The following is a 72,089-nucleotide window of genomic DNA, read 5'->3' as shown; positions in this document are numbered from 1 at the left end:
AGGTGGGAGGGAGAGAAATTAAGTGAAAAGAGATTCAAGTCATATAAGTCATCTCCCAAGGCCCCTGCAGTCTATCTTATAGGGATGTTCTTCCCTGGGATTTGCTGAGAGCATCCAATTTACCTTCATTCAGTCCCTGCACAAATGTCGCCTCCCCAGCCTCACCAGCTGAATGAACCACTCAGTCAACTCAGGCACTCTGTAACTCCCTAATATGCTTCTATTTTCTTTATATAACTTACTGTTATCTGAAATTATATTATGCCTTTCAAGTATTTCATTTTCTGCCTTGACTGAGGGCAAGCACATCATCTTGTTCATGACTGTATTATACAGCCTTGAAAAGAGCCTAAGTGTTTGCTGACAGAATGGATTAACGACATTTTCACATTGATGTTCTAATTCACACAGACCTAGGCTGAAATTCTAGGTCTGTGTGTATTAGCAATTTCCATCTCCAGATTTGTAGTGGAAGTGTGTTTTCTTTCTCCCCAGCATATTTTGGAGAATCTCCCATCCCTAATCACAATCCAAGTGGCCCAGGAGACTGGACTCATCTTCCAGCTCCCAGGCGGCAATAAACACAGGATGGGCCACTCAGAGAACCCAATTACCCTGGCCTCGATGGTTTGTCCATGGATTGGCATGGAATCTAAATTAAGTCAGTTGATACTCATTCCCAGGGCTTTTTCCGGAATTATCCGGTACATATACTCGCTGGGATCTCTTGCAATTAAAATAAGCTTGGAGCCACCAGCAACCCTTTGTGTTACTGCATGGAAGCAGCTACCAGAAAATAAATCCCACATGGAGGGAAATCCACGAGACTGAATCCCTGGATTTAATGATGCTCACAGCTTTCCAAGAATGTGAGACAATCAAAACCTCTGTTTAAGATAATTTGAGCTAGATTTCTCTCACTTGCAATAGAAAGAGCCCTCACTGATGAAAATTGTGAGAATTTGGGAGAATCTCAATTTCATTATTGGAAAAGCAGGGATAATAACACCTATGGGTGCTGGAGAAAAATCAGTAACAGTTCAAATTATAAAAATTAAAATAAAATACTTCACACAGAGTAGATACTCAGGAAATGGTAAAAAAAAAAAAAGTGGCACCTGAATTGTTTATAAAAATATACTAGCAAGAGCAACAGCAGCAGAGTTCACAGTCTGTGGGACATAATTGCTAGTATTCAGAATAAGCAATAGAAAGACATTTTAATGTCAGATCTGTCCATAAGAGAGAGGTCTTATGTGAGGCAAATTTGGACATAAAATGTAAAACAACAGAAGAGAGAAGATAGATTCAAGACAGATATGGACAGGAGGGAAAAATAAAACAGTAAAGCAAATTAGGTCAGCAAGTTAGGGACACGAGTTGATAAGAGATGATAGAGAAGTGAGGTTGGAAATACTAGAGATGAAAAATACATATACAGGTGGGTAGGGACAGCTGAGATGGTATTGTCATCATATGTACTCATCCTGTCACAGAGACACTGAGCTGACTCACTACAACAAAGGATACATCTTGGAAATGTCAGAGACTTTGCCTAATGTATTATATTTAGAATCAACTTACCCCAATCAATCAAAGCTAGATACAGACATCCTCTTGAAATATGTACTGTTTTCTTTCTCAAGCAAAAAACAAAGCTTTAAACAATCTTACTCATTCTGAAAGAGAAAATGAATATCTGTACATGACTTGAGAAGAGATAATCCTGGAACCAGCTGGATCAAGCAGTGTGCAATCCTCTACACTATTTAACATCAAAAGGGCAGCTGGTCACAGTATCTGTAATTCTTTAATCAACCAATCATTGAGCATTACTGTATCAAGCAATTATGCAAGCAGTTCCCAGTGAGAAGATTATTTCCCTATCACGGGTTCAAAGTTAAATGAAAATAAATATAAACGTACATAGGAGCAAAAAGAAGAAATGTCACTCAGTCGTGTCTGACTCTTTGTGACCCCATGAACTACACAGTCCATGGAATTCTCCAGGCCACAATCCTGGAGTGAGTGGCCATTCCCTTCTCCAAGGGATCTTCCCAACCCAGGGGCTGAACGCAGGTTTCCCACATTGCAGGCCAATTCTTTACCAGCTGAGCCACCAGGGAAGTCCATATATGAGCAAATATGATTTATTTATCCACAAGTACTGTCTGATGTGGAGAAGGAAATGGCAACCCACTTCAGTATTCTTGCCTAGAGAATCCTCTGGACAGAGGAGCCTGGTGAGCTGCTGCCCATGGGGTTGCACAGAGTCGGACACGACTGAAGCGACTTAGCAGCAGCAGCAGCAGCAGCAGCATCTGATGAGTAATTTGATAAGAAACATCAGAGAAGGCTAACAACAGCAGCTTAGGAGAGACTTCAAAAAACTTTGTGCCAAAGAAATATAGAGAGTTTTCCAGTGAATCTAGATTAAAGTCAAAACCTCACTCATCCTCTAAAATCTAATCCAAATGTAATCTATCCAAATCTAATCCACTTCCTCCAAGGGGCCTTTTTGGTACCATACCTTCCCCTAAAAGACCTGCTTCCTTTTTCAACCATGTCTTACCCATAACCCTGTTAGGACATTCTTCACTATAAAGTACTCTTTCTTTACTTTTGTTTTCCCATTCACCTCCATTAACTCAGTCCCAAAACTGTGACCTCCTTAAAAGCACATCCTTGCAGACCTAGAACTTAATACAAAACCAGAACCAGGCAGGTGAACAATAAGAGGATGACAACCAAATGAAAGAGCACGGCAAACCTGAGCTGCTTTACACTGCCACTCAAAGGAATCTGCTTTGGCACACCTTATCATTATCCTGACAGCTGCCCATGAATTAAGATCACATGAGGTTAAAAGGATGAGCGAATTGATTGTTTTAGCATTTGCTAATCTCAAAATTTCTAATAACTTAGAAAATACCATCATCTAGGAGCTTCAAAGATATTTACTCCTTATTACTTACACATACAAGCTAATTCATGGATGAATGAATGAAAAATATTCTTGTGTCTTTATCATCTTTTCATATCTTTAGTGGAAGTTAATTTCAGACCTGTATGCTTAGCTGAAGATAGCAAAGCTATTCTACTGCTATAATATCGAAGAATTCACTCCTAAAATGCAAGTTTACTATCTGTTAATGTTCTCAGCATTTTCCTATTCTCCATTGTTACCTCACTGAGTCAACCAAAGGGTCAGAGTGTTTTCCAAAATATGAAATGCTATTAAGATTCATCTAAAGGACTAACCTAAGAGTTCTAAGTTCATTACAATATTATAAAGGCAATTCCTGTGATATTGCATATAGTGAGAATTCAGAGTCAAATGTTACAGACAACTTAAAGGGAAAATGTGACCCAAGGTTAACAAGCAGAATTGTTAATGTAGAATAATGAGTGGTTAAGAGCACACACTCAAAGCTGGTGTGTCTGAGCTTGAATCCACCACTTACAGCTACGGAATTTAAACAAGTTACTTCATCCCTCTAAACATCTTTGTCATCTGTTAAATGAAAATACCAATAATAACGCCTACCTACAGATTAGATATTCCATGTGAAATAAAACTTTCATTACATTTTTAGCTATTATTATTATTATTGCCCTATGATTATGACAATATTTTAGGCCACAGGCTTAACTGAGTCTTTCTAAAGCTTCCTGACATACATAGTGAAATAAGGATTATACCTCTTTCCCACAGTAAGGCAAAGTGGTTGTCTGAGGAGGTTTTACAAGTACCTGAGACAAGAAGAAAAGTGAAAGACAGGGGAGAAAGGGAAAGATATGGCCAGCTGAATTCAGCAATGTTCCAGAGAATAGCAAGGAGAGATAAGAAAGCATTGCATTATTCTTAAGTGAACAATACAAAGAAATAGAGGAAAACAATAGAATGGGAAAGACCAGAGATCTCTTCAAGAAAATTGGAGATGTCAAGGGAACATTTTATGCAAGGATGGGCATGATAAAGGAGAAAAGGTAAGGACCTAACAGAAATAGAAGATATTTAGAAGAGGTGGCAAGGATACACAGAACTATACAAAAAGAGATCTCAATGACCTGGATAACCATGATGGTATAGTCACACAACGAGAGCCAGACATCTTGGAGTGTGAAGTTAAATGGGCCTTAGGAAGCATTACTATGATTTGTTCATAGTGGAGGTGATGAATTCCGACTGAGCTATTTCAAATCCTAAAAGATGATGCTGTTAAAGTGCTATACTCAATATCAGGAAATTAAGGAAAATCAGCAGTGGTCACAAGACTGGAAAATGTCAGTTTTCATTCCAGTCCCAAAGAAGGGCAATGTCCAAGAATGTTCAAACTAACATACAGTTGAGCAATTTCACATGCTAGCAAGGTAATGCTTAAAATCCTTCAAGCTAGGTTTAAGCAGCATGTGAACCAAGAACTTCCAGGTGTATAAGCTGGATTTAGGCAAGAAAGAGGAACCAGAGATCAAATGGCCAACATTCATTGGACCATGGAGAAGGCAAGGGAAATATATATATATATATACATATATATATATACATATATATACACTTCTGCTTCATTGACTATGCTAAAGCCTTTGGCTGTGTGAAAGTGAAAGTGAAAGTGAAGTCGTGTCCGACTCTTTGCGACCCTGTGGACTATAGCCTACCAAGCTCCTCCATCCATGGGATTCTCCAGGCAAGAGTACTGGAGTGGATTGCCATTTCCTTCTCCAGGGGATCTTCCCGACCCAGGGATCGAACCCAGGTCTCCTGCATTGCAGGCAGATGCTTTAACCTCTGAGCCACCAAGTGGATCACAACAAACTCTGGAAAATTCTTGAAAGATATGGGAATACCAGACTACTTGTCTCCTGAGAAACCTATATGCACATCAAGAAGCAACAGTCCTGGACATGGAACAACAGACTGGTTCAGAATTGGGAAAGGAGTATGTCAAGGCTGTATATTGTCACCCTGCTTATATAATTTATATGCAGAATACATCATGTGAAATGCCAGCTGGATGAAGCATAAGCTGGGATCAAAACTTGGGAGAAATAACAACCTCAAATATGCAGATAATACCACTCTAATGGCAGAAAGGGAAGAGGAACTAAAGAGCGTCTTGATGAGGGTGAAAAAGAAGAATGAAAAAGCTGGCTTAAAGCTCAGCATTAAAAAAGATAAGATCATGATCCCATCACTTCATGGCACATAGTAGGGGGGAAAGTGGAAACAGTGACAGATTTTATTTTCTTGAGCTCCAAAATCACTGTGAATGGTGACTGCAGAGATATTATTACAAGATGCTTGCTTCTTGGAAGAAAAGTTATGACCAACTTAGCATATTAAAAAGCAAAGATATCACTTTGTCAACAAAGGTATGATAGTCAGAGCTATGGTTTTTCCAATAGTCATGTGCAGATATGAGAGTTGGAACATCAAGAAGGCTGAGTGTCGAAGAATTGAGGTTTTCAAATTGTGGTGCTGGAGAAAACTCTTGAGAGTCTCTTGGACTGCAAAAAGACTGAACCAGGCAATCCTAAAGGAAATCTACCCTAAATATTCACTGGAGCTGAAACTCTAATACTTTGGCCACCTGATGCAAATAGCAAATTCACTGGAAAAGACCCTGATGCTGGGAAAGAGTGAAGGCAGAAGGAGAAGGGGACGACAGGATGAAATGGATGAATAGCATCACTGACTCAATGGACATGAGTTTGAACAAAATCCAGGAGACAGCGAAGGACAGGGAAGCCTGCCATGCTCTAGTTCATGGAGGTGCAAAGAGTCAGACACTGCTTAGTGACTGAACAGCAAACAGCAACTCCTTCACACTCAGCAAACTCCATGCTAATCAAGTAGATATATAACTCCTGAGTCAATAAGAATAAATGATTTGGAATTGGATAATATTAATCTTTGAAAGGATACTGCCATCTATACAGAGAAGGGAAAAAAAGAGGTTTTCCAGAAGGCTGGAGAACCATCTGGTAAATAGTTCATCACAGAAATGCAGAACACAACACTGAAAGATGCTCACTCCAAACATTGCCCTAAAACTTACTTCCTGATTGATTTATTTTAATTGGAGGATAATGGCTTTACAATACTGTGTAGATTTCTGCTGTAGAACAAAGCAAATCAATCCAAACTGTTTGGATTGATTTGCTTTGTATATATATATATATACCTCCCTCCTGAGTCTCCCTCCCACTAACCACTATCCCTCCCTTCTAGATCATCGCAGAGCAGCAGGCTGGACTCTCTCTGGTATAGAGCAATTTCCCACTAGTTACCTATTTTACACATGATGGTGTTTATATGGGGCTGCCCTGCTGGCTCAGCCATAAAGATCCACCTGCCATTGCAGGAGACACAGTTTTCATCCATGGGTCGAGAAGATCCTCTGGAGAAGAAATGGCAATCCACTTGAGTATTCTTACCTGGGAAATCCCATGGACAGAGAGATATGTCTGACTTTTTGAGACCCCATGGAAAGCAGCATGCCAGGCCTCCCTGTCCTTCACCATCTCCTGGAGTTTGCCAAGTTCATGTCCGCTGAATTGGAGATGTTACCCAAACATATCATTTTCTGCTGCCCTCTTCTCCTCCTGCCCTTAATCTTTCCCAGCATCAGGGTCTTTTCCAATGAGTCGGCTCTTCGAATCAGGTGGTCAAAGTATTGAAACTTCAGCTTTAGCATCATTCCTTTCAATGAGTATTCAGCGTTTTTTTTTTTTTTTTTTTCCTTTAGGATTGATTGGTCTGATCTTCTTGCTGTCTATGAGACTCTCAAGAGTCTTCTCCAGCACAACAAGTTGAAAGCATTAATTCTTCAGCATTCGGCCTTCTTTATGGTTCAACTCTCACATCCATACATGATTACTGGAAAAACCATAACTTTGACTATATGGACCTTTGCTGGCAAAGTGATATCTTTGCTTTTTAATACACTGTCTGTTTTTTTCATAGCCTTCCTTCCAAGAAGCAAGACTCTTCTAATTTCATGGCTGCAGTCACTATTCACAGTGATTTTGGAACCAAAGAAGAAAAAATCTGCCACTGCTTCCACTTTTCCCCCTTCTATTTGCCATGAAGTGATGGGATCAGATGTCATCATCTTAGCTTTTTTAATATTGAGGTTTAAACCAGCTTTATGACTCTCCTCAACATTCATCACAAGGTTCTTTAGTTCCTCTTCACTTTCTGCCATTAGAGTAGTATCATCTGAATATCTGAGGTTGTTGATATTTCTCCCAGCAGTCTTGATTCCAGCTTACGATTCATCTGGTTGGGCATTTCGCATGATGTACTCTGCATATAAGTTAAATAAGCAGGGTGACAATATGCATACGGCTTTGTCATACTCCTTTCCCACTTTTGAACCAGTCAGTTGTTCCATGTAAGGTTCTAACAGTCTACAGCTTAGAACAACTTAGCAACTAAACAACAACTGGTGGCCCAGTGGTAAAGAATCTCCCTGCCAGTGAAGGAGATACAAGAGAAGTTAATTCGACTCCTGAATCAGGAAGATCCCCTGGATAGGAAATGGCAACTCACTTCAGTACTCTCACCTGGTCAGAGGAGCCAGGCAGGCTACAGTCCATGGGGTCACAAAGAGTCAGACGGGAGTGCATATGTGTTAATGCTACTTTCTCAGTTCTTTCCTTGCTCTCCTTGCTCCACTGTGTCCACAAGTTAGTTCTCAAGGTCTGTGTCACCATTCCTCCTCTGCAAATAGGTTCATCAATACCATTTTCCTATGTCCCATATATATCTGTTAGTATATGATATTTGTTTTGTTCTTTTTGACTTTCTTCACTCTGTATAACAAATTCTAAGTTCATACACTTCATTACAAATGACTCAAGTTTGTTCCTTTTATGGCTGGGTAATATTCCATCGTATATATGTACCACAACTTCTTTATCAGTTTATCTATTGATGGGCATCTAGGTTTGCTTCCACGTCCTGGCTATTATAAAAAGTGCTGCAATGAACATTGGGGTACATGTGTCTTTTCGAATTGTGATTTTCTCAGAGTATGTGACAAGTAGTGGGGATTGATGGGTCATATGGCAGTTTTATTTCTAGTGTTTAAAGGAATCTCCACACAGTTCTCCATAGTGGCTGTATAAATGTATATTCCCACTAACAGTGCAAGAGTGTTCCGTTTTCTCCATATCCTCTCCAGCATCTGTATTTGTAGGTATTTGATGATGGCCATTCTGATTGGTGTGAGGTGACACCTCACTGCTGTTCTGATTTTCTCTATTAATAAGTGATATTGAAAATCTTTTCATGTGTTTACTGGCCATCTGAGTGTCTTCTCTGGACAAATTTCTGTTTTAGGTCTTCTGCCCACCTTTTCTTTGGGTTGTCTATTTTTCTGGTATTGAGCTACATGAGCTACTTGTATATTTTGGAGATTAGTTCTTTGTCCCTTGTTTCCTTTGCTATTATTTTCTCCCATTCTGAGGGTTGTCTTCTCACCTTCCTTATAGTTTCCGTCACTGTGCAAAAGCTATCAGCAGATGAACGGATAAAGAAGTTGTGGTACACACACACAATGGAATATTCAGTTCAGTTCAGTTCAGTCGCTCAGTCGTGTCCGACTCTTTGCAACCCCATGAATCGCAGCACGCCAGGCCTCCCTGTCCATCACCAACTCCTGGAGTTCACTCAGAGTCACGTCCATCAAGTCAGTGATGCCATCCAGCCATCTCATCCTCTGTCGTCCCCTTCTCCTCCTGCCCTCAGTCCCTCCCAGCATCAAAGTCTTCTCCAATGAGTCAACTCTTCGCATGAGGTTGCCAAAGTACTGGAGTTTCAGCTTTAGCATCATTCCTTCCAAAGAAATCCCCGGGTTGATCTCCTTTAGAATGGACTGGTTGGATCTCCTTGCAGTCCAAGGGACTCTCAAGAGTCTTCTCCAACACCACAGTTCAAAAGCATCAATTCTTCAGCGCTCAGCCTTCTTCACAGTCCAACTCTCACATTCATACATGACTACTGGAAACTCAGCTATAAAAAGGAACACATTTGAATCAGTTCTAATGAGGTGGATGAACCCAGAGCTTATTACACATGGTGAAGTAAATCAGAAAGAGAAAGACAAATATCGTATATTAACACATACATATGGAATCTGTAAAGATAGTCCAGATGATCCTACATGCAGGGCAGCAAAGGAGACCCAGACATAAAGAACAGACTTTTGGACCTGGTGGGAGGAGAGGGTGGGAGGATTTGAAAGAGGAGCATTGAAACGTATACATTACCGTATGTAAAGTAGATGACCAGTGAAAGTTTGATACATGACACAGGGCACCCAAAGCCAATGCTCTGCAATAATCTGGAGGGATGGGGTGGGGAGGGAGGTGGGAGGGGGGTGCAGGATGGAGGGGACACATGTGTGCCTATGACTGGTTCATACTGATGTATGGCAGAAACCATCACAATATTGTGAAGTGATTATCCTTCAATTACATAATTTTTTTCAAAAGAAAACAATTCCTTAATCATATGGTGACTTTATTAAAACCATAGTGTCTAGCTCTTGTAAACAATTTAGAAGTATCCATGAAGATTACATAAATAAACACAAGTTACAGCAGGCAGAGGAGAGATAATAAATCAAATCTGACTGGCACAGCTAGATCCTAAAAGCCAATTTGGTTACTCTTTGAACATTTTGCCAATTTCCATGTGTGAGATAACATGCTACATTGTGTGAATTTAAGTGTTACATTTAATTACTTGATCTGCCTGTCTTATGTTAGTCAGTGGAGAAATATTTATTGCACTCCACACAGATGAGTAAGTTTAGAAACCATGTTAGCAGGAAGCCATCCAAGGGTGGAATAAATGCTAAGCCTCTAAAAACTCCTCTCTCTTCTCTTAAAACTCCTGGAAGGCAGAAAATAGCTTGTGTTTTTCTGTATGTGCCTTGTCCATTGTTCACCCTCAAATGCCACTAAACTAGAATAAAGAAAACCTTAAAAAAGAGCTATCCTTCAAAACTAAAATTAATTCATATGTCGCAGTTCATAGAGCACTTCTTCTATGAGTGAGGAAAGCTAGTTTCAGTAAGGATAAGCACTGCAGGTACTAAAATATGGAACCTGACTCTTAAAACGCTTTATTGCCCAGAATGTAGTTAGGCAGGTCCAGACTTCATCTGCCACTCAATTGCTCTTTTGCAGCATGCAGACCCACCTGTTGTCCTGAAAGATGTGATTCTCATTCTTGGATATTGTAGCCCTCTACAAAATGTACCCAAAAAGTATCTGAAAGCAACTAAAGTGATTCTTTCCTTTGAACTGACTTTCAGATCATCCTTTCCCATAAATTTTTCCCAGTCATTCACACTTTACAAAATAATAGTGATTCAATTCCTCATTCACTAACTCTCGGGTAACTTCCATATTTCAGCATGAATATAACCGAATCTTTTTATGATGTTTTTGTTAAATATTTGTATGTAAAGTCATATGTACACTCTGCTATATCTCCAATGATAGCTTCTTAATGACTGAAGTATTTCAGGCATTTAATTCAGTGTTATGCACAGCTTGAGTACTCACCAAATATATACAATGCTTTTATTCTAATATGCTACCTGTTGAGCCACAAGGGAAGCAATAAGTTCATCACCTCATCACAAAGCAAATATAAAGAAAGCTGCGAATTTATGATATTTGCCTTTGACTTTTATATGTGTAAATCCTAGCTTTATTGTAACTTTAGGATAGTGTATCACGGACCTCATTAACAAGGGTCCCCTGATGTAATAAACCTGAAATAAACTATCTGGTTTACTCCCAGTTCTATCACTTGTTACTTTTAATACTTGAGGCTAGTCAATCTACTCTTAGACTCAGTTATCCCATCTTTGAAGTGGAAATTGTTGGGGAGAACACTTACCACCATTCACTCATTCCAGATATTATCTTCCAGGAGGAATTCTTTCATTGGAATAATATACCCAGCCAATGGCTGTACCATCCATGCCCCCTCCCTCATCAGGCCTGACCTCCCTCTAGGAGAAAAGGAGTAGTTTACCTGACTTGTGAGTTTGGTGACATAGTAGCTCACCCTTTTTTCTTCCCTTTCTCTTTGGAATCTATTACAACACAAGCTTGTCTTATCATATTATATTTGGTAAAACATAAAACAGTTTTATGTGTGAGGAGTTAGTATTTGACTTTAACAATTCTATCATTTATTTCATAGTAAGTTTTAGAAGGAAGATTGCTTTACTCATTCAATCAGATGACTGCTTTCACTAAATCTACTAAAGAATAAACTTAAGTGAATATTTGTAACTATGTTTGAAATAAAACATCTTCCATCCAACAGATTCAGTTATACATGGTTTATTTAGTAATATTTTAAACTTCTAAATAGCTGAAAGAAAATGCTGGATACAGTCTAAGAGTTGAGAGATACGGTTTAGATTCAGAGAGTCATCAGAATATTGACTGCAAAGATTTTTAGAAGTCTGGTAGTTTCATCGTAACTTTACCTCTGTGAACTCTAATGATTTTTAAACATGATCTTGTAACTCTGAAAAGACAAAAACTTGAAATGAGCACACCAGATAACTCCACATGCTTTTCACCCAAGAACTGCAGTCTTCTACTGGCCGTAAGATCCTTCCACAGCCTCAAGTGACAATAGGTAGATTATTATGACTTTCACTCATTGTCCTAAGTAATGTTGAACAAGACAGATATACCCCATGCTTTCACAGAGCTCACATTTGAAACAACAGCATGGGTACACAGTTAAGCCACTTTTCAGTAATTCATAAGCCAACCTTGATAATCATCTTACAAAGTTGATCAGTTAAGTTCAGTCTCTCAGTCATGTCCAACTCTTGCGACCCCACGAAGTGCAGCACGCCAGGCCTCCCTGACCATCACCAACTCTCAGAGTTCACTCAGACTCATGTCCATTGAGACAGTGATGCCATCCAGCCATCTCATCCTCTGTTGTCCCCTTCTCCTCCTGCCTCCAATCCCTCCAGGTATCAGAGTCTTTTCCAATGAGTCAGCTCTTCGCATGAGGTGGCCGAAGTACTGGAGCTTCAGTTTTAGCATCAGTCCTTCCAAAGAACACCCAGGACTGATCTCCTTTAGAATAGACTGGTTGGATCTCCTTGCAGTCCAGGGTACTCTCAAGAGTCTTCTCCAACAACACAGTTCAAAAGCATCAATTCTTTGGTGCTCAGCTTTCTTCACAGTCCAACTCTCACATGCATACATGACCACTGGAAAACCATAGCCCTGACTAGACAGACCTTTGTTGGCAAAGTAATATCTCTGCTTTTGAATATGCTATCTAGGTTGGTCATAACTATCCTTCCAAGGAGTAAGTGTCTTTTAATTTCATGGCTGCAGTCACCATCTACAGTGATTCTGGAGCCCCAAAAAATAAAGTCTGACACTGTTTCCACTGTTTCCCCATCTATTTCCCATGAAGTGATGGGACCAGATGCCATGATCTTTGTTTTCTGAATGTTGAGCTTTAAGCCAACTTTTTCACTCTCCTCTTTCACTTTCATCAAGAAGCTTTTTAGTTCCTCTTCACTTTCTGCCATAAAGGTGGTGTCATCTGCATATCTGAGGTTATTGATATTTCTGGAAATTTTGATTCCAGCTTGCGCTTCTTCCAGTCCAGTGCTTCTCATGATGTACTCTGCATATAAGTTAAATAAGCAGGGTGACAATATACAGCCTTGACGTACTAATTTTCCTATTTGGAACCAGTCTGTTGTTCCACGTCCAGTTCTAACTGTTGCTTCCTGAGCTGCATATAGGTTTCTCAAGAGGCAGGTCAGGTGGTCTTGTATTCCCATCTCTTTCAGATTTTTCCACAGTTTATTATGCTCCACACCGTCAAAGGCTTTGGCATAGTCAATAAAGCAGAAATAGATGTTTCTCTGGAACTCTCTTGCTTTTTCAATGATCCAGCAGATGTTGGCAATTTGATCTCTGGTTCCTCTGCCTTTTCTAAAACCAGCTTGAACATCTGGAAGTCCACGGTTCACGTAGTGCTGAAGCGTGGCTTGGAGAATTTTGAGCATTACTTTACTAGTGTGTGAGATGAGTGCAATTGTGCGGTAGTTTGAGCATTCTTTGCCATTGCCTTTCTTTGGGATTGGAATGAAAACCGACCTTTTCCAGTCCTGTGGCCACTGCTGAGTTTTCCAAATTTGCTGGCATATTGAGTGCAGCCCTTTCACAGCATCATCTTTCAGGATTTGAAATAGCTCAACTGGAATTCCATCACCTCCACTAGCTTTGTTCGTAATAATGCTTTCTAAGGCCCACTTGACTTCACATTCCAGGATGTCTGGCTCTAAGTGAGTGATCACACCATCATGATTATCTTGGTCATGAAGATCTTTTTTGTACAGTTCTTCTGTGTATTCTTGCCACCTCTTCTTAATATCTTCTGCTTCTGTTACGTCCATACCATTTCTGTCCTTTATCGAGCCACTGGTTAATGAAGAAGGAAACATTTCACTCCATTAGGTATCAAAGCCTCATATATTTCTGCTAGAATCCAATAGGTTAATGCCAATTATATCCCATGGACTCTCCAGGTGGCTCAGTGTTAAAGAATCCGTCATCTCAATGCAGGAGCTGCAAGAGATGCTGGCTTGATCTCTGAGTTGGGAAGATCCCCTAGAGGAGGAAATGGCAACCCTCTCCAGTATTCTTGTTGCTAGATAATCCATGAACAGAGGAGCCTGGCAGGCTACATTCCATGGAGTTGCAAAGAGCTGGACATGACTGAGCACACTCACACACAGACATATGCTGGGGTTCAAATTCCTAAAGAGAAACATTCTACAGCATTTGCCTTGATCTGGTCATATCCCAATTCTAAGTTGCTATTACAATAAGGAAGATTTCTAAGGATAAAAATGATGTATATAAAGACTTTAGTCATAACTTTTGTAGGTAGCAATGTAGAGCTTATCTGTCCTGTGTGTCCCATTCTATGTACCAAAGAGCCATTCACACCATAGTCAATAAATGCCGAATTAAAATGTTAATACATAAAATATAAAGCAAATGATAGCCAATAGGATTGGTTCCATAAAGTTTAAATTATTCCTAACAGATACCGTTATCAAAAAGACATATCAACACTTTAAGATTACTAGACTGAACTTCTTTAAAACATATCCTTGCTCACATATAACATAGCTCTTCATATAAAAATGTGCTGAAAGTGTTAGTCAATCAGTCATGTCTGACTCTTTGTAGCCCCCTGGACTGTAGCCTGCCAGGCTTCTTATCCATGGAATTCTCCAGGCAAATACACTATATATACAAATTCTCCAGGCCATTTCCTATCCCAGGAGATCTTCCCAACCCCGGTATCGAACCCAGGAATCTGCATCGCAGGCAGATTCTTTGCCTTCTGACTTACCAGGGAAGCCCTAAAATTGTGTTGAGTGGGGCCAAATCAGTCATGCTCCATCTTTCAGTACTCCTTTTGAGAACAGTTGAACTGATTCAGAATACAGCAATATAATTTCTTTTATTCAGTTGCTGGCTGGCTCTTCCTCTTAATAGCTGTGGGACTTCACACAAGTAATGAACGTCTCTGTGCCTTGATTTCTACATCTGCAAAGTGAGAATGATAATAGCATCTACTGTATAGTGTTGTTGTATTAAATTGATTACTCTATGGAAATTCCTTACAAGAGTACCTCACACATAGCAAGCATTATATGTGTTAGTTGTTATTGCTGTTGCTATATTGTTGTTTCCATTTTAGAAATTCAGTACCTCGTGTCCATAACCCCATAATCCACAAAGGGCTTGAAGGATGAGATTATGGCCAGACAGAATCTCTTCCTCAAGAGTTCTGTGTTGTGAAACAGAGTCAACACCATAGACGTGTCCCTACAGGAGTTGGAAGAGCTAAGATGCAGATAGTGAGGGCTCCAGGCTGGGCAATAACTGCTCTATGAGCCTGTCAATGTCCTCTAGTCAAAGACCATCAGCAACACATCTGCAGTTCTATGAACTGGATTTACTGACTCACTGCAAGCAGGAGTTCTGTAACACTAGGAATCACAGGACATTTCAGTAAGAGGATATTAGAAATAATTTGTTATAGGATTTGGGCTTATTTTAGGTGATTTTGAGGAGCATTCAAGAAAAACAGGTATCTTCCCTGCGTTGGATACTATCTGGAAGAGGAGTGATTCTCTGATTGGATATCTTAATTTGTATCTAGACAAGGAGAACAATGAGATCAAGTTAAAGCTAAAATTGTTAAGGAAGCAGTAGGTACTCACTATTAGCCGAGAAAGGGGGATATTTGTTCATTTTTTGGTTTGAACAATGCTTTTACCTCTGTCTGTTCAAACGTGATCATGAAGTGGTCTTATTTTTTCTTGCTCTACAGTGGCAAAGGAGTCTTGTCTGAGGTTGGTGTTCTATGAGAGTTACTTATATTGAACAGGAGAATCCTACAGATTCACTGAGAATGCCAGGCCAGCTCCCAGCTAATAGCGGCTGCTTTTCTCTTTCTCAGACTAGGTAAGAATGTTTTGCTTTAAGGGCAAAACTTGTAAAGTATTATTATATTATTTACATAGATTGACAGGTTTATAATTTATAGTTTTTTACGTTCGTTGTATAACTTGAGTCTCTTAGAACAATTTTGGGAGAGAGGTAAGCCATAGGGCCTCCACGTTGTGTAACACTAGAGGGCCCATTTACACTGTGTTGCACACTGGCACCTCCCCAGCGGGAATAGTGTCCCCAGGAGTTGTACAACAGGGTTTCCCTGGCAGGGCAGACATTTCTATTCCTTTTTACAACTGGGAAAATTAAGAAACTTCCTGCGTGTTCGTTAGTTCCCAATAAACTTTAGAGTTCTCTCTAGCAACCTGTGCAGCTGCTGCTGCTGGATCCCTGCTTCAGTCATAGTTTCTGATTACACAAACCTGTGCTGTTATGACCTAGACTATATTGGATACTACAATAAGAAACGTTCTGCCTTCTTCCACAATTTTGTCTGTGTCTGCCCAAAAAAAGGACGCTAAAAAGGGAACTAAATTTAAAATCTCTTTCATACAGTCACTGCCTAAAGCAAAAAAAAAAAAATGTGTGTGTGTGTGCATTGTCTAAAAAATATACCTTAGTATATTTTGCATACAAGAGAAGAATGACAGATGGAGAAAATGATTTTGAGTTCTGAAGTCATTTTGAAAAACAAAATATCCTATTAAATTCAGAGGCTAAAAAGTTTAAATGCAGATGGAGCTACTAGTAACATGGCTTTCCACCCTTGGAAACCTGCCAAGTAAAACATCAAAAGCAAATGGAATTTCCCATGAAGTGTCCATTAATAGTTAGTTTTGGTCCATCATTGTCTTTTCGTAGCTGGGAAATTCCCTCTTGCTACCAAATTCCTCTCCTGGGACATCATATTATGTGAAACTGAAAATGGAATACTCTAGCAGTTTCTGGAAAGAATATGAGCTTTAATTCAAATAGATCTGTGCAGGAATCATGTCCCTGTAATTTAAAAACTCTGTTGACTTTAGGTAGTTGCTTTACCTCTCTTCGTTAAATTACCATCCATGCTTCTTTTGCCTAGCATCCAAGTGTGCTCTGGACTTCCCTATCAGAACAGGTATCACACTCTACTGTAATTGTATGCTCAGGTTCTATCTCCCTTAGAATACTAAAAGTATTTTAAGGATAGAGATCACTTGTCTTTGGTTATCCTTGTAGCACCTGCATTATGGCACATAACATTTGTTAAATTTATCTGTTGCCTTAGGGAGTTGGATTAGAGATCTGAGGAGTCAAGGAAAGCTTACCTCTCATTTACACATGTGCTTGCTCAGTCACTCAGTCGTGTCCAACTCTTTGTGACCACATGGACTGTAGCCCACCAGGCTCCTCTGTTCATGGGATTCTCCAGGCAAGGATACTGGAGTGGGTTGCCATGCCCTTCTCCAGGGGATCTTCCTGACCCACGGATCGAACCCAGGGCTCCTGCATTGCAGGCAGATTCTTTCCTGCTGAGCCACCAGGGAAACCCACCTCATTTACGTACCTTTCTTATAATTCTTGTGATTCTTTGTTATGGTAGTCCCAGGAAACTAATACATCCAAGTTCAACTTTTTAACACCTTTTATTTGGAGGTGATAATCGACTCACAGGAAGTTGCAAAAATAATACAGAGAGATCCCTCATATCCTTCACCCAGTTTGCCTCAATGGTTACCAGATACATTTAGACCAAACAATAGAAAAAAATTAGAATATGAAATGTTTTTTAATCTTTTATTTGTACTTTTAATAAGTGGTTTATTTTTCCACTTTTCTGTCTTGTTTCTAATTTAAGAGACTATGAGAGATTTCAAGCCACTTCGAGCAACTATGTCCCTAAAATAGCACATACAGCATAAATAATTTTTATTCTCAGTAAATGGAAAAATGTGTCTAATGATTTTACAGAATTTTGAATAGATGAATTCAACATATACATATGATGCTTCTTTTTAGCCTAATTTCCATAAATATTCTCATTTTTTGTTTCTCCTTTAGTTGACATAGTTTAGCATCAGTATTCTTTAGGTTTTCTGCCTTTAGCCATTCTTTATGGGCATTAATTAAACAGTATACATACCACTAAGACTCATTTGAAAGGACCCTGACACTGAGAAATATTGAAGGCAAAAGGAGAGGGGGACAGCAGAGGATGAGATGGTTAGACAGCATCACCAACTCAGTGGACATGAATTTGAGCAAACTTTAGGAGACAGTGAAGGACAGAGAAGCCTGGTGTGCTGCCATCCGTGGGGTCGCAAAGAGTCAGACATGATGGAGCACACACACACAAACACACACATACACATGAGACATAATATATATACATGTATGTCCACATATATTATTTATTTTGTATTTAAATCTATTAACTTTTTATTGAAGTGTAACCATATATATATATATATGAAAAGTACACATTGTATAACCTCAAAGAATTTTCATAACTGAGCATACCCATGTAACTGGCACCAAGAGTCTAGGTCCTAGATCAAGAAACAATATTTCTATCACCCCAAAAGCCTCATCATGTCCCTAGTCACTATGACCACCCTACAAGAGTAGCTATTATCCTGATTTCTGAAAGAATAGGCTATTTTGCTTATTTTTGTACTTAACGGAAACTGACTCATAAAATGTATACTTTTCTGAAGCTTTTTTCATCTGATATTATATTTGTGATTCATCAATATTGTAGCCTATTCAATACCATTGCTGTTTCACATTCCATTGTGTTAAACGTGCCACAAATTATCTACCGATTCTACTGTTTATGGATATTTGGGTAATTTCCAGTTTGAAGCTATTATAAATAGCATTATTATGAAGATTCTAGCATAAGTTGTGATTAATTACTCAGACGTGTCTGACTCTTTGTGACCCCATGAACTATAGCCTGGTAGGCTCCTCTGTCCTTGTGGGTTTTCCAAGCAAGAGTACTGAAGTAGCTTGCCATGCCCTCCTCCAGGAGATCTACCCAACCCAGGGATCAAACACAGGTCTCCTGCATTACAGGCACACAGATTCTTTACTGTCTGAGCCACCAGGGAATATCAGTATACCTAGACAATAGAATAGGAAAGAGTAGAGATCTCAAAAAAATTAGAGATACCAAGGGGACATTTCCTGCAAAGATGGGCTCAAAAAAGAACAGAAGTGGTATGGACTGAACAGAAGCAGAAGATATTAAGAAGAGGTGGCAAGAATACACAGAAGAACTATACAAAAAAGATTTTAGTGATCTGGATAACTATGATGGTGTAATCACTCACCTGGAGAAGACATCCTGGAGTGAGAAGTCAAGTGGGCCTTAGGAAGCATCATTATGAACGAAGCTAGTGCAGGTGATGGAATTCCAACTGAGCTATTTCAAATCCTGAAAAATGATGTTAAAGTGCTGCACTATATAGAAAACTCAGCAGTGGCCACAGGCCTGGTAAAGATCAGTCTTCATTGAATGCCAAAGAAGGGCAATGCCAAAGAATGTTTAAACTACTGCACGTGCATGCGTGCTAAGTCATTTCAGTCGTATCTGACTCTTTGCCACGCCATGAACTGTAGCCCACCAGGCTCCTCTGTCCATGGGATTCTCCTGGCAAGGGTTGCCATTTCCTTCTCAAGCTACTGCACAACTGCAGTCATTTTACATGCCAGTAATCAAAATTCTTCAAGCTAGGCTTCAACAGTATGTGAACCGAGAACTTCCAAAGTTCCAAGAACTTCCAAGCTGGATTTAGAAAAGGCAGAGGAACCGAGTCAAATTGCCATTATCTGTTGGATCATAGAAAAATCTAGAGAATTCCAGAAAGACATCTATTTCTGCTTCATTGACTATGCTAAAGCTTTTGATCGAGCAGACCAAAACAAACTGTGGAAAATTCTTAAAGAAGTGGGAATACCAGATGGCCAGACCTGCCTCCTGAGAAACTTGTATTCAGATCAAGAAGAATAGAACCAGACATGGAACAAAAGACTAGTTCAAAATTGGGAAAGGAGTACATCAAGGTTGTATATTGTCACCCTGCTTATTTAACTTACATACAGAGTACATCATGCAAAATGCCAGGCTGGATGAAGCACAAGCTGGAATCAAGATTGCAGAGAGAAATATCAATAATATGCAGATGACACCACCCTTATGGCAGAAAGCAAAGAGGAATTAAAGAGACTCTTGATGAGATAAAAGAGGAAAGTGAAAAAGTTGGCTTAAAACTCAACATTCAAAAAACAAAGATCATGGCATCCAGTCCCATCACTTCATAGCAAATAGACGGGGGAAAAGTGGAAACAGTGACAGACTATTTTCTTAGGCTCTGAAATCACTACAGATGGTGATTGCAGCCATAAAATTGAAAGACACTTGTTCCTTGGAAGCAAAGCAATGACAAACCTAGACAGCATATTAAAAAACAGAGACATTACTTTGCCAACAAAGGTCCATATAGTCTATGGTCAAAGCTATGGTTTTTCTAGTAGTCATGGCTGTAAGAGTTGGACAGTAAAAAAGACAGAGAGTTGAAGAATTGATGCCTTCAAACTTGGTGCTAGAGAAGACTCTTGAGAATCCCTTGGACAGCAAGGAGATAAAACAAGTCAATCCTAAAGGAAATCAACCCTGAATATTCAGTGGAAGGACTGATGCTGAAGCTGAAACTCCAATACTTTGGCCACCTGACGCGAAGAGCCAACTCATTGGAAAAGTCCCTGATGCTGGGAGAGATTGAAGGCAGGGGAAGAAGGGGATGACAGAGGACGAGATGGTTGGATGGCATCACTGACTCAACGGACATGAGTTTGAGCAAACTCCAAGGAGATGGTGAAGGACAGGAAGCCTGGCTTGTGGCAGTCCATGGGGTCGCAAAGAGTCGGACACAACTGAGTGACGGAACAACATACCTAGACAAGGAATTGCTGAGGATGTGAATATCTGTAACTTTAATAGATTCTGCCACAGGGTTTGAATAGTTGATTATACCAAATGGCACTCCCATCAGCAATGTACAAGAGTTCCAATTGCTACAAAACCTCATCCGCACTTGGTATATTCTGTCTTTTTAATTTCAGTTATTCTTATATTTGTATAGTGTTATTTCATTGTGGTTTTAACTTGTAGTTCTCTAATAACTAATGATATAGAATACCTTTTCACATTCATTTGCTATTTACTCTTTAGATATCTCCTTTTGTGAAGTATCTATGTCTTCTTGTTAATTTTCTATTGGACTATTGGGCCTTTTAAATTTTTAAATTTTGAACCATGTGACTATAATACTATTTTTTAATTTAAAAGAAATGCAATTAAAATATAAACTTTATAGACTTCTATGATGCATGTTCTCTCCTTCTTAGAGATTTATAATATACTAGTATTTCAGAAGCTCTAAAAAGTCTTAAACTTTTCACAACCACAGAAGTTTGCAGAAATGCTGCTTCCATTCTTGTATAACTTTAGTTTCATGGAATTAATTTCTTTTTTTTCACTTTCCTATAATTTTAAATCTCCTGCTCAAATTTTATCACATATTTCTTTAGATCTATCAAACATCTAGCAATATAACTACACACAAATACTCAAAATTAATCATCTAAATACACAATTTTTATCAGCCTTTCTTCTTGGAATCTGCCATCTTGCTCCAGTGAAAGCAATTGCTCTCTAATCCTGCCACATATCTTTCACCTGGCATTTCCCTTCACATCCTTCTGGTCCTGTTTTCTGGGCCCCATGTCTTTCTTGTTTTGCTGTCCTATTCTATTGGAGTACATCCTCTAGTAGTTTTCTTTTTTTTTAAGTAGATAGATGGAAAATAAATGTTTTTGCATCCTTATATATGTGAAATGCTTTTATTCTGCTCTTATACTTTATGAATAGTTCGACTACAGAATTCTAGATTGGAAGCTATTGTAATACAAAATTTGAAATTTCACTGCAGTGTTTTAGCATAAAAGCATTATCACTGAGAAATCAGATGCCATTCTAATATCCACCCGTTTGTTCTTGTTTCTTCCCTCTGAATTCTTAAAATCTTCTATTTGCTCTTAGTGTCTTTATCTTTTTAATAATGTACTTCAACATAGATCTTTTCTTATTCCCTGTGGGTGCTGTGTGTGTGTGTGTGTGTGTGTTGGACTCAGCTGTGTTGGAGCTCCTGCCAGGCTCCTCAGTCCATGGGATTTCCCAGGCAAGAATACTCCAGTGGACTGCCATTTCCTCCTCCTCTTCCCACCCCAGGCATCAAACCGGCGTCTCTTGAATCTCCTGCACTGGCAGGTGGATTCTTTACCACTGCAGCCACCGTAGCTGGTAGACCCTTTCAATATGAAGACCTTTGACCTTTGATCCTGGCAAAAGTGCTTGAGTTATTATTTTGATAATTTCCTCCCTACTTTTTGTTCTCTTTCTCCAGAGCTCTTAGTTTGTAAACTGGATGAATGAGCGAATGAATGAATACGAAAAGTTTTCTAAGCACTTTTTGTAGCAAAAAGCTTATTTAGAAATAAACCACAGATTATCAGACCATAGCTTTAAAGCTAAGCAATTTAAGTTACCAGATTTCAAAACAATCTTTATTACAGCTTCCATTAATTGCAAAATGTAGCATTGCTACTCACGTTTCGGGCAATAAAGAAATACAGGAAGCGTTGAATTTCCCTAGGCAGAAATCCCTGATTCAACTCAAGCATTTCCTATTAATTACGTTTTCGAACTCATTAAATGCCTAGCACGAACTTGCTATTGTGAACAATATCTCCAACACACGTTGCGAAACAGCCATTTCAGGTGTAGACCGGTGTTTAAGGTAAAAAAAGACGAAAAGATGCTTCCATCGTTTTTTGGTTGGCATTAAATACTGCGTTCTTCCCAGATCTATGAGAAAGAAATGTTTGCAGTCTCATCTGAAATCAGAGGCAAGGACTCTCTCAAGGTTATTTTTCAATCTCTGACTATAATTATGGGCGTCAGGAGACAACATGGGTGAGGGGAAGAAAACTACGTTGCTAACAGACGGGACCAGAGGAGAGGCTTCCAGGCGGGAGAGCCTGCGGACCAAGCGTGAGGCGGCTGAGGGGAAATTTCCTCACAGGAAATCCTTCCAAACCCTGGCTGATCGGGGACGCGGAGAGAAGACGCACTGAGCGCCCCGGGCTCCTTTCCCTCTCGCAGGCCGTCGCCGGTGCCGCGCCGGCCCGGGACACGCGGTCGGAGCGCCCCGCGGCGGCGACCTCTGGCGGACGCGAGGGAAAGCCCCCGGCTCCGCGTCCGCCCGCTGACGTCACTGGAGCGTCTGAGGAGGCGGAGCTCCGAGCGGCGGGCAGCAGAGGCTGCCGCGCCCCGGAGGGCCGGATCGGCAAGAGGGAGCCCGTCACCGGAGCGCCTCGTCGCCTCGGCGTTAACCTGTCTCCAGAGGGAGTTCGCTCGGGCCCTGGATAAGGAGCGTGGCGCGGGCCGCCTCGGGGATGAACGGCCTCGAGACTTAGTGTGCTGCCCGCACCGGGGCGGAGCTGCGGGCGCGGCGGGCACTTCCGGGAGCGGCCGGCGGCCGGAGGGCCGGCACGGCCCGCCGCCATGAGCGCGGAGGCCGTCTGCAGCGCCTTGCCCGCCATCCCTTACCACAAGCTCGCCGACCTGCGCTTCCTGAGCCGCGGCGCGTCCGGCACCGTGTCGTCCGCCCGCCACGCCGACTGGCGCGTTCAGGTGGCCGTGAAGCACCTGCACATCCACAGCCCGCTGCTCGACAGGTAGGGCCGCGGCGCTGCCCCTCTCACTGGCTCTCACCCCGGGCACACGGGCTCTGGAGCCCCGACGACGGTGACCGCCTCCCCTCGAAGCGGCCCTTCAAAGCTTAGGCTCACCTGGGGGAAACGGCCGGCTTCTCTGGAGATGCCGCAATCTCGCTTCTTGTCACTGCTTTGTTATTTTTTTCCTAGGCTTCCTTTCTCCAGACACCAGAGCCAGCAATCACAGCCCAACTCTAAACGTCCTCTCTATTGAAATTCAGTTGTGTTGGCTTCGTTTTTTTCTTTTGAAGTCTAACTCTAGGGTCGCATCGCCCAATGGGTAGCTCTTAGCCACACATAGCTGTTGAGCGCTGAAAATATGGCTGTCTGAACTGATAAGTGTTGTTAGTGGGAAATACACGCTAGATTTCTAGCACTTACTTTGAAAACTTGTAATATCTCATGTATAATTTTATATATGATTAGATGGTATCTTTTGATATGTTGTGATAAATATATTGGTAAAGTTCACTTTGCATATTTGTTTCTACCTCTTTTTTTAAGTGGCTACATGAAAATTTCAAATTGTATATGTGGGTCACATGTTTTTATTGACCAGCACTGCTGTAGAATCTGGGACGTTTTGCTTTGGGCTTTTTGTGGTGGTTTTTGGTTTACTACATGTAGTCAGAGAAGTTTAGACATCAAACTCAATTTAGTTTCTCCTCATTCTCACGGGAAAGGAAGTCTGTCTCTGGAGGAAACTTGTGTAATTTTTACTACCAATAAACTGGAATCAGAAGACTGTTAAATGACAAAACTTTTGAATGCCTCTCCCATTGAACAATTTTAGTGCACTATCCAGATTTCATGGGAGGGCTAGCATTAGTTTCTGTTTCCAGAAAAACCTTTCAACTTTATGTATTGGTAAGTGAGTTTAGTCACTAGTCTGTTTCCCTTCCGGTGGAAATCTTAACTAGGCTCTGCGTTCATTCTTAGCAAGTTAACACCCATGACTGCAAACATTCTCCTCTTCCCCGCCCCCATGAGAGTGAAAGTTGCTCAGTCCTGTCTGACTCTTTGTGACCCCCATGGACTATGAATCCATGGGATTCTCCGGGGCAGAATACTGGAGTGGGTAGCCGTTCCCTTCTCCAGGTGATCTTCCCAACCCGGGAATCCAACCCAGGTCTTCCCCCTATATCATATAAGCGAAAATACATCATGCTAGATGCCTGATTTATGGCAGAAAGTGAAGAGGAACTAAAAAGCCTCTTGATGAAAGTGAAAGTGGAGAGTGAAAAAGCTGGCTTAAAGCTCAACATTCAGAAAATGAAGATCATGGCATCTGGTCCCATCACTTCATGGGAAACAGTGGAAACAGTGTCAGACTTTATTTTGGGGGCCTCCAAAATCACTGCAGATGGTGACTGCAGCCATGAAATTAAAAGACGCTTACTCCTTGGAAGAAAAGTTATGACCAACCTAGACAACATATTAAAAAGCAGAGACATTACTTTGCCAACCAAGGTCCCTCTAGTCAAGGCTGTCGTTTTTCCAGTGGTCATGTATGGATGTGAGAGTTGGACTGTGAAGAAAGCTGAGCCCTGAAGAATTGATGCTTTTGAGCTGTGGTGTTGGAGTCCCTTGACTGCAAGGATATCCAACCAGTGCATTCTGAAGGAGATCAGCCCTGGGATTTCTTTGGAAGGAATGATGCAAAAGCTGAAACTCCAGTACTTTGGCGACCTCATGCAAAGAGTTGACTCATTGGAAAAGACTCTGATGCTGGGAGGGATTGGGGGCAGGAGGAGAAGGGGACGACAGAGGATGAGATGGCTGGATGGCATCACGGACTCGATGGATGAGGGTCTGAGTGAACTCCGGGAGTTGGTGTTGGCCAGGGAGGCCTGGCGTGCTCCAATTCACTGGGTCACAGAGAGTCGGACATGACAGAGCGATGGAACTGAACTGAACTGAGATGCCTGCTTAGCTGTCAGTATCCAACAGCAGTTAAATTCCTCAGTTTCAGCCCTGCTAATGCTATTGACTTTCATCTGCCTGTGGTTTTTTTTTCGTTCTCTTGCTGTCAGGCTTGGTTGGGCAAGGTCCCACAGTAAGTTTGAGATACCTCTAGGGATTGCTTCCATTTTTTGTGTACCATAATTCAGATTTAGTGATATACAGGATATGTTTACCCTAGGTCTTGAATTCTGTGTAGCAAGTATGGGGCAATACAAGTATGTGTATGTATATGTAGTCAACTTTGAAGGGTGGTAATTGGCTAGAGAGGGTGGATGTATTTTAGAATCAACTTTAAATATATGAAAATCGAGCAGTTATGGGCTCATTAGGTATTTTAAAGCAGATTGATCCTCCCATTTTGGATGCTGCTTCTCAAGATTTTAATTTACCTAAGTTTTGTGCCATTTGGAGCCAAGAAATGATGGGGGAGTTCACTTTCCATGTTCATTAACAATTTTCATAATCCAAAATTCCTGCCAAATTGGGTAGGAAATTAATTCTGCCTTCAAAGAAGCCTTAAGGACCAAGGCAACACTCTGGCATTACTGCATCATGTATTTCCTCCTACTTGTTACCTAGAATGTTAACATTAGCTGTGTTTATGACGTCTGAGCATAGGACTGGATATGCAGTTGACTCGCAGGATGTTTGTGTCCTCACTTATGAAGTGGGAATAACAAATACATGTACTTCTTGGGCTCTCGTGTGGATAATGTTTGCATTGTTCTTTGAAAGGAAAGAAAAATAAGTTTATGTGCTATTACATGTTCTTATTTTAGTGATTGGTGAGTCATTCTCTATAACCTGACTTCTGCCCAATGAATGGACCTTCCCCAACAATCTCCCAGCTCCTTATGAGTATGTGAGTTTGACTGGTTGTTCAAACACCTTGTGTAAACAGTTTAACTGTTTTGTGACTGAAATTTTCTATTTTGCCAATATGTCTGTAGAAGCTGTATTTTATGTTTCTGTTTTCTTTTTTAATATATTGGGTTGGCCAACAAGTTCGTTCAGATTTTTCTGCAAGATGGTGTGGAAAAACCCAAATGAACTTTTTGGCCAACTCAATAAAAACCTATTTTTAAACTGTTGTAGCTTATTCTGTTTTCCCACTCTCTCATTCTTTTCAAAATATAACTTCAGGAATTTTCCTTCTCTGATTAAGCAGTGATAGGAAAAAACAAAGGTGTTAGAACCCACAATTACAATTCAAATCTGACTCCAAACCTGCCGCTTATTATTAACATGACCATTAGAAAATTATTCATTTATCTAAGCCCAGTGTGGCACCCCACTCCAGTACTCTTGTCTGGAAAATCCCATGGACGGAGGAGCCTGGTGGGCTGCAGTCCATGGGGTCACTAAGAGTCGGACACAACTGAGCAGCTTCATTTTCACTTTCACTTTCATTCATTGGAAAAGGAAATGGCAACCACTCCAGTGTTCTTGCCTGGAGAATCCCAGGGATGGGGGAGCCTGGTGGACTGCCGTCTATGGGGTCACACAGAGCAGGACATGACTGAAGCAACTTAGCAGCAGCAGTGCTCTCATAGGGATAATAAAATCAACTTTAGTAAAGTGACTGATACATAGTAGGATCACAAGAGAAGGAAGAATGCCTCATACTCCTAATGGGAGGAGGAATTAGAATGTTAAGTATCACCAAGACTTCCCCTAGCATGCCCTCTCTATAATTCTCAGGGTATCTAGGAACCTTCAGGTCAATCCTGTGTTTTCCCTGCAAAGGTGCTACTCTGTAACTGTCTTGTTGATCTACGTTTCTTAAGGCAAATACAGACCTGTTTCAATTTAGGAAACAAATTTAATTAAACCTGGTCTCACAGACAGGTATAATTGGTTGCCTCACAGTTTGGGTACTAAGTGTCTGAAGAACAGGAAGAAGGATAGAGGCTCTTTATGTATTTTTGTAACACTTGAATTTAGAAACATGTAAATATATTACCTATTCAAAACATGGATGGCTAAGATATTTTTGCTTTCTTTTGTTTATTGTTTGTTTTTAAAAGGAAGCCTTATAGTCTGGTCTGGAATGTGTTTTTCAGCAGCCATTCATCAAGATCTTGGGTGGTTTAAACAGAAGCATCCAGAAAAATTATACATTATATGCAAGATAACAGTTAAATGAACTTCTTTTAAATAAGCTTTATAATGGAAGCATAACATCTGTATAGAAAAACACAAATATGATTGTTTAGCATGACATCACAACGTGAAGATAACTACAGTCACCACCCACATAAATAACTATATCCCTTCTTAGTCATTACTCATCATCCTTCCCAAGGGTAAATACCATCCTGAATTCTAACACCAAAGATTAGACTTGATAGTGGTTAGCCTTTAAATAAATTGAATACATAATGTATCTTTAGTTTCTGGCTTCTCTTATCTAATATTGTAAGATTTATCCATGTTGTTACCTGGAGCAGGTAACATTCATTCATTCATTTTCATTGCTATAAAATGTTCAGTATTCTACTTTGTGTTAGTCGCTCAGTTGTGCCTGACTCTTTCTCGACCCCATGGACTGCAATCCACCAGGTTCCTCTGTCCATGAGATATTCCAGGCAAGGATACTGGAGTGGCTTGCCATTTCCTTCTCCAGGGGATCTTCCCAACCCAGGGATCGAACCCGGGTCTCCTGCACTACAGGCAAATTCTTTACCGGCTGAGCTACAAGGGAAGATAACACATATATTTATCCATTCCATTGTTGATAGAGATGTTTCCATTCTTTGGCTGTTAGGATGAGAGCTTCTATGAACATTGCTGTGTATGTCTTCTGGTGTACACATGTATGCGTTTGCATTGTATTCTCTTATTATGCCTAGTAAACAACTTGAGGAATTTTTTGGTCCCTGAAGCTTCAGTCTTAGTGGTTTTGGAGGTTTTAGTACTTAAGGGAGGAGTGTTTCCTAGGAAACTTGGTTTCAGTGAATTAAAAGTGGACATGGCTTGCTGGCAGGATTTTTTCCTGTCATTAACCAATGCAGGTAGGGGGAACATTACTGATGGAGGAGGAAGATTCCTTTTAAGAGGGGGATCTTGGATTGCTGTTGCACAGTGGAGTAAGTCCCTGGAGAAGGAAATGGCCACCCTCTCCAGTATTCTTGCCAGGAAAATCCCATGGATAGAGAAGCTGGTTGGATGAGCCACAGTCCATGGGGTCACAAAAGAGTCGGACACGGCTCAGTGACTAAACAACAGTCATCATCTCTTGCCAAATAGCTTCTACTAGAGAGTGAAAGTGAAAGTCGCTCAGTCGTGTTCCATTCTTTGCAACCCCATGGTCTCTACAGTCCATGGATTTCTCCAGGCCAGAATGCTAGAGTGGGTAGCCCTTAGTGCAGTATGTTATACTTCCTTAATAAGGTATGTTATACTCCCTTAATCAATAAAGCCAGTCAGTCATCACAGCCTGGGCATTCTATTCAGCTAATGTTTTTCTTCCCATTTCCACTGCAACCTTTATAGCTTCAGACCCTCATTGCTTCACATTTTTTTGTTGTTGTTTTGCTTTTTTAAATTAATTTTATTGGAGTAATAGTTACTTTACAATGTTGTATTTTTTCTGTACTGCAGACTGAATCATCTATGTATGTATATGTGTGTGTGTCTATGTATATATATGTGTCTCCCCTCTTTTTTGGATTTCCTTCCCATTTAGGTTACCATAGAGCACTGAGTAGAGTTCCCTAAAGTATACAGCAGGTTCTCATTAGTTATCTACTTTACCCATAGAATCAATAATGTATATATGTCAGTCCTTATCTTCCAGTTCATTCCACCACCCCCTTTCCCGCCTTGGTGTCCAGTGTTTGCTGTCTGTGTCTCAATTTCTATTTTGCAAATAAGATCCTCTATACTATTATTCTAGAATCCACATATATGCGTTAACATACGATATTTGTTTTTCTCTTTCTGACTTAACTTCACTCTGTATGACAGTCTCTAGGTCCATGATCCAGTTTAGTTCTTTTTTATGGCTGAGTAACAATTTTCCATTGTATGTATGTACCACATCTTCCTTATCCATTCATCTGTAGATGGATATCTGGGTTGCTTCCATATTTTGGCTCTTGTAAATAGTGCTGCTGTGAACGTTGGGGTGCATTTATCTTTTGGAATTATAGCCTTTCTCTGGGTATATGCCCAGTAGTGGGAATTCTGGGTCATACAGCAGTTCTATTTTTAATTTTTGAAGGAATCTCCATATTGTTCTCCATAGGGCTTTATCAATTTACATTCCCACCAACAGTGCAAGAGAGTTCCCTTTCTCCACACCCTCTCCAGCATTTATTGTTTGTAGATTTGTCTTTTAATGATGGTCATTCTGATGGGTATGAGTGATGTCTCATTATAGTTTTGATTTTCACATCTCTAATAACTAATGATGCTGAGCATCTTTTCAGGTGATTGTTGACCCTGTGTATGCCTTCTTTGGAGAAGTGTCTATTTAGGTATTCCACCCAGTTTTTGATTGGGTTGTTTGTGGGGTTTTTTGTTGTTTTTTTTATTTACTTGAACTGTTTGTATGTTTTGGAGGTTAATTCCTTGTCAGTTACTTCATTTGCCAGTATTTTTTCCCATTCTGAGGGAGAAAATATTGGCGGATATTTCCTTGTTTGTCTTGTTTATGATGTCCTTTGCTGTGCAAAAACTTTTAAGTTCAATTGTGGCTCAGTAGTAAAGAATTCGCCTCCAATACAGGAGGTGTAGGTTCGATCCCTGGGTCGGGAAGATCCCTTGGAGGAGGAAATAGAAACTCACTCCACTATTCTAGCCAGGAAAATCCCATGGACAGAGGAGCCTGGCGGGCTGCAGTCCATAGGGTGGCAAAGAAACAGGCACAACTGAGCAAATGAGCTTGTGTGCACATAATAAGCACATATCCCATTTGTTAATTTTGGTTTTTATTGACATTACTGTAGGAGATGGGTCAGCAAAGATCCTACTATGATTTATGTCAAAGAATGATCTGCCTATATTTTCCTCCAAGAATTTTTCAGTGTCTGGCCTTCATTCAGGTCTTTAATTCATTTTGAGTTTATTTTTGTATATCACATTAGAGTTCTAATTTCATTCTTTTACAAGCAGCCGTCCAGTTTTCCCAGCACTACGTATTGAGGATGTCTTCATTGTATATTCTTGCCTCTTTAGTCATAAATTAGGTGACTGTATGTGCATTGATTTGTTTCTGGGCTTTCTATTCTATCCCATTGGTCTGTATTTCCACTTTTGTACCAGTATCATACTGTCTCGATGACAGTAGCTTTGTACTATAATCTGAGGTCAGAAAGCCTGATTCCTCCAGCTCCATTTTTCTTTCTCAAGGTTGTTTTGGGCTATTTGGGATCTTTTGTATTTTCTACAAATTGTAAAATTTTCTGTTCTAGTTCAGTGAAAAATGCCATTGATAATTTGATAAGGGTTACATTGAATCTGTAGATTGCTCTGGGTAGTATAGTCATTTTCACAATATTGATGCTTCCAATCCAAGAACATGGTGAATCTCTCCGTATGTTTATATCTTTGATGTCTTTCCTGAATGTCTTTCAGTTTTCTGTGTACAGATCTTTTGCTTCCTTAGGTAGATTTATACCTAGGTATTTTATCCTTTTTGTTGCAATAGTAAATGATATTGTTTCCTTAATTTCTCTTTCTGATCTTTCTTTGTTAGTGTATCAGAATGCAAGAAATTTCTGTTTTAATTTCGTATAGTGCAACTTTAGTAAATTCACTGATGAGCTCTAGTAGTTTTCGGGTGGCATCTTTAGGATTTTCTATGTAAAGTATCATTGTCATCTGCAAACAGTGACAGTTTTACGTCTTCTTTTCCAATTTGGATTCCTTTTGTTTCCTTTCCTTTTCTGATTGCTGTGGCTAGGACTTCTGAAACTATGCTGAATAATAGTGTTGAGAGTGGACACCCTTGTCTTGTTCCTGATCTGAGAGGAAATTCTTTCAGTTTTTCACCATTGAGAATATTTGCTGTAGGTTTGTCATATATGGCCTTTATAATGTTGAGGTAGGTTCCCTCTATGCTCACTTTCTGGAGAGTTTTTATCATAAATAGGTGTTGAATTTTGTCCAAAGTTTTCTCTGCGTCTATTGAGATGATCATGTGATTTTTATTCAGTTTGTTAATATGGTTTGTCATAGTCACTGATTTGCATATATTGAAGAATCCTTGCATCCCAGGGATATATCCCACTTGATCATGGTGTATGAAGCTTTCAGTGTGTTGTTGTATTTGGTTTGTTAATAATTGGTTGAGGATTTTTGCGTCTGTGTTCATCAGTAGTACGGGCAAGATTACTGGAGTGGCTTGCCATTTCTTCCTCCAGGGGATCTTCCTGACCCAAGGTTTGAACTGAGTCTCTTATGTCTCCTGAGTTGGCAGGCAGGTTGTTTACCGCGAGCGCCACCTGGGAAGCCCACTAGTCATTGGAAATGTGCAAGTCAAGATCATGATGAGTATGTATGTTTCTTAAAAAGGTTTCTGGACAGCTTGAGATCACAGACTGTATTTTTTTAATCTAATTTTGTATTTACTTGACATGTACACACTGCTTTATTGATTTACCTTTGGTTGGGCTAGGCCTTTGTTGCTGCACATGGACCTTGTCTATTTGCAGGGAGTGGGGGCTACTCTAGTTGTGGCACATGGGCTTCTCATTGCGGTGGCCTCTCTCCTTGTGGAGCACAGACTCTAGGTGCGCTGGCTTAAGAAGTTGTGGCACAGGGGCTCGTTAGTTGTGTCTCCAGGGCCCTGGAACATGCAGGCTTCAGTCAGTTATTATGGCCCGTGGGCTTCGTTGCTCCATGGCATGTGAAATCGTCCCAGACCAGGGACTGAATGCATGTCCCCGGCCTTAGCAGGCAGATTCTTATCCACTGCACTGCCAGGGAACTCACCAAACTATGTTTTGTTTTGTTTTGTTTTGTTTTAACTTAATTGTCTCCATAGGGCTGAGCACTGTGGCTTACTCATAATGAAAGTTCAACACATTTCTTTTATGAATGAATAAGGAAATAAATCTGGAACCCAGAGTTAGCCCAGGAATGTTATAAGCATTTATCTCTTCTCAGTGTTCTTTTTCTGAGTTCCAGCCTATAATTTCTGAGTAGTATCAACCCTTATGCAACTATTATCATCGAGTCATTAAAATCTACAACATTTAAGTGTTTTAATATTCAGGATATTTAGAAAATTTTTACATGGTATGCAACAGTAAAATTTAATGTAACAGTCTAATAAAATTTTATCATTTTAATAAAACAGAAACTTAAGTAATTAGTTCAAGCACCTATTGTTTTAATACAAATAGACTTTATAAACAAACACTGTGTTCTTTCCCTTTCCTAGGAAAAGTACAGTTTTAATCTATGTGTAGCACTTCTTTCTGTCAGTGGTTTATATATATTATTTTGGTCTCTAAACAGACCTATGGAATATGTAGGGTAGATATTATCCCTCCTTTAAATATGAAAAAACTAAGAAAAGTTGCCTAATTTACATGAGGTCATAAGCTAATGAATGAATGAAAAAAATCCAAAATTAATTAATATTATGGACATGATAATTGTGTATTTTTCATTATTTTGAAATAATTATGCTTTTTTTTTCCTTTAGTGAAAGAAATGATGTCTTAAGAGAAGCTGAAATTTTACACAAAGCTCGATTTAGTTACATTCTTCCAATTTTGGGAATTTGCAATGAGCCTGAATTTTTGGGAATAGTTACCGAATACATGCCAAATGGATCATTAAATGAGCTCCTACATAGAGTAAGTACTATACATTTTCAGTGGCTAGAATTCTCTTAGTTAACCTATAAAGTGCTTTGGTTTTACATGTGAGCCAAAATAATAATGACAAACAGTTGCAGTGGTAAAATTTCACTATTTCTGGCTGCTTCTGTGTTAAAAGTACTGTGCAGCCAGACTCTGCATTCTAGTCACCTCGATTATGCTGCTTAGGTTCCTGAGGCTTACACTGAATTCCAGTACCCGCAGGTTAGGGTATGTGGGAGAGGAGCAGGAGAGAGAAAAGACAGACTCTGCACACTGCACAGTGTAGCGTTGGCTGAAGCCAGCTTTTATTTTATGTTAAAGACAATTTAGTATTCTAATTAAATGTTAGTAGTATCAGTTCACAAAGTTCTGAATTAATAGGCCAAATTATCTATCTCTGACTATCAACTACCTGAGTTTTTCCAATAATACGCAATGGCATGAGCTGTATTACCTTTTTCTCGAGGTACCAATTACTCTGCCTTCAACTATGAAAGCCATTAGTAAACAGCTTTGAGGAGGTGAGGTCCTTATTCTCAAAATGTGTGTATTCATCTACTGTTGTTTGCTTGACCTTATTAAGATTATCTCTAGCCCACAGTTTCCCTCAAGAAATATTTTTAAATACCTGGGTCTGTTTTGTGAAGGTTGCTTTAGTTAAAACTGAGTAGTAACATAATCTGTAAAATCCAGTCACTGAACACTCCTAAATTCCGGTGCATCACAATGTTCTATAAGCACATGAGGGAGCAGGGCTGCCCCTATCACCACTCATGGAGTGACTTCCTCTTTATTTTAGGATGCAGCACATTCTGTTTGTGACGGCACGATCTAAAACAAGGGCAGAGTAAAGTGACTAGTGTCAGTGCGTAAGATTTGTGTAACCAACACAGCAATTAAGATACAAAACACAATTTCCTTTTTTTGAATGAATGTAAGCATAGATCCTAATGTTTTCCTCCCATACCCCAGCACCCCCGTAGATACTCTGGTACCCAAATTTGCAGCCCAATAGAAATTCTAGAGCCTCCTAAGGGGCATTGCTAATTTCTGGAAGGAATCATAAAATACAGGTTGAGCACTCATCTACCTTCTTCCCCAATGGTTGTCTACTTCTTCTGAGTATGTTCATCTTCCTGGGAAGCTGTATTAATATTTAAGTTAGGAAAGCATTTAAGAAAATTCAGATGACTATTACTTGTAAGTACCAGGAAATAAAGGCATTACATTTGTAATGTTTCTATATTATACATGGAATGCCAAAGTAGGAAGTTAAGAAATACCCAGAATAACAGGCAAGGTTGGCCTTGGAATACAAAATGGAGCAGGGCAAAGGCTAAGAGAGTTTTGTCAAAAGAACATGCTGGTCGTAGCAAACAGCCTTTTCCAACAACCCAAGAGACAACTCTACACATGGACATCACCGGATGGTCAATATCAAAAAAAAGATTATGTTCTTTGTGGCCAAGGGTGGAGAAGCTCTATACAGTCAGCCAAACAAGACCTGGAGCTGACTGTGGCACAGATCACGAGCTCCTTATTGCAAGATTCAGACTTAAATTGAAGAAAGTAGGGAAAACCACTAGGCCATTCAGATATAACCTAAATCAAATCCATTATGTTTATACCGTGGAGGTGATAAACAGATTCAAGGGATTAGGTCTGGTAGACAGAGTGCCTGAAGAACTATAAACAGAGGTTCGTAACATTGTACAGGAGGCAATAACAAAGCCATCTCCAAAAGGATGCCGGAAGGCAAAGTGGTTGTCCAAGGAGGCTTTACAAATAGCTGAGGAAGAAGAGAAATGAAAGGCAAGGAAGAAAGGGAAAGATACACCCAACTGAATGTAGAGTTCCAGAGAATAGCAAGGAGAGATAAGAAGGCCTTCTTAAATGAACAATAGAATGGGAAAGACTAGAAATCTCTTCAAGAAAATTGGAGATGTCAAGGGAAACATTTCATGCAAGGATGGCACAATAAAGGACAGAAATGGCAAGGAGCTACCAGAAGCAGAAGAGATTAAGAAGAGGTGGCCAGAGTATACAGAACTACACAAAAAAGATATTAAAGACCTGGATAACCATGATGGTGTGGTCACTCACCTAGAGCCAGACTTGGAGTATGAAATCAAGTGGGCCTTAAGAAGCGTTACTGTGAACAAACCTAGTGGAGGTGATGGAATACCAGCTGAGCTATTTAGAATCCTAAAAGATGATGCTGTTAAAGTGCTGCACTCAATATATCAGCAAATTTGGAAAATGCATAGTGTCTGCAAGACTGGAAAACGTCAGTTTTCATTCCAGTGTCAAAGACGGGCAATGCCAAAGAATGTTCAAACTACCATACAATTGTGCTCATTTCACATGCTAGCAAGGATATGCTCAAAATCCTTCAAGGTTTTTGCAAACTGCTACGTTTTAGCAGTATGTGAACCAAGAGCTTATAAGTGTACAAGCTGTATTTAGTAAAGGAAGAAGAACCAGAAATCAAATTACCAACATTCATTGGATCATGCAGAAAGCAAGGGAATTCCAGAAAAACATCTCTGTTTCATTGACTATGCTAAAGCCTTTCAATGTGTGGATCACAACAAACTGGAAAATTCTTAAAGAGGATGGGAGTCATCAGACCACCTTACCTGTTTCCTGAGAAACCTGTATGTGGGTCAAGAGGCAATATTTGGAACCAACCATGGAAAAACTGACTGGTTCCAAATTGGGAAAGGAGTACAACAACAAAGCTGTATAGTGTCACCCTGCTTATTTAACGTCTATGCAGAGTACATCATGTGAAGTGCTGAGCTGGATGAATCACAAGCTGGAATCAAGATTGCTGGGAGAAAAATCAACAACCTCAGACGTGCGGTTGATATCACCCTAATGGCAGAAAGTGAAGAGGAACTAAAGAGCCTCTTGATGAGAGTTGAAAAGGTGAGTGAAAAAGCTAGCTTGGAACTCAATATTGTAAAAACTAAGATCATGGCATCTGGTCCAATCACTTCATAGCAAATACAAGGGAAAAAAGTAAAAGCAGTGATGGATTTTATTTTCTTGGACTCCAGAACTCACTGTGGACTGTAACTGCAACCATGAAATTGAAAGACACTTACTCCTTGAAAGGAAGGCTATGACAAACTTACCATATTAAAAGGCAGAGACATCACTTTGCTACAAAGGTCCGTGTAATCAGAGCTATGGTTTTTCCAGTAGTCACATAGGGATGTGAGAGTTGGACTATAAGAACGGTGGGCACCGAAGAATTGATGCTTTCGAACTGTGGTGCTGGAGAAGACTCTTGAGAGTCCCTCAGACAGCAAGAAGATCAAGTCAGTAAATCCTAAAAGAAATCAACCCTGAGTACTCATTGGAAGGACCAGTGCTGAAGCTGAAGCTCAAATACTTTGACCATCTGATGGGAAGAGCCAACTCATAGGCAAAGACCCTGATGCCGGGAAAGATTGAAGGCAAAAGAAGGGGGTGGCAGAAGATGAGATGATTAGATAGTATCAACAACTCAGTGGCCATGAATTTGAACACAAACTCTAGGAGATAATAGAAAACAGAGGCAACTGGCATGCTGCAGTCCATGGGATCACAAGTAGTGGGACATGACTTAGCAACTGAACAATAACCTGGAATGAGAAGACATGTCGAGTATAAATATATGTGTCTGGGTTTTACAGATAAAAATAAGCTATCTCAACTGGAGAGAGACCCCATACCATGTAGGACATTGCCAGTATATACTAAAAGGAAATATTAGTACTGTAAAGTCATTATTTTCTCTATAAGGAAAATAAGATCCAAGGATATTAAAGAATGTCAAATAGATACTATATAATAAATTAAGTATATTTTGCCCTATAACTTAGTTATACTAGATATTTAGTTTATACTATTCCTCATGGAATATTTCATTTTCAAAGTGGAAATAAATTTGGCCATTGATTTTGGTTTTATTTATTTTCATATATATGAAGAAAATCGAATATCCTGATGTTCCTTGGCCATTGAGATTTCGTATTCTGCATGAGATTGCTCTAGGTGTAAACTACCTGCACAATATGAATCCTCCTCTACTTCACCATGACCTGAAGACTCAAAACATCTTACTGGACAATGAATTTCATGTTAAGGTAATTACTGTTTTTCAAAAAAGCTTATCTGCATCCTTGTGTTTAATAGTTTTAAAGACTTTTAGTTAATTTTTGTACCTTGCCAATTTAATATCTCTGCCTTTTCTATGGCCCCTAATTCAGTGCCACTTCTTCCTGCTGCAATGGGTTAGTTATTCCTAGACTACGGATATTCATAAAACTACGGTTCAGATACAGAGTCATTATATTCTTAATTTAAATTGTTAAGTATACCTTTATTTGCTTTTTATTTTGAAATTATTAGAGATTCTTAGGTGGTTGCAAAGTAAAGAAGTCTCATGTACCCTTAACCCAGTTTCTGCCAGTGGTTACATCACATATAATTATAGTACCATTTCAAAGCCAGGAATTTGACATTGGTACAGTACACATGTGTAGTTTGTAATTCTGTTTCACTTTATGTGGTGTAAATTTCTGTGACTATTACAGCAGTCAAGATATAGCACTAGTCTATCACAACAAAGATACCACTCACACTATCCCTTTATAGGCATGTTCACCTTCCCTCCATCATCCCTAACCGCTGTCACCCAGTAATCTGCTTTTCTTTTCTATAATTTTGTTGTTTTGACAATGGAATCATACAGGGTATGATATTTTGAGATCAGCTTTGTTTATTTAGCGTAAGGCCTTTGAGATCCATTGGAGTCTTTGCTTGTGTTGAGTTGTTTTCTTTTTCACTGGTGAATAATATTCCATGGTGTGGGTGTACTAGAGTTGTTTAACCATTCACTTATTGAGAGAGATTTGGTATTTTTAGCCTTTGGCAGTTAAAATAAAGCTCCATTGAATAGTCCTATACAACTTTTTGAACAAACGTAAGTTTTTATTCCTCTGAGATAAATGCCCAAGAGTTTTAACTGCATGGTCATATGGTAAAGTATGTTTAGGTTTTTAAGAAGCTGCCTATTTTCTGCAGTGGCTGCACCATTATACATTTCACCAGCAATGTATGAAAGACACAGCTTTTCTGCACCCTCACCAGCATTTGGTTTTATCACAGTTTTTATTCTGGCATTCTAACCATTACAGTGCTCAAATCAGAGCTACGCAACATGGTGCTAAAAACCTCCCTTCAGGTCAAGTTCAGGCCTTTTATTAATTAGAACTTTTGGAGAATAAGCATTCATTTTGTTTGGCATACTCCTAAAAGAACTGTTAGCCCATTTTTCTCCTTTTTTTTCATACAAGTGTTACAAAAGTCCTTCTTTGACTGCTTTCCTAAGTGTCCTTGTCACCATGTCCAACTTTATACTGCTTACCACACAACAGAGCGAGTAAATCAACAGATGAGGTGTTGGGGCAAGGGATAGCTACCTTATTTGAAAAGCCAGTAGATCAAGAAAATGGTGGATTAGTGTCCCAAAGAACCACCACACCCAAGCTAGAACAGGCTTTTGCTTTTATACTAAAATGCGAGAGGGTGTGGATGGTGGTGGCAAGTTTCTTGGGACCTTTTGTGTTTGCAGCTCTCCTTATGGGTCAGGTCATGATGTTCATACAGACCGTCAACAAATACTATTTTCTGTTCTGCACCGTGGAGGTATTTGCTAGTATTCTAACTAAACCTGAAATATATGTAAAATGAACTGAGACTTGTACTATATAAATTTTTCAACTTCCTTGGACCTTATTTCCTTCATCTCAGTCCAGAAACCATTCTTGATAGAGAAGACCCAAGCAAAGTAATAGGTGATGACGATCCCTAATTTCTCTGTTTCATTGATGAGTAGGGTACCCATGGTATTTATTTGACATGAATAGAATTTAAAATAGTTTGGCTTTGTGTGTTTTTTTTTAATTTTTGTTACTTTTAGCACATACAAAACTGTGATCTTTCTAATACAGTTCTTATAAATTAGTGACACTCTTTTATATGTATCCTGTGTGTCTCTACTTTTTGTTTTATAAATGTCCCTTAAAAGTAAGAGTTTCAGTGACTCATGAATAATTAGGTTATCCTATCTACCTGTCTTCTTGAAAGGGCCATTTAAATGAAATACAAAAATTCTCTTGAAGTACTTAATGAGATTAAATGGAACCTCACACCTTGTTAGTTTCTTGGTTTTTTTTTTTAAGTAAATTTTCTCACTATAATGATAATCAGAAACATATTAATAGTATCTAAAATAAAAATCTTTACCACTAGTTAAGATCAATCAAGACTCTTCTACTTTAAAAAGAACATGTTCAACTTGTTGGTCTGCTGGTCAGCATCTATTAGTACACCTTAAATACAAATGAACCCATGACAGGCTTGTGTGAAGGAAGCATTTATATGCACCATGTCCGGTTTCTCTCCTGTTGTCAGTCCTGTGTGGAAACCAGAATGCTTGGAGGTTCTTCCTCATAGCTTCTTACTAATGATAACTTCATAGTTTTAAAGAGACAGACAGTATTATGTAAATGAAAATAACTATTCTGGTAGGGTGGTAAGATTAGTGATGATTTTTATGAGCAAAGTGTTTTAATTTCCTCTGATTTAAAAAAAAAATTTTAACTGAAGTATAGTTGATTTACAGTATTATATTTTAGTTATACAGCAAAGTGATTCAATTTTATATATTTTTCAGATTATTTGCCTTTATAGGTTATTATAAGATACTGAATATAGTTTTCTGTGCTATGTGATAAATTCTTGTTGCGTTAAAAGATCCTTTACCTTTAAAATGTATGTTAAGATCTTGTGTAGAAATGAAAAGCTCCTATTCTCTGTCTTCATTGTTGAATGACAAATATTTCAGGATCCTCAAGAAACCATAGAACTTGTATCCCTCTCATATTCTTCACTTTTTCTCTTCTTTGGAAGATCCAGATTTAATGAATCATGTCTTTTGTATATGATGTTTGTGATAGAGAAGGGGAAGAAATGTAGTTCCATGTGAAAACCAAACTAAATTGACTGATAAAGGGAATTCTGATTAATTCTTCTAGATAAGGTTTCAAAACACAAATGTGAAGTAAAAGGAGCACATAAAGAAACTAAGAATGCATTTTCTGCGTGCTCTATTCACAGCAGTGCTTAGCCCAGTAGTCTGCAGTTTATGGTTCAGGTATAAGAGCCTATTGCTGTGCAGTCACTAAGTTGTGTTGGACTCTCTGCGACCCCATGGACTGCAGCACGCCAGGCTCCTCTGTCCTCCACTAACTGCCAGAGTTTGCTCAAATTCATGGCCATTGAGTAGGCGATGCTGTCTAATTTCCTTCTCCTTTGGCCTTCAGTCTTTCCCAGCATCAAAGTCTTTTCCAGTGAGTCACCTCTTCCCATCAGGTGGTCCAAGTATTTAAGCTTCAGCTTCAGCATCAGTCTTTCCAGTGAATATTGAGGGTTGAGTTCTTTTAGGATTGATTGATTTGACTTCCTTGCAATCCAAGGGACTCTCAAGCATCTTCTCCAGCACCACAATTTGAAAACATTAATTCTTTGGCACTCAGCCTTCTTTGCCTTCTCATAGTAATGTTTATTATCCTAGCCAGTGTTGTAACTAGAGCACTGTTTTTGCTTTTAGAGGATAAGTGAGAGGAATAAGAGTTTGTAGTAGCAATTAAGAGTAACTGGGATACAGTTGCCCAGAGTCTTAATACTACCTAAAAGTTTAGATTAAAGACCTTCAAACTGCATTCTGTGTTGTTGGTGTTGTATGAATAAGAGTAAGCTTTAGAGGTTTATTCCTGTGTATAAAACAATAATACTAACACATGGTTCACCCATTATGTGTCAAATACGGTTCTGAGTGGGGCTTCCCTGGTAGCTCAGTGGTAAAGAATCTGCCTCTAATGCAGAAGACTTGGGTTCAATCCCTGGGTTGGGAAGATCCCCTGGAGAAGGAAATGGTAACCCACTGCAGTATTTTTGCTGGGAAGTCCCCTGGACAGAGGAGCCTGGCAGGGTGCAGTCCATGGGATTGTAAAAGAGTTGGACAACTTAGTGACTAAATAACATCTTGCACTGCCTTTAGAAATCAGTCCAGTTTAGCTCTTCATGTCGTGGCACCATTTTTTCTCTTGGTCTTTTCTAATTTTTTTTCTTAAGTTTACCCTTTCATTATGGTAATATATGAAAGATTTGTATAGTCCTCCATCCCTTTTTGGAGTGGGGCTATAATTTTTTAACCTCAAATACATCTAAACACTAAAGAAATTATTTCTTCTGTTAAAACTTGTAAGTATTTTAAGAGTTAAACGATTGAAACACAAAAGGTATGGTGGATGGAGCTCATTCCACTCTGTCAACTCCTAAATGGCACAGTGTAAGGTCTAAGTAATTTAAATTAAATGTCTTCAAAGCTTTCCTTATACTTTTTTGTTCATTAAACATTGTTTCTGTTCTTATATTTTTGTCTCCATTTTTAAAAATATTAGAACATTTTAGATAGCTACAAAATATTGTGTAGTATCTGCACAAAATTTTCAAGTAAAGTAAACTATAAAGGACATGTCAAAAGTACAGAATGTCTGTCGCTGACAATTCTTTAGGTACCACTTGGCATGGACATGAATATGTTATATTTCTAACTACACTATTGTCAACAGATATTCTTTTTGTGGTAAGCAAAAATCATATAATAATGAGTTATACTTTATGGAATTTTGCTTATTTCAAAATATAAAAGTACTATTTTAAGCACATATAAAGAAGAATATATACACAGTGATGGTCATATTAGATATGAGTAGTTTAGCAGTTTTGTGAGGTATAGGTAAATTTTGAAAGCACATGATGTAAACCTACTTGTCACAAAAAGTAAAGTGGATGTACTCATTCCATTCTTTTATTCTAAACGCAAAAAGTATTCCTGTTTAATTTTTCAAATCTTAGTTTCTTTTAAAACTTGTGATATTATGCTGAACTCTCAGTCAGTTTGTGTTGCTTATATGTGTATATATAGCATTTATTCTGGTCTCATGTCTAAACACAGTAAATATAAAGAAAGGCAAACAATTCCTGGAGTTAAATTACTCTTTTCCCTTCCAGATTGCAGATTTCGGTTTATCAAAATGGCGTATGATGTCCCTTTCACAATCACGAAGTAGTAAGTCTGCACCAGAAGGAGGGACGATTGTCTATATGCCACCTGAAAACTATGAGCCCGGACAGAAAGCAAGGGCTTCTGTCAAGCATGATATATATAGGTACAGTATGTTACTTTTCCTCAGAGTTCACTTTGCCTAAAGTGAAGCGAAGTCACGAAGTCGTGTCTGACTGTTTGCGACCCCATGGACTGTAGCCCACCAGGCTCCTCTGTGCATGGGATTTTCCAGGCAAGAGTACTGGAGTGGGTTGCCGTTTCCTTCTCCACAAGATTAATCAATCAGAGTTTTACAGCTACATTTTTTTTTTTTTGAAGCTACAGTTTAAAAGTATGATTCTTACGCTTCTCTCATAGGTGTGGTGAAAATAAATTAGAGGCAGTGGTTAATATTCTTCAAATTAAAAATACCTTGCTTTAAGGAACTCCCTGGCACCTTAGTGATTAAGATTTCGCTACCATGACCCAGGTTTAATCCCTGGTCAGGAAACAGATCTCACAAGTTGTGCAGAGCAGCCAAAAAAATAAAAATAAAAACATATAAAAATAAAGGTGCCTCGCTTTAAGCTACTTTTACATTCTTAAAAAAATATTAAAACTTGTCTATTATTCTATTAATTTGTAATATTCAAGGGCTTTTATCATATGTGACCTTGAGAGAGGGAGGGAAAAGTGTGAATAACATTTAACTTTACCAAAGGAGACAGTACTCACACCAGAAAAAAGTCAGTAGAATAGGGCTACATGAGACAGTCTTTTTTTTACTCTTTATTTTGTGTGAGTAATAAAATCATGTAATTAAAGGACATAGTATTAATGAATCATCCACAAGTTATCCTTGCCTATTACTTTGTTTTTATTGTACTAATTTCCTAATTTTTCAAATTGAATCATTTTCCTTTCAAAGTAAAACTATATAAATATTCAGCATCTTGGTTCTATATAGTGATTCTTTAAGCAGCATTTCACTACATTATTATTTTCAAAAATGGTATCTCCACTGTCAGCTTTTAAAATCAGTACTATTTAGTTTATTATGCATAGTTACTATATGTATATTTTATCTTAAACAGCTATGCAATTATTACATGGGAAGTCTTATCCAGAAAACAGCCTTTTGAAGGTAAGTGTACTTTGACTTCCTTATTAAATTGACATCATGTTGGTAAATCACACTCAGAACTATCTAAATAAAGATCACCTATTTTAAATCCATCTACTATTCATTTTGTGGAAAGCACACTAGAAAAACATAACAGTTTATCAAGGTGAATCCCATGTATATTGGAAGATACTGAATTGGGATCAGAAAAATATAGATTTGTTTTGTTCTGATAGTAATTAACTCCATTATTAAGCTGCTGAATCCCTTAAGTCCTCATTTTTTTCATCTGCAAAATAAGAATTTTGAATTCTTCTAAGGTTCATTCCAACTATAAAATTCTTTATATGAAAATTTAATTAGTGCTCCTTTAAAGACCAGCAGACATTGAAGAATAATTTTCACATTTTCTGATAATGTTGTCTGTTTCTTTGAGGTTCGTTTAGGTCAGTTTGCTGTGTAACAACCTTAGAATCTCAGTAGCTAACAAGCTAAACATTTATAATATTTCTTATTCACACTAGATGATTAGTTGCTGTGACTTCTCGGCTCTGCTAGTTCTACTCAGCTCTGCTGAGCTCTGCTTTGCTCTGCTGTCTTCATATTCCATTGGCCAAATCAAATCACGTGGCCAAGCCCAGAATTAAAGAGGTGAAGCTATAAACTCCTCCTGTAAGTCTGGGAATAGCTGGGATATAAATATTCCTTTGACAGAAAGGGAGGTAATGAATTATACCTAAGATTTTTAAGATTCTCTGATTTTCATTTGGTTGAGCTTAGAATGTAATTAATATGTTAGATCATAATATATTTCTAATGAATGAAATATATTTTCATTTGTTTTGACAGACGTCACCAATCCTTTGCAGATTATGTATAGTGTGTCACAAGGATATCGACCTGACACTAATGAAGAAAATTTGCCACTTGATATACCTCATCGAGCACTTATGATCTCTCTAATAGAAAGTGGGTGGGCGCAAAATCCAGATGAAAGACCGTCTTTCTTAAGTAAGTGTACAGTTTTAATCTGGACCTTTTGAATTGCAAAAATACCGAATATGCTGTAAATAAAGTATTACTTGAACAGTCACACAAGTTAGATGATGAAGTCAAAAAATTTGTTGTTGTTGTTTTTTTTTATTTAGTTGTTAGATGATGAAATTGAAATGGTAAGGAGAGACTGTTGGCTATCATAAAAAGATTAGAAGGTTATTCCAAATACAGGTTTTCAGAGAAAGAACATGATAAATTTAAGTTTAGGAGCTATTTGCTACTGTGTAAAAAAATTGATCAGAGAAGGGCAAGAGTAGAATCTCTAGACCAATCCTGGAAATCAAAAAATCAGATAGAATTAGAGGTAGAATGGATCATCACCTAAATGTAAACATAGAAAATCTTCATGACCTCGGATTGAGCCAAGAGCTCTTATATATAACATCAAAAACAAGATCTATTAAAAAAATTTTGATAATTTCAAAAAAATTGAAAAATTTTACACTTCAAAAGATGCTACAGAAAATGAAAAGACAAGCTATAGACTGGGAATCTTCTTTCCAGCTAGAAAAAAAATTAAATATACTTTGCATTCAAAACTTATGTCTAGTGCTTATCCGCATTGTGCTCAAAATCAAAATTTGCTGTAATAATGGATTAGCATGTTCTCTCTTATTTCCAAGCACCATTTAATAGGAGATATATATATATATATATCTTTTGTCCCCAGTGCCATTTTCAAACTGTAATTTCTTCTCCATTCCCTAAGGATTCTGGCTCTTCTGAAGATCATGCCATTAGTCAAAACTTACTTTACTTCTCGCCAGCAAGAATACTGGAGTGGGTAGCCATTCCCTTCTCCAGGGGATCTTCCCCACCCAGGGATCAAACCCTGGTCTCCTGCATTGCAGTATGATTCTTTGGGTCAGGAAGATCCCCTGGAGAAGGGAGTGGCTACCCACTGCAGTATTCTGGCCTGGAGAATTCCATGGACACAGGAGCCTGGTGGGCTACAGTCCGTAGGGTCGCAAAGAGTTGGACACAGTTGAGCAACTAATAGTTTTTTCTCTTCTCTAGGACTAAGACTAATACTCACTTAACTTCTCTGCAAACTTCCTAGCTTTTCCCTATTGTTTATTGAAAACACTGGCTTCGGGCTTAGTGACTTCTACGTCCTGCATTGGTCAGTGCTGCTGAATATTTGAGAGGAATGTTCTGCAGATCTCTGGAGTTCTCTCTACGTGTACTACTTCTCTTTCCTACAGTGTCCCATAAACTCTCTCTGCTTTGGTCTACCCTAACTCTAATCCCTGTGTCTTCAGCTTTGAGGTTCCACCAGGCCTCACCTTATTTGCCTATCCCTGTAGTATAGCTGGAAACTCTCAAGGCAGGATGCTTGGGCAGTCAGGCTGTGGTAGAGCTCACCTCAGTTATTTCTCTTCACTCAGAGATCACTGTCCCTTTTTGTTGCCTGATACCTAGTGTCTTAATAACCACTGTTTCATGCATTTTGTCTGACTGTTGGATATTTAAGACAGGAGGATGAATTGGTCCTTGTTGCTTCATCTTGTCCAGAAATCGAATTCATTGGTTTTTCTTTAATAGCTAAAACTGAACTCTAAACACTACTTAGCATTCTGTTATGTTTTCAAATACATTCTCGTAGATCACCTATTCTTAAGTTGTAGTACAGGGACCCTGGAGGTGGGGTTGGTCCCTGAGACTTATAAAGGATTCACAAAATCAAAACTTTTTCAAACTAATAAATACTAAGGTATTATTTTCCCTTTTCACGCTCATCCTCTGGAAAAATAGTTTCCAGAGACTGAATGAGGTGTGATGATGTCATTGGGATAATGTAATGTATTTTCATATACTCTGATGTTTTAAAATGTTCTCAGTTTTAATGTCTAATGTAGTAAATGTCAGTAGACACTATCAATATACACAAAAGCTCTTTGGGATAATTTTGAAGTTCTGAGACCCAAAAGTTTGAAAATTACTGTCCTAGATAATCATCTTGAACTACTGTAGGAGATGCGTAAGTTCCATACTTTATGTTCCCAAAGTGGAGATGAAATCGTGTTTCAGTCTCCAAGAAGAGGAGCATGGGAGGAACATTTCCAGCTTCTGTCTGCCCCTCAACACTCCTGCTCATCCGTTAATTTTGGAGAAAAACTAAGCATACTTAGCTAATCCATTCTCCGTTTTGTCCTGCTTTTGAAGTTAGGTTGTCTAAAAGATGCATACATTTTTCTGCTTCCCCGTATGGAAGCAGGTGAGGCCTGTAGCTGAGTGAGTAAAACTCAGTTGAAGGGGCAAAACATTACTAGTAAGCCTATATGCTACAGATCTGAAAAGGGATATAATTCCATTTAGTTTTATCTGTAGTAAGGGTGTTATTTTGATCACCACCTGTCATAATTGTGTAGCTTTTCTTAATAGATTCTGAACTCAGGAAGAGAAGACAGAGGTAATCCATATTGTACCTTATCTTCCCTTCTTAAGCTTCCTACACCTCATGTTCCATGTTTCTTTTGAGCACTGAGAAAATAGAAACCATGAGAGAGAACTCCCTCATAGTCCCACTACCAGATCCATCAATTTAGTTGTACTTGACCTGTCTTCCTGCTTCTCTCTTTTACAGTGGAAAGAAAAGTGTCCTTATACAGCTCTCAGCGGTGTTTCTTCGTCTCTGGATGCCATCTCTTCCTCTCTGCAGCAGTCTGTTCCTTAACATTCTCTCTCTGCTCTTGCATTGCCAGTCTCTGCCTGTGCACTGGATCCTTCGTCTGTCATACAGATCTGTTATACTATTAGATCCTACCTTTATATAGGACAGAAATTCTTGACCCCCTATCATCCTTCAGCTACCACCGAATTTTTCCACTTGAATTTGGATCTAAACACTTGGTAGGAATTGTCCATACTTGTTGTCTCTACTTCTTCCCTTCTAATTTATTTATTAACAGCCTTACAGCAGTCTTCTGTTTCATATTGCCACTAAAGCTGTGTTTGTTCAAGTTACCAAGGAAAGCAGTGTTGAAATACTGATTATCTCAGCCTCTCAATAGTAGTTTTGGCTGACTCCTTCCCTCCTTGAAACTTTCCCCTTGATAGCTTCCAAGGCACAAGAGATCATGCTTCCCTCCCTGTTATCATCTCTTCCTCTCTCTTTTTTTCTTCCTCTGCTCAGTTTCTAACTGTTGAAAATGGCTTAGAGCTAAATATGGGTTCTTTTTTTTTTTTTTAATTATCTTTTTTTTTTTAATTATCTTTTTTTTTTTTTTTAGTTTTTTATTTTTTAAATTTTAAAATCTTTAATTCTTACATGCATTCCCAAACATGAACCCCCCTCCCACCTCCCTCCCCATAACATCTTTCTGGGTCATCCCCATGCACCAGCCCCAAGCATGCTGCACTTTCTCCCTTAGACAGTGCAGTCCAAACCGTGGCTTTTATACCGTCTCTACCTTCTTGATGCTCAGTTTTATTTCTGGAGCCCTGACCTCTCACTTGAGCAGCATGTCTGTATGCCACTGTAGTAATAGCAGAATTATGATGTTTCTCCTTGTTGGCTATTATTAACCATGCTGCTGTGACTGTTCATATGCACATGTGTATGTGAACATGTGTTTTCATTTCTCTGACCTATGAGTGCAATTGCTTGATTGTGTGGTAAATTTGTCCTTCATTTTAAAGAGATCACCAAGCTGTTTTCCAAAGCAACTGCATCGTGATACGTTCCTGCCAGCAACGTGGGAGGTTTTCCTTTTCTCTGCCTCATTGTCAGTACTTGTTATTTTGTCTTTTTTATTACATCTATTTTAGTGAGTATGGAGTGATGCCTCACTGTAGTTTTAGTTTGCATCTCCTAATGTCTAATGGTGTTTAAGCATATTTTCATGTGCTTTTTAGCTATTTGTATGTCCCCTTTGCTAAAATTCAATCCTTTTCTCATTTTTAAATTGGGTTATTTGTCTTAAGTTGTTAGAGTTCTTTTTCTATTCTAGATATAAGTTCTTTACCAGATCCATGATAGGTAAAAGTGTTCTCCTAGTCTGGGGCTTGTCTTTTCATTTTTCTTAATTGCATTGTTTTTCCTAATGCATCATTTTTCTTAATGTAAATGTTTCAACATTTTTGAAGTCCAGTTATCAAAGATATTTTATGGATCCTGTTTCTGATACCATATCCTAGGAATTATTTGCCTAACTCAAGGCAATGAAGATTTCCACTTATATTTATATTTAGGTGCATAGTCCGTGTATGCATGCTAAGTCACTTCAGTCACGTCCCACTCTTTGCAACCGCATGGTATGTAGCCCACCAGGCTCCTCTGTCCATGGTGCATAGTCCATTTCAAGTTAATTCTGTGTATGTTGTGTGGTAAGAGTCTAAAATCTGTTTTCCTGTGGGTATCCAACATTTGTTGAAAAGACTGTCCTTTCCTTGTTGAATTATCTTAGCAACTTTGTCAAAAAATAATTGACCATACTTGCAAAAGCTTATTTTTAGACTCAATTATATTCCGTTGATCTGTCTTTATTTAGATATATCTATCTTTATGCCTATAATAAACATTTTGGCAGTAAACATTCTAATGATTTTGAATGTCGTCAGTTTGGGAAAAAATTGACTTAAGGCCTTATCACTTAATATTAGCATTTATGTTTTTCATTTTAATGGTTATAAGCAACCTGAGCTCTTTTTTTCTCATTTAGAATGTTTAATAGAACTTGAACCAGTTTTGAGAACATTTGAAGAGATAACTTTTCTTGAAGCTGTTATTCAGCTAAAGAAAACAAAGGTAAATTATCATATGAAATGTTAGAAATGTAAAACTTTAAATCATGGAGACTTTTAGTTTAGTTCTTTTTTAGAGGTTACAGTACTGAGGCAGTAGAATTTATTAGAGAATATGAATGCGGTCTTAAATCTGTCACCAAAGAACTTCTCCATTTTATTCAAACAGCCACCTCCAGATTTCCAAGACATTTTCAGACCTCCCATATATCACATGTAAATTTGAAATGTGCAATGAGTGCCTGAATTGTGTATAATTATTACCCTAAATTACCACAGTTGTTGTTGTTTAATCTGTGTTTATTTCCCAAAAGTTTTGATACATACACAGTAAAAGATGCCTGGATTATTGTACTTATCTTTATTCAGGTTTCTTGGGTTTTTCAGATGTTTATTGCCAAATTAAGCTATAGAATTTTTATTAATAATTGAGACCAAAATGTGAATGTTTTATTGCTTGTGTGTTTTTTTTTTTGTTTTCCCACTCAGACACTCCATTGTGCATGGACCAAAGTAGCAGTTGATATGAATTACCTAGAATGGTTGTCTCATTTACTCATTCTGGCTCTTGTAAATCAGAACAACTGAAGGGACCTATTACTGCAGGGTTTTCTTGCTGTTATCAAAAATTGTTTAAAAAGCAACTACAGTTGTTTGGGGACAAAGTCAGCTTAGTTTAACACTTGCTGGGTTTCCCACTAAATGACATTGCTTGCCTCTTGCAGTTTGTGGATCTGTTAACGTAATTTTGGTTTAAAAGGAAAGGGCATAAAGGATAACCATAAAATTTTGGTTTAAAAGGAAAGTACATAAAGGAAACAACTGCCCTCACTCAAACTTAAAAAAATGTTGGCAATATTAGTGCCTGAATGTTTTGAGGAACTGTGTTTTAATATTTTGATAAATTTTAATTGACTTCCCTGCTTCTGAGTAGATGGTCTTTTCCAGAACATTCCAGTCTTTCCACTTCTCAGTAGAAACAAACTTCTGATAATATTTCTTTTTGCTTTGTCTTTTCAGTTCCCTTTTCTCTCCTTACAACTTGCTGCTCTTCTGCCAAGCAAAGGTGGATAGAAGGATCTGTTTTCTTGTACCTTTCCTACAACCTTGATTATAAGAAACTGAACTGGAAGAGAAGCAGTTCAGTTCCTTTTTTGTCCCCAACCAACTTAAATACTAGGATCTGTGTTTAAAACTGTTAATTTAGGGGGAGAGATTTTTGCTTCTTAAATAAAGTAATTTAAAGTGTATATTTTTCAAATACTTGAATATCATTTAATAATAGCATTACTGTCTTTAGTCAGTGTTTTTAAGTTGCGGTATTGTTTTCACTCAGAGTTGTTTTAGTTACGCTTTTCTTTTTTTGGAATCTTTGTATCAATTCTGTAAAACTCTTAGGGAAAGAATATCATCTCCATTTTATAGACAAAATAACTGAGGTATAGGGAAGTAAGTCACATAACACTCTACACAGCTAGCTAATGGCAGGGCCAAGAATCGAATACAGATTTAATAAGATAATAAGATTTTTCATAAAGAAATTTCTGAAAATATCACCATTTGGGGTGAGTTGTTTTGTTTGAATTTCGTACATTTTTTCATTTTTTCTTTGAACTGGCTCCTATAATACATGTTTTCATGGATAGCATCTCTTATATCTTCAATAGTAAAAACTGAATCAAAGTTTTTTCTTCATATTTCATTGTATTTCTTTCTAGGGTCTGACTCATAAATAATTTTAATTAACTGATCATTTATGAAAAATGATGTTTGTAATTAATGATATTGCATAATCAGAAGTATTTTAATAAATTTAAAAGCACAGAAAAGATTTATATAACAGAAATGGATCTAAAGATGAATTTAAACAGTTCATATAAAAATCTGCTATGGACTGCTATCGACTGCTATGTGCAAAATACTGTCAGATAGATTATGTACACAGATGAATAGTAGTTTTTTTCTCTTAAAAGTTCTTAGATGTGTTACAGAGCAGACAGTTGTTAAGTGTGAATAATGAAGGGCTGGGTATGGATCCCACCAATTTCTAAAGTTCTGTAGAGCAGCTGATATTATGTTGGTTTGGGGAAGAAAAACAGACTGATGGGTTTGTTTTTAAATCACTCAATAGTGATGGCAGCTAATCCAAACCTGGCTTAAAGAGACAGGAGTGAATCACTAAATGATTTTAGTACAAAGGCGTAGCAATTAAACAAATCATCTGCTTATTAATGGATATCATTTATCAAATGCTTACAAAGTAATTTTAGGGCCTCTGCATATATTACTTCTAATCCTTGCTGCAGTAATCCACAAAAATAGTTTACAGATAAGTAAACCAAGATTAAGTCTCATGCCCTGAATCAGACAGAGTTCCTGGCATTCTGATCAGATCTGATTGGCCCCCATCTTTCTGTTAGGTCACTATGCCTCCTTTACTTAGTCCAGCCCTCAACTTCTTATCATTAAAATAGAAATAATAATAGTACTTAGAATCATGGTGCCTAAAATATAGTAAATGCTTAATAATTATGGATAGATAGATATACACACAAATTGAAATATATAAAGTACTTAGATTGAACTAGGTACTTTATTATCTCAATCTCTGGAATGATCCTGCATGTAAATATCATTCCATTTTAAAGGATGAATTTGTTCAAGGTAACCAGGTAATATGAGACAGAATTCAAAGCATATATCTCTAAAGTTATTTCCCCTATTCTACACTATCTCTACCTTTATGTTAGATATTATATTCTCAACTGATTGAGCTTTTTTTTCCATTGATTTTGCATAAACATATAAAATATGTTAAGTAGATTATATTTTACTCATATAACCTTCTAATCGCCTCTAATTCAAACACATGTATGATGTATGTATGTATGTATTTCGGTTACAGAATGCTTCAAGAACTGTTCACTTAAGTGACAAGAAGAAAAGGGAGTTATCTCTGAACATACCTGTAAATTCTGGTCCACAGGAGGTAAAAAAAAAAAAAATTATGCTAATTAAATTCAAAATGTGAGAAGAATATGAAAAATCATTTAGTCTGTCTCGGTCTTTTATAGATGAGAAGCTCAAGTCCAGGGAGGTTTTAGGATTTTAAGATGGCAGTCTCCAGTTTGGTTCATCTCATCAAATCCCAGTCCTCACTTCTTTCTGAGGCATTGAATTCTGTCCCTGTCATCATTTTATGTGAAGACTGGTTTCCCAGGGTAGTACATCGCAAATCACTGATACACTTCTGCCACTATAAGCTGTACTACCTGCCTTGTTCTTAACTTCTTACAATGACTGGATAAAGGGAAAATGCTATTTATGTGGCTATTCAAATAGAAGGATTTCTTTAGTAGCATTTATTCAGAATTATTTCATATTAATCATTTCTTTTAGGAATATATATGTTCTCTATACAGATTCAGAAAAGTAATAATACCTTCAAAATGAACCGTAAAACACAGTATATAGTCTTTACATATGCTGTCTCTTGGATCTTTGAGCCCATACATGCACGCTTTTAGATAGGTATACAGAAAGAACCTGAGGACCAGATTATTTAAATGACTTGTCAAAGGTTAGGCAGTAATTCCACAACACAGCTAGGATTGGAGCCAAGTTCAATATTACTTCTTCCATGAATTTCTGCTCCTCCGTGTTGAAGGAGCCTGAGGCTTGAGAATAGGCATTTGATCTGAATCAGTATCAGGTAATCAGAGTTACAGATCTCTTGTTGTTCATCAGTTGGACAGTCTGTGAGATTATATACAAAATATTGAAAAAATAATGGTTTCTAATATATTTAACTATTGCCCCACCCACTCAATTGACCTGATAAATCAAGTTCACTTTGCTTTTTATTTCATATATGTGTTTAATTTTGTAAAGTATAATTTGTGTTAGTCTTGAGTCTTTGTTTATAATAAGCCAAAAGCAAGACCTGTTTAGAAATTAAAGCTGTATAACTTTTTAAATAATTTTGCATTAACATAAATAATTTATCTTCTATTTATTTTAGGAATCATGTGGATCCTCTCAGCTCCATAAAACTAGTGGTTCTCCTGGAACCTCAGTGTCCCTGTCAACTCCTCAAGACGATGACTTTTTATCTGGTGTGTATATTTTTCAGTCAGTTATTACTTACAAGTTTTCAATTTTCTTTCAAGATCATATTCTTGCAGGTAGTCATGGTTCGTATGGAACATGTCTTTCGTTTGCATTCATAACTTATTTTTTAAAAGTGACAGTCTGAAGATGTAAAAATAGTAATGGGATGTTAAATACATTTAAGTATAAAAAGCATTCTGTTAGACACTACAGAAATATTTTTTTTAATATCTTATAAGAAAGAACAAAAATATTTCTAAGTCACCATAGTATTAGATAAAAAGCAATATACTGTATGAGATATAGGGATGTAGAGCTATGGTAGTATAGTGGAAAAGTAACATTTTTTACAAAGTACTTTCACAACAACCTTGTGAGGGAGATATTCCTCATTTTACAGATTCTTAAGATCAAGACTGCTGGATCACATAGTTAGTAACTGGCAAATCCAAGATTTGAACCCAGGTCTTTTTGATAAATATTTTCATGTCACTCTACTACACCATGTTGTCATCACGAAGAAATTATTTCTGGCTGAAAGTTGGATCTGTAGTTATAAAGGATGGGCATTCCGGGCAAAAGGAGCTACATAGAGGCAAAGAAGCAAGAAAACCCAGAGAACAGTGAGTAGTTGGGTCTAGCTGGCGAAGACGGTGAATGAAAGGTCATCAAAGATGAGGAGGGTGGAGTCGTCAGGACGAATTCTAATACTAGGCTAAGCCATTTGGACTCATTTGCTTGAGTAGGAAACAACTATTGCAAATTTTTGAACAAGGGTGTGTGTGACATGATAAACTTTTTTGCTTTAGAAAGATTCATCCTGGCTGGAATATGTAGGATATTTTGGAAGGGAAAGGAGATTCGAGGTGGGGAGCCCAGTTAGGAGACTGCTGCTGCTGCTGCATCGCTTCAGTCGTGTCCGACTCTGTGCCACCCTGTAGACAGCAGCCCACTAGGCTCCCCCATCCCTGGGATTCTCCACACTGGAGTGGGCTGCCATTTCCTTCAATGCAGAAAAGTGAAAGTGAAGTCGCTCGGTTGTGCCCAACTCTTGGCGACCCCATGGCCTTCAGCCTACCAGGCTCCTCCGTCCATGGGATTTTCCAGGCAAGAGTACTGGAGTGGGGTGCCATCGCCTTCTCTGAGTTAGGAGTCTATTGGTCTATTAATGTACTCCATGAGAAATTATGAAACCTTCTCCAGAGTATAAGAAGCGGAGAACGGTGTGAGAAACATTACAGAGGACACACTGATAGGACTATAGCTTTTCACTTGTAGGAGGGAATAGAGAAAAAAAAAGATGAACATAAAGCTAAAGCTTTGAACAAGTTTAGTTGGAAGAACATTGGTGCTATTAACAGAAATAGGAGTTGAAATGAGTTTTAGAGCTAAGATGAATAATTTTTTTTAACTTTTTACAGTTTGAGGTGAACATGTAAACACAGGCACATATGAGGGTTATATCCTGTTGAAAATCCAAGACTTAAGGTTCAGTGAAGACAGAAAATTCAATTACATGGATTTGGGAAGAGAGGTGACCATTGAGACGTTGATGTTTAATAAGATTGCCAAAGGAAATTGGCAAGACATATATATAAATTCACCAGACACGTTTGAAGTACGGAAGGGGGAAGATGACACAAAAGGAAAAATATGATACGATATAAAGAAGTAAAATCCTATGATTTATAATTTATATAGGACAGACAAGCACAGACAGAAATATGGTTTAAAAAAATTCATCATAAACCTTTTTGATCTAAAAACTATTTACTTGTGAGTTAGGTTTATGGATGAGCTTATGCAATGAAAATGAAAAGACAATTAAATTCCACCCTCTGTGTGATCCAGACATTCATATTTTAGCTAATAGGAATATTCTACCCCTAATGGAGATGTTGTGTTTTATAGGAAAAACTGAAGATTTCTCTGCGCTGTGTCCGTGTTCAGTGATTCACAGTCAGGACAGAGACATCTGTGTGGATCATCGGGCAGCGTTCTGTAACCACAGGACTGCCCCATGCTCTTCAGCAATAGTGAATCCTCTCTCAGTTGAGGGAAACTCAGGTAAATCCGTGCTGTGAAACGCTTTGTAAATGATGCCGTTTACCTCACAACTGTGCTATCCCAACTGTATATTCAATAGATACACTATTTAATGTTCAGTATTCTTCAGTATGTTATATATGTACTGTAAATAGGGAAGCACTCCCAATCCCTGAAGACAAGAATGTTAACATGTAAACACAGGCCTAAATGGTATTCCATGAACATCTATCTAGGGAGGGAGGGCTCAGAGGAGGTGTGACTTAATATGTCACTAAAGTTAATATATTTTTATTTATCAAATATTCAATATCCTTTATGTTTAAAAAAAAAATCTGAAAAAAAGTTACCTTTGCCTCCATGACCTACAAAGAGTAAAACTGCAGTGCATTTTCTTGGAGGGGAAGGGAGGAGATAACCCAAATATCAGATTTGTTCCTGAAAATTAATAGCATCCTTCAAAATAGTGCTGTTCCATATTAGCATAATTACAGAAAAATTAGATTTTATGTCTTATTATTTTGTTTATCATCTGATTTTACTCATAGCTATGTATCTGTCCCCACTTTTTTACCTGTCATTGCTTTTCTACAGGGCGATTTCAGCCTGGTATAGCCCAACAGTGGATCCAGAGTAAAAGGGAAGACATTGTGAGCCAGATGACTGAAGCCTGCCTTAACCAATCTCTAGACGCCCTCCTGTCCAGAGACTTGATAATGAAGGAGGACTATGAACTCATTAGTACCAAACCTACAAGGACCTCAAAAGTCAGACAGTTACTAGATATCACTGACATTCAAGGAGAAGAATTTGCCAGAGTGATAGTACAAAAGTTGAAAGATAATAAGCAAATGGGTCTTCAGCCTTACCCAGAAATACTTGTGCTTTCTCAATCACCATCTTTAAATTTCTTTCACAATAAAAGCCATAAAAAGTAACTCCTTCCAAGAAAAGAAGTCAGTGTATAAACAAGTAATTTATATTTTTTTTTTGCCTTGATAAAGTTGTTTTCATGAGATTCATTTGAGTATTTAAAACTTTAATGCAGTTTCTTCTTCAGATAAATATTAGTTTCCTTCCATGATATTATAGTATTTTTTTTAATTAATACAGTAGAAAGTTTGTGTTTTGCTGCACAGTTCAATTTTTATCTTTGGTTAATTAAAATATTTTTTCAATTAATAATTATATGTTTCTTATACAAAGTAATGTTTTCAGGTTCCACGTGTTTCTCATGGAAACCATTTTCACATACACTTTCTTTGTGGATTATTTGTTGTTTGAGATGCTTGGCTTTTTGAAGTGTACCCCTTAGACTTAAATCAGAGGTAGTATAGCATTCTTATCCTACAGTCTTGGGTTCCAGTCCTCTTCAGAGTTGTTCATTAAGCTCTGTTATCCACATTACACATTTAAATGTTATTTATTGACCTCTTTAAAAGATTGTTTCAAAGATAAAGGAGTACAGCGTATAAAGAAAAACAATCCTTCAGCATGTGCTTTACTCCTGTTTCTAGCCTGAACTAACAACCAAGATAACAGCCAAAATTAACAGATTGATATGTATCATTCTATCGCTTTCTTCCTGTTCATATTTGAAATATATGCTCATTTGGGGAAGGATTGTTTCTTAATATTATCATTGTTATAACACATCATACTTCAACCTGATTTTTGCATTTAGTACATCATGTGAAGCCTTCCAGATCACATTCAAGCTTAATTAATAAGTTTTGATTGCTATATAATATTACTAGAGCTATTTTTTTTTCATTTTCTTGTTCAAATCAATGATATATACAGTGTGAGGTGTTTTGCTTTTTTTTTTTTGGTTAATGGGTTATGTCACTAAGGTGAAAACTAATAAGGAATAATAGCCCTTTTCTGAAAATGTTTATTAGCAATGTCAGCAAAAAGTGTGATATAAGATAAATTTGAAAGGACAAACTTTGAAGTTGGGCTATACAGTATGACCCACGGTTTGAAAAAAGTAAAATCAGTAGATGTCATTGAGGCAATTAAATGTTTTATTAAAATAGGTATTAGTCTCCATTTTGGAGCTGGGCCTCTGGTGCCTCATTACTATGTCTCTGAGAAATATGGCAGTTACTAGGGAAAGGCAGAAACCACGCATATGAGCTATCTTTTATTATATCTTATTTTTAAAGTGTCTGGATAAAGATTTAATTTGGGAAATGAGGGAGAAAATCATTTGGAGGTTTTCCCCTTTATACAGTTTTTTTATTATTTTGAATCTTGATGGCTTCAAATTAACTTTTATCCCAGTTTAATGATGTGGTATCTGGATTGATAAAGTGAACTTCGCCCTGGGTTTTTCTTTTTGTTTGTTTTTTGTTTTTCATTTTCTGCCCAGATCTATAAACTCAAGATTTCCAGTCTGTATGCTTAGGACTACGTGCGTATCAGCCACTTTCTTCCCTAACTTAATATATGGGAAGCACAGATACAGTCGTCCATTTCAGCTCTGCAGACTTTTTCTGCATGAGTAATAACAACGTATTGACGAAGATGGTGATGACAAGGATCAAGATGAATCTACAGTGAGCTCTCAGTACCTAGTAGAATTGTTGCAGTCTCAGCAGCCAGTTTCCATTATACTAATACCTGATAATGCAGTGATGTTTAGGGGAAGGTGCCACAGGGTATTCTGAGTCTGACCTGTCGGTATAGCACAGGGCCTGGCACACACGCTGTCTGAATATCTCCTTAGTGAATGTCACTGAAATGAAAGCTGGAGAAGAGAGAAGGAAGAGGTTTCCTTGAAATCACACTTCCAAGATGTAATGCGAATACAGCTGGTAGTGGATGAGATTGCTTTAGGTAGTATGCAAACAGCACTAAATTAACATTTTAGTCACGTAGGAAGTTCTTTTTAGTCAAATCTTCTAGTTAAGTAAAGGAGAAAGTTAAAATTGTGCTATCATCCTTTATCCCCTTTAGTAAAAAGAGAGGACTTCAGGAACAATGTTTAGCAGGAATTTTGTAACTTTGAATTGTTTTGTAACTTTTTGAATTCATTTGAAGATGACCTACATGTGTCACCATTTTTCTAATCTATTTTTTAAATAGGTAGTAACAGGTAATGCTCACGCACTCTGCACTATATGTTAAGGCAGTGCTACCCAGAAGATTGGTCTGCAGAGCAGCTGCATGAAAATCAGCCAGAACTTGTGAAACGTACCAACTCATGGTCCCTAACTCACTCAGATCTTTCCTACCACTCAGACTCAGTCTCTGATGTTTGAGACCTTTTGTTTTAAGAAACATAGAGAAGGGGATCAAGATGACAGGGGGGTATGGAACTCACTTCCTTCCACAAATATTAATGCATAAAAAATACATCTACCTGTGAAGCAATCCTTGCAGAAGACGTACTGAAAGTCTGCAGGAAATCTCACACAACCTAGGCTACAACTGAGACCCCCAGATAACCAGGTAAGATAAAGGGGAGAGGGAGGAGAGGAATCTGGACAGGATCTGCCTGGAGAGAACTGGGGAAATATTTCCTCATCCTGGGAACTTCCTTCACTGGCGGGGAGGTCTGCCAGGACAGAGGAGCTTCAGAGGCAAGTGCAGAACCTGCCCTATACACCCGAAGGATGAAAAGAGCCCAGCACTGTCAGTCTGATGCCTCTCCACACTTCCCCGCCCCAGAGACACACTTGTTGCGGTGCCCAGCTACTCAGTGCTGAGACCTGCGCTTCGGCAGACAGACCAGGGGAGGGGACTTGGTCTGGCTGCACAGCCAGCCTGAGGGCCTGGGGTGTGCACGGAACCGTCTGGGTCTGCTACAGGAGCCACGCTGTCGACAGAAGGCAGGGACGGGGTGTGGGTCCAGCGGAACAGCGCCATTATCAGCTTGCCCACGGTGGGGCAGGAGCCAGGTGCAGCAAGTTTAGCAAACAATGGGTGTGAACACTTGGAGGCGGGGCTGGTCCAAATTACTAGCATTCCCAAGCTGGGCACAGGAACCAGCTTCTGCAGGTTTTCATGCCAGTGACTGAGGACACACACACGTCCAAGCCAATGACGGCACCCCCACTCACCCCCACCCCCACCCCACCCCCCGCCATGGAAGCGGGCACAGAGGACCGGCCAGCAATGGTGGTCTTGGTTGGCATGCACACCCGGTGGCAGGTGGCATCACAGAACCGCATTTACTAGCAAAACAACTCTTGGGGAGAAAATGCAGTCGCTTCTTTCCCAGAAGGAGCCCTCCCGTCCTGTCCATCTCACGGCTCAGCTTAAAACTGTGCTTGAAACTTGTGCAACAACTGGGCAGAAGATCCTACCCCCAGCAGGGTGGTGACAACCACAAAGAAGAGCTCCTGCCCCAGGTTCGTTGCAAGCACCGGTCACCATGACCCTGGCCACACCCGCGAGCAAGGGAATAAGGGCCAGCGCACCCTGAGGAATACATGGCAAGCATCCACACTGAAAACAGTGCTTGCACCAAAAGTCTGGGCTCATACAGTCTCAGTTCAGTTCAGTTCAGTTGCTCAGTTGTGTCCAACTCTTTGCGACCCCGTGAATCGCAGCACGCCAGGCCTCCCTGTCCATCACCAACTCCTGGAGTTCACTCAGACTCATGTCCATCGAGTCAGTGATGCCATCCAGCCATCTCATCCTCTGTCGTCCCCTTCTCCTGCCCCCAATCCCTCCCAGCATCAGAGTCTTTTCCAATGAGTCAACTCTTTGCATGAAGTGGCCAAAGTACTGGATTTTCAGCTTTAGTATCATTCCCTCCAAAGAAATCCCAGGGCTTATCTCCTTCAGAATGGACTGGTTGGATCTGCTTGCAGTCCAAGGGACTCTCAAGAGTCTTTTCCAACACCACAGTTCAAAAGCATCAATTCTTTGCCGCTCAGCTTTCTTCACAGTCCAACTCTCACATCCATACATGGCCACTGGAAAAACCATAGCCTTGACTAGACGGACCTTTGTTGGCAAAGTAATGTCTCTGCTTTTGAATATGCTATCTAGGTTGGTCATAACTTTTCTTCCAAGGAGTAAGCGTCTTAATTTCATGGCTGCAGTCACCATCTGCAGTGATTCTACACAGGGTCAAAAAAAAAAAAAAAAAGCCTTTCCTCACAGGGGATTGAAACACAAAGTCAAGAGATTCCCAGAATAACAGGCAAGTTTGGCCTTGGAGAGCAAAATGAAGCAGGGCAAAGGCTAAGGAATTTGTCAAGAGAATACTCTGGTCATAGCAAACACCCTTTCCCAACAACACAAGAAAGAACTGTACAAGTGGACGTCACCAGATGGTCAACACCGAAATCAGACCGATTATGTTATTCATAGCCACAGATGGAGAAGCTCTGCAGCCAGTGAAAACAAGACCGGGAGCTGACTATGGCTATACCACGCAAGAAGGCAAAGTAGTTGTCTGAGGAGGCCTTACAAATAGTGGAGAAAAGAAGAGAAGGGAAAGGCAAGGGGCAAAGGGAAAGATATGATCAACTGAATACAGAGTTCCAGAGAGTAACCAGGAAAGATAAGAAAGTCTTTGTAAGTGAACAATCCAAAGAAATAGAGGAAAACTATAGAATGAGAAAGAACAGTGATCTCGTCAAGAAAACTGGAGATACCAAGGGAATACTTCATGCAAATATGGGCACGATAAAGGACAGAAATGGCAAGGATCTAAGAAGCAGAAGAAATTAAGAAGTGGAAAAAATACACAGCAGAACTGTACAAAAAAGATCTTAATGACCAGATAACCATGATGGTGTGATCACTCACCTAGAGCCAGACATCCTGGAGTGTGAAGTCAAGTGGACCTTAGGAAGCATTACTATGAACAAAGCTAGTGGAGGTGATGGAATTCCAGGAGAAAAGGAAATTTTCTGATTTCCTTTAGGATTGACTGGTTTGATTTCCTTGCTGTCCAAGGAACTCTCAAGAGTCTTGTCCAACACCACAATTCAAAAGCATCAGTTCTTCGGTGCTCAGCCTTTTTTATGGCCCAACTCTCACATCCATATATGACTTCTGGAAAAACCATAGCTTTGACTAGACAGACTTTTGTCAGTAAAGTAATGTCTCTGCTTTTTAATATGCTGTCTAGATTTGTCAAAGCTTTTCTTCCAAGGAGCAAGCGTCTATTTGCCATGACTTGATGGGACTGGATACCATGCCTGTGACTTTTACCTCTAAACAAACTCAAGCTTAATGACCACATCAGGGAAAAATAATTAATAACTTCTATATGCCTATTCATAGGGCTTAGTTGGTGTTCAGTCACTAAATTATGTCCATCTCTTTGTGACCCCATGGACTGCAGCACTCCAGGCTCCTCTGTCCTTCACTATCTCCTGGAATTTGCTCAAATGCATGGCCATTGAGTTGGTGATGCTATTTAACTATCTCATTCTCTGTTCCCCCAGCTTCTTCTTTTGGCTTCAGCCTTTCCCAGCATCAGGATCTTTTCCAATGAGTAGGATCTTTACATCAGGTGGCCAAAGATTTGGATCTTCACCTTCAGCATAAGTCCTTTCAACAAATATTCAGGGTTGAGTTCCTTTAAGATTGACTGGTTGGGTCCCCTTACAGTCCAAGAAGACTCTCAGAGTCTTCTCCAACACCACAGTTCAAAGGCATCAATTCTTTGGCCCTCAGCCTTATTTATGCTTCGATCCGTACATGAGAACTGGAAAAACCATGTGCATGCTTGCTAAGTCACTTCAGTTGTATCCAACTCCTTGCAACCTCATGGACTGTAGCCCCCTAGGCTCCTCTGTCCATGGGAATCTCCAAGCAAAGATACTGGAGTGGGTTGCCATTTCCTCCTCCAGCAGATCTTCCTGACCCAGGGATCAAACCTGCGTCTCTATGTCTCTGCCATAGCTTTGACTATACGGAACTTTGTTGACGAAATGATGTCTCTGCTTTTTAATACATTGTCTAGGTTTGTCATAGCTTTCCTTCCAAGGAGCAAGTGTCTTTTAATTTCATGGCTGCAGTTACCATCCCAGGTGATTCTGGAGCTTAAGAAAATAAAATCCATCACTGCTTCCAATTTTTCCCCTTCTATTTGCCATGAAGTGACAAAAATGGATGCTATGATTCTAGTTTTCATGAGACTAACCATTTATTATTTTGCTATCTACTGTTGGTCTTATTTTGAATGTCGATATTAATTCAATATAGGGAAGGAAGAGATAAATCTTATATTCAGAGTGAAAATGTGACACTCCTGTGTATTTCAAATGATAAACCATAGTTTATTACTTAAAATAAGAAAATAGTTTAATGTAAAAAAAATTACAGGGCAGATGGTTGTCTTGAACTATGGCTCAGGAATGTGTTGTCTTCCTTGTTCTTCCTTTAAAGATAATCTTAAATGTTTATAAAAGGTGATAACCTGATTCTTTCTGCTTCCAAACTAAAGGGAGAAAATTCTACCATATAAGATGGGAGATGGAAGAACTTTTGTACAATGAGGCTTCTATGATAATGGATTTTTTTCCCTAAAGGGAAATAATGAAATTTTTTCCTTGGAATTTTTAATAAGAGGTCTGCCATATCCTAAAGTATGTGGGGGAAAACCTCTATTGAAATGCCTCTAGGAGTCATACTTAGCAATATTTAGAGTAAATATTTCCCCAAATTGTGTTTCATTAATGTGATTTCCAATGTTTTGTTTCTCTGTGTATGATGTAGGTCCAATAACAAAATAACATTCAGTTACTGTGGTAGTGTTACCTGAGGAATTTGGATGATCAACAAGAGAAAAAGAGAAGAAAAATCTAAGTACAACTCATTGGATGTTTACAACCATGTGTCATTTTCTAAAATGACTTGAACCTGTCTGTAGCCTAGTTTCTTTATCAGTTTCTTTATATGTGTGTATATACATTTATATACTGTGAATACCCTTTCTCTGCTAGAGAGGGCTTATTTTACTGGTGAAATTTTAAAAATACTTGACTACATAGTTATACTTCTTTTTCTTTATTTTTCCACAAAAATTCACCCAATATCCATAATTTGGGCAGGAGGGTATCCTATATCAAGGGCATATATTTATGATCTTAGTTCATTAACAAAAAGTTAAGTTGTATTACAATCATAAAAGTGAATAGTGAGTGAAGCTACAGCTCTAAACTCTTAAGTAGTTATTGCTCTTATTAGCTCACAGTAAACCAACATCAGTTTCTTCTGCTAATGTTTTCTTAATACTAACAATAATGACATTGTGCCATTGGTCTTTCACTTCACTGATCTAGTCATGATGTATAGTAACTGTGACCCTTTTCCACTTAGGTTATCTATTTCAATAGAGCTTGTTTCTGTACAGACAGTAGGAAGTGAAGAATTTGCATGTCTATATATAGGCAGAAAGAGAAAGATGAGGAAATGAAAGCCTTTCAGGAAAGTGGAAATTTTTATGAAAATCCCTAGGGCATTAAAAAAAAAAAAAAAACTATTGTGAACAACCTTTGTGAATCATCCAACTTCAGTGTCAGCTGTTTTTCAAGAAATATTTTAAGATGAGGGTCCTGAACATTTAGAGAGAATCAGATGACACACTCTTTAACATTTTTCCTCACTCCTCTGAGTAAACCAAGAGTATTTCAAGGCTATTGCTCTTCAGTTAGGTTTCACACCCACGGCATTATGATTCAGAGGCATGAGCACTGTAATTGGAGTTTGGATTCTAGCCCTGACTTGGTCCAGCAGTGTGACCTTGGACATTTCCTTAATTCATATATGTTATTTAACTCTCTGAAGTTGCCTAAAATTTCTACCACTAGGGATTACAGAATATTGCATTTAACATGAATTCTTAAGTCCAAACTTATCATCTAGAAGGAAAAGGAAAAAAACGCCTGCTCTGGGCTCTCATGTATCACTTTGGGTCACCTTATTGGATGAGAAATTGAATCAGATATGCAGATGACACCATCCTAATGGCAGAAAGCAAAGAGGAACTAAAGAGCCTCTTGACGAAGGTGAAAGAGGAGAGTGAAAAAGCTGGCTTAAAACTCAACATTCAAAAACAAAAATCATGGCATCTGGTCCTATCACTTCATGGCAAATAGATGGGGAAAGAGTGGAAACAGCGAAGAGACTTTATTTTCTTGGGCTCCAAAATCCCTGTAGATGATGACTGCAGCCATGAAATTAAAAACGCTTGCTCCTTAGAAGAAAAGCCATGGTGAACGTAAACAGTGTATTAAAAAGCAGAGACATCACTTTGTCAACAAAGGTTTGTCTCATCAAAGCAATGGTTTTTCCAGTGGTTAGGTATGGATGTAAGAGTCGGACTATAAAGAAAGCCAAGCATGGAAGAATTGATGCTTTTGAACCGTGGTGTTGGAGAAGACTCTTGAGAGTCCCTTGGACAGCACAGAGATCAAGCCAGTTCATCCTAAACGAAATCAGTCTTGAATGTTCACTGGAAGGACTGATTACTGAAGCTGAAACTCCAATACTTTGGCCACCTGATGTGAAGAGCTGACTCATTTGAAGACATCCTGACTGGGAAAGATTGAAGGCAGGAGAAGAAGGGGACAACAGAGGATGAGGTGGTTGGATGGCATCACACTTTAAGTAAGTGCCAGGAGTTGGTGACGGATAGGGAGGCCAGCGTGCTGCAGTCCATGGGGTCACAAAGAGTTAGAAACGACTGAGCAACTGAACAACAACAAATTGGGTGAGAAAGCATAGAAAGCTCCACTGTGAGGTATGAAAACAAAGACACAGTTGATTGAGGTTGAGTGTATCAATGAAAGGAGAAATGACACGGTTTTTCTTGGTGTTCCATGCGTGCCTCTTTTCCCCAAGGCCAGAGTTGACTGAGAAAACTGGGAGCAACATGACTTGAGGACAGGTGACTGAGGGATGGAAAAGAACAGTTGTTCAAAAGTGTCACCAAGAAACTAGGAGAAAGACGCCGTCCTGATACTACCAATAATGTTCTGGAGTGAGTATTACATCTGAGGTTGCATAGGAAAAAAAGGAAGGTTAAATATGAAAGTATGGAAAAAATAAGAATTATACCTTTTTTTTTTGTAACACATTGACATTGTGTAAAAAGTGCAGACGACTGCTCACTATAGATAAGCATATCATTTGAGGTTAAATGATTTTAAACTTTTAAAATCTGGCTTAGGCAAAAGTGCCATTAACGTTTAAAATCTATAGAAATTGCATTATGGTTTTGAAAGTTTCATTTGTTTCTCAAGATGTATACCAATGGCGTTTAAATTTGGGAATTTCTGTGTCATTCAAATGTGTACTTCTGCAGTTGTGAAAAGTATCAAGTTTTACAATCTGTGGGTTGTACTTGCTAGATACATCTTAAATTGCATATTTTTAAAATCAGTGTTGCATTGCAGACAGATTCTTTCCCATCTGAGCCACCAGGGAAGCCCCAAGAATACTGGAGTGGGTAGCTATTCCTTTCTGCACAGAATCTTCCCAACCCAGGGATCGAGCCTGGGTCTCCCACATTGCAGGATTCTTTCCCATCTGAGCCACCAGGGAAGCTCCAGAATACTGGAGTGAGTAGCCTATCCCTTCTCCAGGGGAACTTCCCAACCAAGGAATCAACCCAGGGTTTCTGGCATTGCAGGCAGATGCTTTACCCGCTGAGCTACCGGGAAAGCCCCTGCTGATGGTTGTTCAACAGCTAATTGTGATTTTCGTGCTCTCACAGGAGGAGACGAGCACATGACCTTCTGCTCCACTATCTTGAACCAGAAGCCTGTTTCATTCTGTTTTGAATAGCTGAGTAATGCTCCATTTTATATATACACACCACTTCCTTATCCATTAGTCTGTCAGTGGACATTTATGTCATCCCCATGTCTTGGCTACTGTAAACAGTGCTGCAATGAACATTGGGGTGCATGTATATTTTCGGGCCATGTTTCTTCCTGGATATATGCCCAGGAGTGGGATTGCAGGGTCATGTGGTAGCTCTATTTTTAGTTTAAGGAACCTCTGTACTGTTTTCCAGAGTGGAAATGCCCATCATCAGTGCAGGAGGGTTCCCTGCTCTCCACACCCTCTCCAGCATTTGTTGTTTGTGGATTTTTTGATGATAGCCATTCTGACCGGTATGAGATGATATCTCATTGTAGTTTTAATTTGCATTTCTCTAATAATTTCTCTAATTTAATTTGCATTTCTCTAATAGTGGTTTTGAACATTTTTTCGTGTGCCTATTGACCACCTGTTTGTCCTCTTTAGAGAAATATCTACTCAGGTCCTCTGCTCAGTTTTTGAGTGGGTTGTTTGTTTTGATGCTATTATGTGTCATAAGCTGTTTGTAAATTTTGGAATCTAATCCCTTATCAGTCACATCATTTGCAAATGTTTTCTCCCAATCTGTAGGTTGTCTTTTTGTTTTGTTTATTGTTTCCTTTGCTGTGCAAAAGCTTTTGAGTTTAAGTGGGTCTCATTTTGTGTGTTTTGTGTGTGTGTGTGTGTTTTGCTTTTAGTTACATTATTCTGGGAGATGGATTGTAAAAGGTGTTGCTGTGATTGGTTTTTCTAGGTGTTTTTTCTTCCCTTCCTATTTTCTTCTCTTCTCTTTTGATAACTATCTTTAGAGTTGTGTTTGGTTTGCTCTGTGTGTGTGAGGGTATCTATTGTGGATTTTTGGTTTGCAGTTAGCATGAGGTTTAGATATAGTAGTATATATGCAAGATTGCGTTATAATTTGTTGGTCTCAATTTCAAATAATTTCTAATAACCTGCAATTTCTAATACTCTCCTTTTCTAATGATTTCTGGGTTTGATATCATATTTGTGTGGGGGTGATTTTCTACATTTACTGTATCCTTGCCTTTACCAGTGAGCTTTCCCATTCATGATTTCTTCATCCAGTTGTGGCCTTTTCTTTTCTACTTAGATAAATTCCCTTAGCATTTTTTGTAAAGCTTTAGTTTTTGTAAAGCTTTGGTTTAGTGGTGCTGAATTCTCTTAGCTTTTGCTTTTCTGTAAAACTTTTGATTTTTCCATTGAATCTGAATGAGAGCCTTGCTGGGCAATGTTTGTTGTAGATTTTCCCTTTAATCACTTTAAATATATGGTGTCACTCCCTTCAGGCCTGCAGAGTTTTGCTGAAAAAGCAACTGATAATCTTATGGGGATTCCCTCATTTGCTATTTGTTGCTTTTCCCTTGTTGGTTTTAATATTTTTATTTTTGAGTCTAATTTTTATTGATGTGATTAATATGTGTCTGGGATGTTCCTCTGTGGATTTACCCTGTAGGGAACTCTGTGCACTTTCTGAACTTGAGTGAGCATTTCCATGCTCATTTTGGCAAGTTACTGGCTATTATCTCTTCAAATATTAACGGTTTCCCGGGTCCTTTATCTCTCTTTTCCTTCTGAGACACCTATAATGTGGATGTTGGTACATTTAATGTTGTCCCAGAGGTCTCATAACTGTCCCTATTTCTCGTCATTCTTTCTCTTTACCTTGTTCTGCAATAGTGATTTCCACCATCCTGTTTTCCTGGTCACCTTCGTTCTTCTGCCTCAGTTATTCTGCTACTGACTCCTTCTAGTGCGTTTCTTATTGATTGTGCTGTTCATCTCTGCCGTTCTTTAAATCTTTCAGTCTCGTTAAATAGTCTTTGTATCTTCTTGGTCTATGTTTCCATTTGTTTCCTGAGACCTTGTATCATCTGTATTATCATTTCTCTGAGTTCATTTCCAGGTAGACTGCCTATCTCCACTCCACTTAGCTTTTCTTCAGGGGTTTTATCTTTTTCCTTCTTCTGGAATGTATTTCTCTATTATCTCGCTTTGTCTAACTTTCTGGGTCTGTGGTCTCCATTTCTAAGGCTGCAGGCTTACGGCTCTCGCTCTGGTGTCTGTCTCCTGGTGGGTTAGGCTGGTCTAGGGGCTTTTGCAGGCTTCCTGGTGGGAGAGACTGATGCCTGCCCCCTGGTGGGTGGAGCTACATGTATCCCTCTGTGGGCAAGGCCGTGTCGGTGGGTGTGTGGAGAGGGCGCTGTGCACTCAGGGTGACTTTGGACAGCCTCTTGCTGAGAGGTGGTGGGTCTGTGTTGGTTGTCTGGCCTGAGGCACCCCAGCACTGGAGGCTGCAGGCTCCTGGGTAGGGTCAGACCTCAGTGCCAAAATGATAGCCTCTGAGAGAGCTCACACTGATGAATATCCCCCGGAGCCTCTGCCACTCCTGTTCTTGCCCCCACAGTGAGCAGCAGCTGACCCTGCCTCCCCAGGAGCCCCTCCACAACCCACAAATATGTCTGGCCCAGATTCCCGTGGAGTCACTGCTTTGCCTGGGTCCCAGTGCACGTGAAACCTCACGGGCACTCTCCAAGAGTGGAGTCTCTCTTCCCCTAGTCCTTGCAGCTCCTGCACTTGAGCCCCGCTGGCCTTAGAAGCCGAAAGCTCCGGGGCCTCCTCTCAACGTCAGACCCCCAGGCTGGAGAGCCTGCCGTGGGACTCAGCACTCAGTCCTACGAGAGAAACTCTATGATATAGTATTTTCCAGTTTGTGGGTTGCCCACCCAGCAGGTAGGGGATTTGACTGTATCACAAAATTTCCCCTCCTACCACCTTATTGCGGGTTCTTCTTCATCTGTGGATGTAGACCTCTTTGGTAGGATCCAGTGTTTTCTGTCACTGCCTGTTCAGCAGGCACTTGAGATATCAGTGTTTTGATTGCAGGAGGTAAGCCCAGGCATTCTCCTCTGCCATCTAGTTGCCTGTCGGCACATTTTCAACGAATGAGTCAAAGTGACAGGGTATTTCTGCCATTTGTAAAGAAACCACCTTTATTTTCAAGCTAAGGACTGTCTCAGAACACTTTTTCAACCCTTCCAGACTTTTGGTAGCTTTTGTTTCCTTTCCAGTTCAAGTTCCTTTTGAATAATCTGCAAGTAATTCTCACATGGCAAAAATAATATTCTGAGTTAAGTTTCATTTAAAACATGACATTTTGGCTATATCAAAAGCATTTTGCCTTTTCAAAAGGATTTCCATTTGTGATGGATTAAAAAAAAAAAAAAAAAAAGGAGTCAGCAAAGGGGACTGCAATGGGCCTGAAAGGCAAAAGGAAAATCAAGAGAGTATACTACTGATGAAGCCAAGGACAGAGTTTCAAAGAGTAGAGAGAGTAGTTACAGACAGCAAAGAACCGGGAAGGTCATCACTTGCAGCCCATTCTCACCGGACTACTTCATCTCCCCTCTCTCATCTCTTCTTCTGGGCCTGAAAATACAGTCTGTTCTCCCCTAGCTACTAGTCCCCTCTTTCCTTTCAAAGGAGTGTTATCAAAATAGAAAGGAAACTGAACTGCAATAGCAAATACGACAGAGCTTTGGAATCTGTGAAACACGGTGTACATGGTGAAGCCTCTTGGTCTAGATGACTCGTTCATGTCAGCAGAACAGTTATTACGACACAGGTCGGAGGTGACAGGTGGGACCCAGCACCTTAGCAGGGGAGTTATTACATCCGTGATATTTTATCAGCAAATTCTTCAGAGTTTATTATTCACACTGCCTGTATTTCGTCACCAGTGATTTACTCCGACTTCTTACTTTCTGGCCTTCAGTTTCTCCTTCCACCTTTACTGCCCTTGGGCTGCTAAGATGGTACAAGGAGTCATTTCAAGCACTCAGGCTTTAGAAGAACAGGTACACAAGATGGCAGCAGAGGTGAAAATCAAGAGCAAACTTAGCGTCATGGCCGGGCCTCTATGACTGATGCCAGCAGTGCCACAGCCTGAAATGAGTTTATCCCTGAGAAAAAATTAGAGGTCGGAGATAATAAGGACAAAAGGGATTCCTTATTATTAGTGGTGATGGTGTAATATTTAATAGGCAGGGCGGGAATGTAGAACTATACAACTTCGGTCTGGACGCCTTCTTTCTAGTCAATAAAAAGATCTTCGGTGAAAAGTTCCAATGCCTGAAAAGATAAAGCGAGCACATCTAAGAGCGAACTGAAGTTCATTTGAATAGGTGAGGAATGTGAAGATCATTTAGCTATTTTCAATGTCCCATGAAATACTTTCCAGAGCTCTAAAAGGGATTGTCAGTGTCAGCAAAGGACCGCTGGCAATCTTGAAAACCTACAGAGAATGAGAGAGATGCAAGATACGTGGATACACACGTGCCCTAATTTAAGAACAAAGAAAACAATGTCTTCTAGAAACACATTGGGGAGGTTGCTATGTTTCCCACTCTGCTGGTCACCAAAGAAGGAAATCAGGGGCTTCCCACCAGAGCTGGTTGAATACATGCATTTACCTCTGTTTCCAAAACCCATAGAAATATTTTTAAAAGGGTAAATATTTAGAAAAATTTTCAGAAAATTCAGAAGGGAGTTATTGATAGTCAACCCAAATAGTGAGAAATTTCTGGGATATACTGATGCTAAAATACAATGGAATAAGCAATCCGCAAGTCCCAACTCATGAAAAAGAACTTCAAAAATACAAGCTGTCCCAGCAGAATTCTGCAAAAGCCTTGTAATCAAAATAAGCAGAAGCTGGCAGGAAGAAGAGAGTCCTGGCCAGGGGCCAGGTAACTAGCAAAGGCAGAGCTCTATTGCCCTAGGCTTTGAATTGTGAGTTGTTGTTGTTTTTTTTTTTTACACAAGAGGCTTTCAAAATGGACAACATATCCAGAGACTCAGGGCTTTGTCACAGACGAAAGAGAGCTTCATAGCCTTGAGACAAGCCATTTCCACATCTTAAATGAAAGCCCACCTTCCTGCCACATGTGCCCACTTAAGTCAAAGCTGATTTAGTCCAAACCTGACCTTCCAGTCAAGTCAATAAGAATTCTTACTCCCCAGCCACAAAGTTAGGGTTTTGTCTACAAATATGATAAACCAACCGTCACTCAAGAAGATGGAAATAAAAGCACCAAACTCAGTGAATAAATCTAACCCCAGAGGATACACAATATAGGAATATACAGCAAAAAAAAATGCTAAAATAAGCATGTTAGTATCTTTGGAGAGATTCTAAGGGGTTCTGAACCTTTTAAAAAATGAAATATGGATGACTACTAAACACATGAGAAGGTTATTTAAGATTATCCAAATTAGAATGAGATCTGTAAAAAAGAGGGGAAAGGGGAAGCAGTGATCACTCCAAGCCAGCATGAACTCAGAAAGCACAAGTCACGCTTGAGTCAGCTCACTTCCTTTTCTGAGAGGTCATCAGACTGCTGGGACTGGGGAACGCTGGTAGCACACCTGTCTGGAGTCTAGCAAGCTACTGAACACAATTTTTCCAGACACAATACCCTGAAAACAAATTATATCCTATGTCTCCTTGTTGATGAGGAGGGCATGGCAACCCACCCCAGTATTCCTGCCTGGAGAATCCCATGGACAGAGGAGCCTGGCGGGCACAGTCCATGGGGTCACAAAGAGTCAGACAGGCCTGAAGCGACTTAGCACACAAGCACGCATCCTTGTTGATAGCTGCTGCTGCTGCTAAGTCACTTCAGTCATGTCCGACTCTGTGCAACCCCATAGACAGCAGCCCACCAGGCTCCTCCATCTCTGGGATTTTCCAGGCAAGAGTACTGGAGTGGGGTGCCATTGCCTTCTCCACTTGTTGATAGAGGAGCAAGCTAATAGAAGTTTGTGTTCACCTACTAGGAAAGTGAAAGTGAAATCATGTCCAACTCTTTGCAACCCCGTGGACTGTAGCCTA

At 39.0% G+C, this 72,089-nt stretch overlaps 1 protein-coding gene across 1 annotated transcript; it reads left to right on the top strand.

Moving 5' to 3' along the window:
* The first annotated feature begins 22,694 nt into the window (after positions 1-22,694).
* On the top strand, positions 22,695-57,731 carry RIPK2 (receptor interacting serine/threonine kinase 2). The gene is made up of 11 exons (XM_069600651.1): positions 22,695-23,331; positions 32,993-33,146; positions 37,133-37,288; positions 42,285-42,442; positions 43,413-43,462; positions 44,291-44,452; positions 49,162-49,247; positions 52,149-52,232; positions 53,265-53,358; positions 55,265-55,420; positions 55,994-57,731. The coding sequence occupies exons 1-11, from the start codon at positions 23,159-23,161 to the stop codon at positions 56,335-56,337; spliced, it is 1,617 nt and encodes a 538-aa protein (XP_069456752.1). The 5' UTR covers positions 22,695-23,158; the 3' UTR covers positions 56,338-57,731.
* The last annotated feature ends 14,358 nt before the right edge of the window (positions 57,732-72,089 follow it).

The sequence above is a fragment of the Ovis canadensis genome, chromosome 9 (genome assembly GCF_042477335.2).
Source record: "Ovis canadensis isolate MfBH-ARS-UI-01 breed Bighorn chromosome 9, ARS-UI_OviCan_v2, whole genome shotgun sequence".
In the NCBI taxonomy this organism is placed as follows: Eukaryota; Metazoa; Chordata; class Mammalia; order Artiodactyla; family Bovidae; genus Ovis; species Ovis canadensis.
This window is presented reverse-complemented; position numbering and strand designations above follow the sequence as displayed.

Coding starts and splice junctions, on each gene's coding strand:
- RIPK2 (XM_069600651.1), top strand. CDS start 23,159: ATGAGCGCGGAGGCCGTCTGCAGCGCCTTGCCCGCCATCCCTTACCAC. Junction 49,248..52,148: donor TTCAGCTAAAGAAAACAAAG/GTAAATTATCAT, acceptor TTTCGGTTACAG/AATGCTTCAAGAACTGTTCA. Junction 52,233..53,264: donor TAAATTCTGGTCCACAGGAG/GTAAAAAAAAAA, acceptor TATTTATTTTAG/GAATCATGTGGATCCTCTCA.